The following is a 72,089-nucleotide window of genomic DNA, read 5'->3' on the forward strand; positions in this document are numbered from 1 at the left end:
AAACAAAAATTCACTGTTATATTTTACATATTCCTCATTAAAATTATCTTATAAACACTTCAGGGTCACTTAACTTTCACACTTCTCCTTTACTTTCAATTCACTCCCGATAAATAAACTTCAGCCTTCTGAAACCATTTGGTTTCTTGGAGTGTGATTTATTAATCTTTTTGATACTGTGTATTTTTCCAAGTTTTATTATTTATTTTCTTGATAATGGCATACTTTTGGGTCTATATATTATTTTTCATATCCTGCTAAGTCGGTGGATCTATTTTTGTTTTCGTTTTGCGAATATATTAAGAACATTTTACCTGTGTAACAAGTTTTTACTGCTTCATGTTTTGCGAACTTATTTCCAATTGCATGGTTTGTTGTTGTTATAGCTGAAATGATGTTGAATACCACACATTGTTTTAGATTATGACATTCCATAAACAAGCAAAGCCTCACAAACACTGAGTTAATTGTAACGGATTTACCCGTTGTATATTTAGTTTATTACCTACATATGTTTTCATGCATGTGACGTATATTGTTGGATGTGCATTACACAAGTCTTGCCTGTTCACTAAATTTGTAGAAGATTCTTGAGAGGAAGAATCAACAATATGTGGTTTACTAGCGTGTTTTCGAACTTCGTTGAAGGCTTGAAAATCTTATTAATCAGAAAACTACAGATATATATTGTTTGTTAGCTACAATCCATATAATATAAGCCTTGGTAGCTATATTTGTGATTAACGCTTATTAATCGGAAAACTACAGATGTTGACAAGAAACGTTTATAGATTTCTATTATTATAAACCGTTCAACTTCAGATAATCTCTGCAAAGTGAACTTCGTCCCTAAATCGTGAGTTAGAAATTTCAGACTAACTAATTAATATACTATTTATCAATTCATATATGTAATATATGTAATGGATTTATTGTTTTACGTTTATTTTTAATATCTACGTTTGTTTTAGTTTAATGTATGCATCTGTGTATCAATATATTATAGCTGGTAATTTGTTGATGAACATTTCTCTTCGTCAGGAAAGAACTTACATCCTTTGCAATAAACTAGTTTCGTCGATTTCACGGCTAATCAGTACAATAACGTTAGACCATTTATTGCTGTGTAGTGCAAATAATTTTGAGATTTCTATGTATAGAAATAATTATGAATAGTTAATTCTAACCGTATGATAATATAGTACTCAAACACCTAAAGTATTTTAGGTTATTATTGTGGATGAAAGGATTATAAATCAGCAATCAGTAATGTTTAATCCCTCTTTTGTAATTTTTCTCCCAGAACTTCCTTAGTTAAATAGTGGCATTCCATAGGTCTGCACTTTTACTCTCTATATTGTTGTTTTTATATGATTTATTACAACCCTTCCTGACATGGTAGTGTTCCATAAGTCATCTTATTCCATCTTGCTGTTCCAAGTAGGATTTTTCCTGGTCATCCTTCAGATAACTTAATTACATAGACCCGTTCTGTTACTACACTGTTGTTCCCTTTTGAACTTTTCCCAAAAGTTACTTAAGGATATAATAACATTTCATACGTGTATTACCTATAATTATTCTCTATTTTTCTTACACCACTTCCTTATATAATAACGTTCCTCCAGCCCGCGATATAATTACTTATACTTGTTCCTTGTAAGTCCAAGTTTTATCTGCCTGCGAAATGTTCCTCATATGATTTGTCAAAGCACTTACTTGGATAGTAGTGTTCCATGAACTCACTTTCACATACTACTATTATTCCGCTTGAGATTCCTCACACGGTTACAAGGCCCTGGATTGTAATATTCTACAGGTGCCCTTGTTTACTGTCTGCATGTTTTTGTTGTGATTTTTTTCGCCAAATATAACACAGTGCTGTTTTAAAGTTAATCATGGCAGTAATTGTTCTATTATTTTCTGAACAACATTTAATAAGAACTGATCTGCTGTATACTTTACTGATAATTCCAATTTAACGTTACAGAATATATGTTTTGGCATATTCAAGTATAACACGAAATTATTGCACGTGTCCTTTTATGTCGGAAACCTTACTCTTTTCACTTATCATGTTTTCACTGTTTTCACTTTCAATTATCATGATAGCTCTTCGCGGAGGCCAGTATTGAGTAATGAAAATTCCACTTCAATTATTGCACATGCTTGTACTTTCTGCAGGCGCTAAGCAACAATCTTTATCAACGCGGATTTCTAATTTACCCAATGATTTTCTGCTCGCCGTATATTCTTCCCTGTGCTTTTCCCAGGCCTACCAGCAGCGAATTTTACGGAACTTGTAATACATGCGCAACTCAGCTCCCACTGCACGTTCTCCCGGGCAACTTGCTTGTCTGTTGCTTGGTTGGTATAAAATGGTCTGCTGATTTCTGTTTAATAGAGAAATCTGCAGCAATCATAATAAACATCAGAACAACGGTTGAATGTGCCAACTAACAGAAGTTTGCCATTTTGACCTTTTAATCAGGTATGTAAGATTAATATTTCACTTTTTTGATGCTTCAAAAACGTTTTTTTACTAAACATTCTCTTGTAAAACACAGTATACTCAATGTCATTTGAAACTACTTTCATATTCAATCCAAATAAAATACGAGTAAAAGTCAATAATTGTATGTAACAATATCTAAAAAACACTATAACGGCTGAGTTTAAATCAGATGAAACTTTCCCTTGAGTACGAGTTATTTTTTTGGCCGACTAGAACGTAACAAATATTTAAAGGGTTGAAACGCTATTTATATTATCAAATTACATGAACAACAACTATGTGGTGTGAAGTATTTTTAAGTTACTAAAGTGTAATTTTTATGAATTTTATATGAATTATTTACAACTAAGAATTAGAATAAGGATTATTATCACAATTTTATTTATGTATTTTAACACTAATTATTTATTTATTGTATTAACGTAACTTTATGTAAAGTTATGACACATACACAATCATATATATATATAAAAGGAAAACCAAATCATAAATAGCAATGCAGCAGAACAAAAAGGAAAACCAAATCATAAATAGCAATGCAGCAGAACAATGTGCTGAATGTAACTGGAACTTGGATGTAAAGTTATGTAAGTTATTTTAAACACATTACTCTAGGCACAATTCGATTGATCAGCGGGTATAGTATGAAACACCTTCAAAGTATGTTGCTTTCTTCCCTCGTGCAACTTGCATAAAATGTTTAGTTTGTTTTCATCATTCTCATCTGCTCGTTGTTTCTAACTTATGTACCTTGCTTTCTTTTCACACGGCTATTTTATTTTATTTTTCCTAAGTTAGTACATATCTTTGCTAATAGCCTGCTTTACGTTCATGAAATGAATCCCCTATCTATATACGGTTACCTCTTACATTGCATGTTTAACTGTTTAAATGAATCACAAATTTTGCATTCTATGACCTGTTTTCCTGTTACTTCGTAGGCCCGGCATGGCGAGGTGGTTAAAGCACTCGACTCGTAATTCGCGGGTTTGAATCCCTGTCACACCAAACATGCTCGCCCTTTCAGCCGTGGGGGCATTATAATGTAATGGTCAATCTCACTATTCGTTGGTAAAAGAGTAGCCCAAGAGTTGGCGGTGGGTGGTGCTGACTAGCTGCCTTTCTTCTAGTCTTACACTGTTAAATTAGGGACGACTAGCGCAGATAGCCTTCGTGTAGCTTTGCGCGAAATTCAAAACAAACAAACAAACAAACAAACAAACCTGTTTCTTCGCTTCTTTGACACTACTTGACCCACATTTCTCTTGTGATAATAATTGCACTCTGTTTATAAATATTTTTATTTTCTTTTGTTTTATGAACTCACTATAGTTTTTTCCTTTTATTTGTAGTAAGTATTAAAGAAATGGTTTACTATTCACTATGCTAAATGAACCATTTGTAATATGCTTTTATATTTATGAACCAAACTTTAATTTAGAGAAATCATACCATCTTCTGCCACTGTAATTCAATGTGCAATTTTTCTTCTACTAATCTTGTACTTGCATTTCATTACTTACATGGTTTTTAAACTGATTATTTACAATATTCTTCTTCTTTCGATATACTTACAAAATCTAACCTATTTTATTATTCAAGTGTTATTCAAACGTATCACTTACTGTAACCCACTGCATCTGATACATGTATTCAATGTCCCTTGTTTTCTTATATATTTGCTACCTTAACTAATTATTAACTTCTTCATCTGAGACACGTACTAAATGTATCTATTATCTTTCTAATTCCATGTATCCTGTTTAGTTTGTGTTCTGTTTAACTCATTCTCTCCTACGTTCTAATTTTTGCGATACTTTAACATGTTCAGATTCTTCTTTTTACGTCAGTGTAGTCCTTTTTTCTACTTCACATCATGAATACTATTTATTTCTTCCTATGCCATGTTAATTTTCCACCGTAGCATAACTTAATGCAGCTTGCACCTACAGTTTAAGTTTAATGTACTTCAGTTTCTCAGATACCTTGTTCACACCGTCCAGTTTTGTTTAATTTACTGATACCTCATTATTACTATATTTTTTGAATTCAACATGTTTCTCAACTCCGAGTATTCCGTTTTTCTTTGATATATTAACAATATTTACTTAGTTTTCTTATTTGTTTACTATGTTACCTAAAGCATTGTTTCATTCCTTTCTAGTATTTCAAATGGCTTTCTTTATTTCTCTTTCCCAAGCTAAATTAACACAAGATATTCAGTTTTATTTCTGCTAGTTTAATGAATGCTACGTTGTTTTCTCTCTTCTACTGTAGTTACTCGGTAAGCTATTGTATTGTTTATTCTTTACGAACCTTTCAAAGCGTCGCTTTTTTGTACTTCTAATACTACAGTTGTGCATTTATTTCTCTACTGTTTCAGCTTAATATTCAGTGTATTATTTGTTTTAACTTGAATGAAAATAATTTATTACTTGTGTGAATGTGTAAGCCAATCTATAATTTTATCCTGTTTTAATTTTATTAGATATAGTTCATTTATATTGCGTAGTTACTAAGAGAAAAATACATTGGTTCATTTTTTGTGTAATATTTTTCTTGTTGCATTTTAAATTAAAATGCATTATTTTGGGTCTCAAAACCTAGGTCGTATTATTAATATTTTCCTTAAAAAACGTTTTTGTTACAAATATAAAATTATAAAGAAATTTATTTTAATAATATCTATTGGATTGAAAATATTATATGTTTAATATTTTTTACGAAGAGTGTAAAAATGTCTTGTACGTTAGAATTCCGTAAAAAAAAATTAGAAAGATTGCCCGTTTCAAAAATAATATCTATATGTAGGTGGGACTTAAAAATACAGACAAGATATATGAAAAAACTGTTCTTTGTTGTAATGTTTCATCAAAACACATGACGATATTTAATTACGCATAAAATTTTAGAATAATATCAGATGAAACAACTTTCACATCAAGAATGTTTTAAAGTAATAACGGAAATTACAAAGTAGGTTAGGAAACTGTCCTTCATATATGTAATCGTCAAGCCTCGACATCTGGTAAATAAAGTAATTAAGGTAATGGATTTATCAATTTAAAACAAGAACTCTCTTGTATTCCTGGAAACTATTTGTCACTTGTTGAAAGAAGGTTCAGAATATCAGACAGACTATTTTTAGCATTAAAACCTTTTTATGAAATGGATATTGAGACTGAATTAATTTTCTCTGAGACATTTTATATTTCATAATAATCAATCCTGTAAAATGTATATATGTAGAAAACAACAATATTCATCATGAACGATGCTTATATGGCGGGTTATTCGTTTGTGACTTATCTAACAGTTTCAGATTGATTTTCTCCAACCAATCAAATTTTGAGTTTTTGTTTAATCGAATCGTTGGAACGATATCAATCGCAGTCAGCATTAAGCATTTTGTAAGGTCGCAAAATATTTGAGCACGTGACAGTGGCGGGATCAAGGGGGGCTTGGGGGTTGAGCCCCCCAAAATGAGCCAAGTCCCCCTCAGCCCCCAATAATGTTACCTACATATATTCATAAAATATGGAAAACACAATCGTCGTTGTTGCTTAACAATTAACATCAAAGAGACAGATCTGTAGAACTCAACGTCTTCATTGAGACGAAAGTATGTGTCATGCGTCCCATAGCAACGTACTGAATGCACTGAAACTCGTGCGCTGTAATGCCATTCTATCTTGAGCTTTGACGAAGATTAGACAACCACGTTGATTTCAAGTTACAACAGATCATCAGGGATTTTACTTGATAAACAAAAGGTTTCACAGCTATTTACCCATTAATTTCATTTATCTTTTATTGAAAAGTAAAACACAGCATGCATCTATAAGTGTATTGTGTATAGGTCAAAACTATGAAGCATTTAGCTGGTGTTGTGTCCTCTGTGAGATCATTTTGCATTGTGTATCAGCCATCCAGAACTGTACTGATAATTGTGATAATTGTGGCATACACTTAAAATTGTGACTTACAATCCAATTAATGTTATACTTATGATTAGATAATAACCTTACATGTTAACTGAACAAATAATATTTCTAAACAATTCTAGAATGAATTTTGAAGTTTTCATTGGATCTCCACAAACTTGTATGCATCGCTGTGTCCCTACCTGTCACTTCAGCTGCCTGTGAGAGAAGTTTCACATGTCTGAAGCCTCTTAAGACATACTTGCGCAACAGCAGTGGTAACAACCGCACCAGCAACCTTGCTGTCATATCAGTAAACTCCAGGAGGGCAAAACAACTCGATATTGATACTGTTATAGACACATTTGCTGCCAATCACCAGAACAGGCGCATTGTTTTGAAGTAATATTGACTATAAACACAACATGATGAAAGATAGTTAGGCTAATTGTGACCTTACTTTTCCTCAGAGTGTATTAACTTCACATGGGATAATTCGTTTCTGCTATGTCAACTATGTCTTTATGTTATATTTCTTTTGATTTGTAGCTTTACTCTTAATGGTATATCAAATGTTCAATCTAAGCTAATCTTGATTTTCTTTATTATTATGTATTACCTTGGGTGGAATTTAGGTGAGCTTCCTCTTTTACATATACGCATATTTTCATAAACAGATTATTTCTAATTTGTAATAATGAATTATTAATCATAGTATGAGTTTCCAATAAAAACTGCATTGAAAACGCAGTTCAAAATAGCCCACCTTTCTGAAATGTACCTTGGTATTTACATTATTATAATTTACCATCTATACTTCATATTGATGGCATTTTGAGAAGGCCCCTCCACAGTTTACCTCAGCGTCCCCAACGAAAATATCCTGGCGCCGCCACTGGCAAATGAAAGATATGTCTGATACTTATTCATCACAAAAATATAATCGTATGAATGTTGATGTTCCACTGTCATGTGCTTCAACAAGTTTCGAGAAGAAGATTCTTTATCATTTCTGTTCTTAATTTAATAAAATGTTACGATTAAAATACAAATTTGTTTTTTAATTATGACCCAGTTTCTTTTCTGCTATTTCTGCTGAGCCATTTTCTTTGCGGACTTCAAGTTTGCCCCCCGCTAGTACAACTGTAAGTCTACGGATTTACAACGCTAAAATCAGGGGTTCGATTCCCCTCGGTGGGCTCAGCAGATATCCCGACGTGGCTTTGCTATAAGAAAAACACATACTTCAAGTTTATAGTGCGTTTTTACCAATCAAACATAATCTCACATATCTTAACCAATCGTTATAGCGGTCACGTTGTAGCTATTTTAACGGTACTTTTTACATATCATTCATTTCTTATGCACATTTGCTTAGCAAGTATAAATATATATTTTCCTAGTCCTTATTGCTTGCATACTTAATTTATGCGTCTTAAGAACAGCTTCTTTAACTTTCGCTTCTTATTATCAATTGAAATTCTGCTTTATAACAATTTTATGTTTACGTTCTGCTTATCAAACTGTAGGGAAAACGGCAATTTTTTTTTGTAGCTCTACAATTATCTTCTCGTTACATGTAAGTCTAACCTCTGTCTATTAATAACTGTATATTTAATTTCTGACTTTTAGCGGTTTTATGTTTAACTCATGCTTGTTACAAACTTTGTATTTAACTCCTACTTCTGAGAAGCTATACATTAATTTTCGCTCTTTAATAACACTGATATTAAGTCCTGTTTCTCAGTATTTATACAGTGGAATTTGCCTATTATGAACTATATTTTTAACTTTTGCTTCTGACGGGTCATTGGTAAGTTTACAAATTTATATTAAAATCTAGCGTTCGAAAACAACTATTAATTCAACTACTACTTCTTACCAGTTGGATGTAAAACTTCTACTTCTTTGTTGGTCAATAGTTAACGTATTTTTAAAAACTGTATATCTAATTTTCAGTTCTTAGCACTTATTTATTTAACTCCTGCCTCACAATAGTTATTTATTTAACTCCTGCTTCACAGTAGTTACTTATTTAACTCCTGCCTCACAATAGTTATTTATTTAACTCCTGCTTCACAGTAGTTACTTATTTAACTCCTGCCTCACAATAGTTATTTATTTAACTCCTGCTTCACAATAGTTACTTATTTAACTCCTGCCTCACAATAGTTATTTATTTAACTCCTGCTTCACAGTAGTTACTTATTTAACTCCTGCCTCACAATAGTTATTTATTTAACTCCTGCCTCACAATAGTTATTTATTTAACTCCTGCTTCACAATAGTTACTTATTTAACTCCTGCCTCACAATAGTTATTTATTTAACTCCTGCTTCACAGTAGTTACTTATTTAACTCCTGCCTCACAATAGTTATTTATTTAACTCCTGCTTCACAATAGTTACTTATTTAACTCCTGCCTCACAATAGTTATTTATTTAACTCCTGCTTCACAGTAGTTACTTATTTAACTCCTACCTCACAATAGTTATTTATTTAACTCCTGCTTCACAGTAGTTACTTATTTAACTCCTGCCTCACAATAGTTATTTATTTAACTCCTGCTTCACAATAGTTACTACTTTAACTCCTGCCTCACAAAAGTTATTTATTTAACTCCTGCTTCACAATAGTTACTTATTTAACTCCTGCCTCACAATAGTTATTTATTTAACTCCTGCTTCACAGTAGTTACTTATTTAACTCCTGCTTCACAATAGTTACTTATTTAATTTCTGCTTCTCAACAATTGCATATTTAACCTGCACTTTTTACATTTGTATATAGCACCTATATATTTAACTTTTGGTTTCTATATAATAGTTTCATATTTAATTTATGCTTTGTGGCAAATGCATATTTATTTTCTGTTTCTTAGTTTCTGCAATTTAAGTTCTATCTCTTATACAAATATATACAGCTGTTATATAATTAACCTTTATTTCCTTTATAGCAGTTATGTATATAACCTCTATTTATTATTGATGATATACCTGATCTGTTTCTTACAGTCTCTTTATTTCACTTCTACATTTTAAAAATTGTATATTTATTTATCTCTCCATTTCTTCGTAACTATTTATTTAACTTTTCTTTCTTAGCACCACTTGATCCTCAAATTATTTGCTCATTAAATATCGTGCAAACGAGGCTAGATTCTTAAACTAGAAAATATCAAGTTTATATTTTAGATTTTAACCAGCCAGAACAAGTGAGTTGGTATATATATATTTGTGAATCAAAAATTACTTGGTTTATACGGTGCATGTGAATCAACAGAGATTACGTTTCTACATAGCTCCAATAACCATGCAGAAGTGGTTGAGAAGATGAATCACTTGATCATGAATAGAAAAAGGGTTTTTCATACTCCTTGTTACGTTTTTTCCTTCAAATTTGTATAATTCTGTGAATGAGAGAATATTGTGTTATTTTCCATCTCAATCTGCTGCCCAGCATGGCCAGGTGTGTTAAGGCGTTCGACTCGTTATCTGAGGGTCGCGGGTTCGCACCCCCGTCCCACCAAACATGCTCTCCCTTGGTAAAATAGTGGCCCAAAAGTTGGCGTTGGGTGGTGGCGACTAGCTGCCTTCCCTCTAGTCTTACACTGCAAAATTAATGATGGCTAGCGCAGATAGCCCTCGAGTAGCTTTGCGCGAAATTCTAAAACAAAAGATACAAACCATCTCATTCTTAAATGGAAATGTAAAGAAAGCGTAGAATCATACCGCAAATGGTGTTAGAGAGTAACGTAACAAAACAATGCATATACTTACTTTTCATGTGCACTTATTGCATAGTTTTTGTCCATTTGCGCCTTTAGGGTGTGAATTCTCATTACAACACCGAATTAGGATGTGAAAGCTGAGATCGTGTACGTTATAATATTTTCTGCAAATAATACTAGATCAAGGTGTCATTTAAAACTCGAAATAGAATATGCGCGATTCTATCTTATCATTCTTGAATTCGGTATATTTTCAAACAATACAAATTGGATTATTGATATACTCTGTAGATCAGGAAAAATTTCCTTATACGTAACATGACATGACATACAAACAAAACATATGTTTGTTTGTTTTTGTGTTAAAAGATTATGTTTGTATCGTTTGTTAAAAGTAGCCTTGCGAGCTGTTCGGTTATGTACATAATTATTTATTAGTTATTGGTTTTAACGAAAGACTTCATAATAAAATACCATTCTTTCCTTGTGTTCTCATTGTTATCTTTCACACATTTCGACCAGTAATGTATTAAAGTGTATTTTACCTGTTAACTATGGGGCCATGTCACAGTTCACGTTCTTCATTCAGTGGAATGAAAATAACTTTATGGTAACAGGTAAACGTTGACTTGTGATATTTTAACATAAAGTTACATAGTTGCATATTTTAGTCAGTACTTTACAAAATCAGTGGACTAACTGTTGTTTATATTACCAAATATGTTAGTTTTTCTTTCCAGAAAGGACACACTGCTCTGTGCAGAAGCTGATATTTCTATAATAAGTAACACTACGTCTTCTTTCCTAATGTGAAAGATGCCGAATTCTCACATAACTACACTTCCTTCTGTAAGCAACATTGCTGAAAACAGCGAACAACGACCTAAAGAGTATTACCGTGTTGTTGTCATGGGTGCCACTAAAGTTGGCAAGACTTCCATCATTCAGCAGTTTCTCTATGAAGTCTTTCCTGTTGACTACAACGCCACAGTAGAAGAACTACACCGTGGTGAGTTCAACGTTGGTGGTTGCTCTCTAACTCTGGATCTCCTGGATACTAGTGGAAGCTGTGGATTTCCTGTCATGAAAAGACTGGCTATTCAGATTGGTAATGCTGTACTTCTGGTGTACTCCATCGACGACAGCGAGTCCTTTGAAGAAATATGTCGAATGCATGATTTTGTTTTGGAAATCCGCCCAGCAGGGGTTCCAATTGTTGTGGTTGGAAACAAAAATGATCTTCAACAGAAACGCCAGGTCAGACGAGAGGTTGCCGAAACCGTCACGTGTATAGACTGGGAAAATGGTTTTGTGGAGTGTTCAGTCAAAGATAATTTAAACGTTGTTCAAACTTTCAAGGAACTTCTTGTTCAAGCCAAGATACCATACGATTTGAGCCCAGCTTTAGAGAAACGACGCCGTTCACTCCCAGTATTCTCTTCTACTCCAAAGATCAAGGAAAAGTTTCTTATGAAAAGACACAGTTGCGCTCTCTCCTGAATACACACCAAAACGGCAGTAGGTAATACCTTCTCGTTCACTGTTTTGTATTTTTCCTTGCAAAAAATTCAAATATTTAAGTCCTTCCTGCATGAATCTACTGTCTCGGTTAAAATCTTTAATGCATATCAGGTAGAATTCGCATACATGTGACTCCAGACATTGTGATTTATTTATTTGAATCTGTTACAACATTCTTTTTGTGACAACAACATTTGGAGGAAAGCGTTTAATGTAATCACGATAACTTAATTGCTCGTTCTTATTTCAGACTCGGATGTGCTTATAAATTTCCAGTAGAATTTTATCATGACATGCAGAGGGAGAGGTTTATATATAATGGACTTTTAAGTTGTAATTGCATTAACGTTCGGTTTCTTCATGAATAAATGTATGCCTGGAAAGTCTGTTCAACGGTCATTCAACATACGATAAGTTGGTTCGTGATTATGTTCGAAAAACGTGATGTGATATTTTATTGGAGTTTCTAGTTGTGGCCAGCTGACTGTCTATTCTTCGTGACGTACAGATGCTATCAATTTATAAGTAAGCGTAACAGGAAAACATTCAATCCAGTTTTGAAACAATGAAGGTTTAGTATGATAATTATAGTAACTTATATGATAGACTATTCTGGAAATAATCCAATAAAAGCTTAGAAAACTTGTTTTATTTAGATTGCTGAATACAGCATCTCTGTATCTAAGCTTAGTTTTAATTTTTTTGATATAAGCTTTCAGACTGCCTAATATAAGTTCATTTTTAACTTCCTTGTTATAAACTCACTTTTAGGTTGCTTCCTACAAGGTTACTTTTGGGTCTCAATATATATGATTATTTTGAAATCGCTCGACGTAAATTTACTTTTTGGTTCCTTGATAAAATCTTGCCTTTTGGTTTTGGTTTCTTCATGAAAGCTTATTCTTAGGTTGCTTAATATATGCTTTCGAAAAGCTTAAATTTTTGGTTCCTAGAAATGAAATTGCTTTTAGACTGTTTGATAAAAGTTTTCTATATAAGCTTACTTTTAAATTGTTTCATAAAAAGTTGTTTGGATTACTTGATATCAGCTTACGTTTAGACTCCTTGATGTAAGCTTAATCTTTCGTTCTTGATAAAAGCTTATTTCTTTCGATTGGTTGATATATTTATTTTTAGATAATTGACAAAAACTTGGTTTTTGGTTGCTTGGTGTAAATTCATCTTTAGATTGCTTGGTAAAGTGATTCTCTTTTCGAGTAAATTTTCATATTTTGCCCATAATTCTTATGTTTGTATAAAACTTAGTTCATCTAAAGTTGGCCTGGCATGGCCTAGCGCGTTAAGGCGTGCGCTTCGTAATCTGAGGGTGGCGGGTTCGCGCCTGAGTCGCGCCAAACATGCTCGCCCTCCCAGCCGTGGGGGCGTTATAATGTGATCGGTCAATCCCACTATTCGTTGGTAAAAGAGTAGCCCAAGAGTTGGCGGTGGGTGGTGATGACTAGCTGCCTCCCCTCTAGTCTTACACTGCTAAATTAGGGACGGCTAGCACAGATAGCCCTCGAGTAGCTTTGTGCGAAATTCAGAAAACAAACAAACAATCATTTAAAGTACTAACTCGGCGTCCATAGGCTTGTTTTTAGATTGTTTTGTCAAAAGTCTCTCGATAACCAAAGTTCACATGATTTATAAATGTAATACTTCAAATGTTGCGAAATAAATTTGTTTTTGTAACACTAGAATAAAGTTCCAACCTTAAGCTGCATAAGTAGACACAGTGTTAGTTTGACCGGAAGATGTAACATTTAAAAATGTACAGTCGTTCTTCAATACATCTGCTTTAACAAAAATTTATAAATGAAAACTGCACATATCTGAAAAATCGTGTATCACTTCGTTTTTAGGCATTCTTAACGTATATATTTGTTTCCATTAAATTATATATCTTTTCTTTTGATATTTGAACATTTAATTTTTTCTGTATTTTTCTTCCTTGTGTTACAAATAAAACATTAGTATTTTAAGTTTCAGACACAGTGATATTCAGCAAAAATTCTAAAAGATTTAAATACTAACACTAGAAAATAAACATTTGAAGAAAATAATGTGGTGGGACAGCCTTCCCTGCGAAGAAAATAATGTGGTGGGACAGCCTTCCCTGCGATATTTTATGTGTAAGTGAAAATGGTAAAGTTTGTTTTTGTTGTTGACTGTACTGTACATGTACTTTGTGTATTAAATAAAGCTTAAATTATGTTCGTAACTTACTATGTAGTTACTAGCGTGTTTTGTCTTAAGAATGAATATCTTTTCTTTGTAAAACTTTCCTAAAAAATAAGTTACGTCTTCATCAAGACAACCAACATCTTTTATGAGACCAAACCTGCATACAGGTCAACTCATACCATTTTTGATATTAAAATGAACATATTAATTCAAATTCATGAACCTTTTCAATAATCAATCCAAATATTTCGTTTCGTTTAAAATGTTTTTATTTTCTCGTCAACATATGACCAATTTGTGAGTTTACGTTAGAACATAAAAAATAAAAGTTACCAGTATAGAAATGTCAAAATTAAGGTGGTTATGGCCCCCTAGAGATCAATAAAACAAAGTGTGTGATTACCCTAATATATCTTACAAAGCAAAGTGGGTACTAATCTCTCACCTTTAGTTATTCAGGTTAATAAAGGACAAATATTCCCCAGAGCTTTTTCTATGTATTTTTTTTCAGCTGTACAGTTATATTTTAACTTCATCATTTTTTGATACATGACACTTTATTGCACCTCATATATACCGGTAGAGTAATAAATGATGCACAAAAATTTAAAGAGTGTTCTAATAAATAGATTTATTTATTAACTCTGGAACATTATCATCTTAAATATGTTTTTTAATATTTATTCACTTGAACTTACTTGTATAGACGAATTGTCAACTGAATAAATATTTCTATAGGTATACAATTTGTAATAAATTACACACCAGGAAAGCCTTGTCATGTGACTGTGCGATTTTGCATGCAATTCAGTAACAGAGGAATATGAAGTACTACTAGATGCCCATTGAAACAATTTAACGGTTAATTTCCTAAAATTGTGCTGAATAAACAAAAAACTGTGCGGTCAGCCCGTTGCCTTGGATTATAGCTTGTATGTAATATGTTTATATAGTGGGCCGTTTACAACCGTATTTTGTCTTTCCATGTATTATTTCCGTAAGTTTATTTTTGTATCTGTGTTTTCTTATATCAAAGACACATCGAGCTATCTGCCAAGCCTACCGAGGGGACTGGAACCCCTCATTTAAGCGTTGTAAATCCGTAGATTTACCGCTTTACTAGCGGGAGGCATTTCAATAAGAGCACAACAGAGCGCTCAGGTTTGCTGAGTAGATGCGAGGAGTTTTTCCGCTGTATGCTACCTTCATTTGTTATTTCACTGATCACCAGAAAATACTGCTACCGAAGTTAACGTTTTTTTAACAGTTATAATTTATATAAGAAGTGTAAAAGGGAAAATATTCAATTCCGCTTAAACCATGTTAATAAAATAGTACATTATATCAATAAACAATATTAAACATGTACCCAAACACGTTCCTTTCTATATGTGTTTTACCGTTCATGTTCCTTTTTGGGTGTATTTTTTTTCAGTTAGTCGAAGGAGAAAGTCCTTTTTTGTGAAACTTACTTGCAGAAAACTTTATTTTTTTGTTTTTTAATATGGTTTTATCAGATTAGCCGTTCAACACATACAAAGACTGACGGACCGATATTGATATCGATATAAAATTTTAAGAATTGCAAGAAAATGAATAATTCTTGAAAAAGAATCATTTTGGTATACATTTACATATATATAACGCTAACCGTTCTGGAAATAGAGAACGTGACAGTAAGACATTTGACTATTATATGTGTATATATAGATTACTGGCCATTAGCAACGGTAACACAATACTATAACTTAAAGCAGGTTTAATCCACAATTGGGTGTTCTTAGTTCTGAACTGCTAACTCCAACTCTGGCTGAGACATAACCAATGTGAGGAAACTAATTACGTATGAACTATAGGGCATTTCATTAGCTTTTATTCTAATCCAATCTCATGCAATTTTTTTTTGTGATAAATTTAACTTTTCCCCAATTGTGTTGAATATTTCTCTAAATGAACCGCACGATGATTATGTATCGTAGAACGGCTGGTATGGGTATTAGCACTTTTATTGATAAGCATAGAACATCTTCAGGTTAAGGAAGAGAGAGTTTCAAGTGACCGTTGCTGGATACATGTCTTAGGGACGAAAATATAAAAGGGTACGAGATTATAGGGAGCGGTTCAGGTGGATGTCAGGTTATTAATTAGTACAGGTGTAAAGGTGTTCCTTTATAGTGGTTTAATTTTGGTTTTAGTTGCTGTATAAGTGTGACTTCTTTGATTTTGCGTTTGTTTATATTTGTTTCCCTACTTAGTATCTGAGTGTTTTCTATGGTTATGTTGTGTTTATTTGATTTGCAGTGTTCAAAAACGTGTAAAGGTGTTTTTGTATTCTTTGAACCTAGTTTCCATTTTCTCCTTGTTTCTCCGATATAGAAGTCGTGGCAGTTGTTGCATTGTATTTTATAAATTATGTTGGTGTTGTGTTTGTCATTGTAATTTTTACATAGTATGGACTTTAGTTTTGTACCTGGTTTTTGAATAAATTTGAATTTTACTGGAATGTTGTGTTTTTTATAAGTTTATTCCAAATGTTGGTTATTTTTTCGCTGATGTCGGGAACATATGGTATGCATCAGTGTAAGGTTTTGTAGTTTGTTGTATCTTAGGATTTATTGTTGTTGGTGTAGGTGTGTGCGTATAATTTTTTCCACGGTTTTTTGAGGAAATTTATTAACGTTGATGAAATGTTGTTTTATTTTGTTGATTTCATCGTTAATTTTATCGGGTGAACATAGTTTTGTGGCTGTGTTTATTTGGTTTCTTAATATATTGAGTTTTTGTTTTGTTTCATGTGCGAGTCCCAAAGAATGTATAATCCAGTATTGGTGATTTTTGTGTGAATTTCTGTTTTGAATTGTATATCAATTCTTGTGACCTTGAGGTTGAGAAATGCTATTTGGTTAGTGTTTTTCCCTATTCACAGATTAACTTAATGTTGGCGTGTGTGGAGTTAACGTGGTGGAAAAAACTAAGTGTCCGTTCTGTATATGTGAATCCAGCAATTGTATCATCAACATACCTGTACCCTTATAGTGGTGGGTGTAAGGCTGAATTGATCGGTTGAGATTCAATCTGTGTCATAAAAATATTGGTTAGAACTGGTCACACGGGATTCCCCATAATTAGGCCATTTATTTGTAGATAGTTTTGGTTATTGAACATAAAGTTAGTTTTGGTGGTAGTGAATTCTATAGTGGCTGCTAATTAATTGTTGGGGATGTGTATCAGTGGGCTGGGGTCTTTGATACAAAGTTCTAAACCTATCTTGCAGGCTTCAGTGGTTGGGACTTCAGTGAAGAGAGATTACATCAAAACTGGCCATTAAGGCTTTATGATTTAGTTGATTAAAATATATTTAAAGTTAAAAGTGTCTTTGTTTGTTTGTTTTGAATTTTGCACAAAGCTACTCGAGGGCTATCTGTGCTAGCTGTCCCTAATTTAGCATTGTAAGACTAGAGGGAAGGCAGCTAGTCATCACCATCCATCGCCCAAGAGTGGGATTGACCGTAACTTTATAACGCCCCCACGGCTGAAAGGGCGAACATGTTTGGCGCGACGGGGGTGCGAACCCGCGACCCTCAGATAACGAGTCGCACGCCTTAACGCGCTTAAGTGTCTTTGAAAATGTAGAATATATATAAAATAATAAATGAAAAAATACAGACATAGTGTGATAAAGATAATAAAAAGATGGAAACAGCCAGCTATACGTATGAATATATATCTATCTATAAGAAAAGAAAGAAAATAATAATAGTTATGGCGAATTTCAGAAAAGTACAGAAAACAGTGACACAACAAGATTCGTAACTAACTAAAAGAAGGAGTAACGTAGATTTTGGGGGGGGGCAACCTTTTTAGCATCTTTTTTTTTCAAGTCTTACTTAAGCCTACAATTACACGTTAAACAACAATGCTGGTATTACTATTAGGCCTATTGTATTTTTTATATACAGCATTTTGTATCTAGTTCTGTATAGATTTTCAAGAATTAATAGAACATATAATGGTATTTCAACCAATGGTATTTGCTGCATCCAGTTTCGCCAGTTTTAAAGAAGGCACTCACACCATCATAACAATTGTCCTTCTAACAATGCTGACACGAAAGACAACTATTTGCAATAATTAATTTTTATATGAATTATTATTAGTAATACTAGTTAAAGGAATTAAAAAAAATAAAAATCTGAATGAAAATTAGTAAATCAAAACATACCTAATACGTTTGTTATTTAACATCATATGCAGAAAATAGTATATTAGAACAAATTGACAGTGATATTAGGTTGTACAGATTTTTACAAAAGTAAACAGTGAGCGAAGAAGTGCGAAACTTGTAAAAGTAAAAACCAAATCTTTAAATACGTCTAAGGTAACTTACAATATAAATTATAATATAGATAATGAAAATAAATGCAAAGATGAATTTATTAAAATAAGGAAAAGATGAGTATATTTGTAAGAAATTAAAACTTACGTTCATACCATTAGAGTTAAGGAGCCACCTTGAAAATTCTCTCTCCTTAAATAATGCCCTTTCGACTGCGTTCTCAAGGAAACTGTTTAAAGTGTTCTGATCATTTCCTTTAAAGCAACAAATTGTGAAACTGTTGCCTGAAATGATTAGTAAATATCCAGGAACTATTCGACAAGTTTCTCCAACAAAAACTGAAACTCATACAGTATGTAAAATAACTTGAGGTGTAGATACAATTTATTTTGATAACGTAGGACCATTAGTAGGTCTTTATAGATCTGTATGACAGCACGAATTACGTCTACTTCTGTGGCAACTGTGATGTTCAACGAACGACGCATGGACAATTCTCTGTTTTTTGGTAAGCTGTCTATTGGAGATTACGCCAACACTATTTATATAGGAATGACACGGACACCCTTATTAAAGCAATAGAAGTTCATCTGGATTTTCCTCTCTGCAGGTAATCAGAAAATACTTATAAAGAGTTATTCGGAATAGTTGCTCTATCTCTGGTGTATATGATATTTTTCAGTTATCCAAAGCTTCCAAAAGTCGAAAATTGGCGAATAGCCAAAACTAATATTTCTTTTTTATTATTCATCATCTTTTATTCTTCAACAAGAATATTGGGCCAGTTCAAATGTTTAGAATTTTAGAAATTTCATTTTTATTTCTTCCATTGAATTGAAATTGCACACCACCCGTGTGAAGTCTAATTTTTGAGCAATTTCATGTTTGACCAAAACTGTTGCGAGTTCACTCACTCTTGCTTGTGTCATGGTTGATCAGCAACTTCCATTTATTTCGTAACCTGCCTTCTTTCCATTAATGCCATTGCAAAATCTTTATTATTCTTGATTAATACAGAAAATATATTTGTAGATGGAGACTATAAAGAACAGTCTTTAGGTACAAAATACGATAAACTACCATTATAATGTGATGATCGCTACATTCAATTTCAATTACAAATAAAATATAGAAATGTGAATTAGTTTAAGCATTGAATGGTATTCTTCTAAGAATTAAAACAAAACTAAAAGATAGCGAGATATTAATATTTTTGGAATATATGAATGCGTTAGGATAAAGTAGTAATAAACATAAATATTCAGTAATATATTGGTTTGTTTTATTAAAAAGAAGCTGCATATTAAGATATCCATGCTCAGCCCACGGAAGGGCTGTAACCCCAAAATTTAGCATTATAATCCCTCAAGCTTATCACTTAGTCATCGGTTGAGAAAAGTAAGTTTTAAGAGTCCATTATACTTTATCCTCTGCACTTTAAGTTAGTGAGTAGAGTGAGAAATATCAGTTGATGTTTATTAATTATGTCAAAATAAAATAATATGATGGTATTAATAATAAATGAGCTAATGAGAACTAATATGAAACAATAAATCTCTAATATTGAAATATATTGCGTCTCTTATTATTTCTTTGATTTTATTGTTATTTTACGTTGGTATTTAATTTCAGTAGTATCAGCTTCTCAAAATGATTATCCATCAATCCAGCTCTTTTTAGTTCAAAATGTCTTCCACTGTTGAGAAAATGTCTTCTAAAGCGTATAGAAGTAAATGTAGAGAGATTTAAAAACTGGTGAAAGGAAGAATATTAATTCTATGTCTGTTCAAGAAGATGGATCTTTGCTCAAGAACAGAATTGTTTGATCGTTGCTAATTCGGGATGACTTACGTCAATATTTTGTTTGTAGTTTAAAGCACGTGACGCTTTCTTCGACATCTCTCTCGGTGCTCGAAAAAAAACAACTTAAATCAGCAACTGTTAAACTTTCATCACCGTCATTTTCCATCTTCTCTCCAAGTTTTTAATATTCATTTGTTTTTGTTTCTTTCCTATCGTTCGAGCTAATTTGTATCGGTTTAAACCATGGGTAAAAATCAGGTGTAAGAACGTGATCCTCATTTACAAAGGCAGTTCAAAACACTTGTCAGTTTCTGAAATCAAAGAATTAACAAGTGACCTACAAGTCCGGCGTGCTTTATTACAAATAACTTTCAGTTTTGTCACCCATGCAGTAAGTTTTGGCAGAAGTAGTTTTATATAGGTCTTAGTTTAACATAAGGTCAGCTGCTACGTTGCTGCGGCTCTTTATTCCAGATCGTTGGGACACGTTCTTGAACGTGCCATCGCTAAATTGTGCTACACGTGGGTGATGCTCGGGGAGAAAACAAACCTCACTAATCTTTGTCTCACTACTAACGATATTATAAATATTAGTGAAGTTAGTTTCATTTTCTTTATCTTCATCACCTTGTGTGTGTGTATGTGTTGTTGTTTTTTGGAATAAACTGCATCAGTAATTACAGGTTCAGCCCTTGATTAAGTGGACAATATCCTACAACACATATAGTGAAATATAACAATAGATGTGTATCTGATGTGTAGCATGGCCTAGTGGTTCCATCTTGAAGCTAATAATTATACGACGCTCCTCTAGCCGTTGCCAGCCATTCAAAGTACCTTCTTCTGACCAGTCTCTACATTAGTCAAAAGCAAGGTGAAGGTTTGACAGACATTGCAGTTTGATAGTGAGAGAGTTCAAAAGCTTACGAGCATCATAGACAGAAAAATCACGATCACCAAAACATAAGAGAGAGATAGAAGCATTCTCTATAGTTTTTCTTGCTCTTTCTAGAACTTTCTTCAATCTATCATTTTTACGCACAACACTTACGCTATGCTTTCTTACAGACAATATGTGCTGGACCGATAAATTCTAGTTTATTGGAGAAGAATTTACAGACAAATAAACTCACGTAGACGTTCAGTGATGACGAGAAAACCCACTTGTAGAGAACATTATATATGTTAAAAGGGTGGTTTGGGTTGAGAAAATTTTTATGTAGAGGAACGAACAACGTTTCGACCTTCTTCGGTCGTCGTCAGATTCATAAAGAAAGAAAGTGGTAACTGACCGATATCTGACCACATGTTTGAAGGGGGTTGTGTAACTGAGTGTAGGAATGTAGAGGGCGGGCTTAGATGTTTTATTACATATATTAATATAGGTATAAAGTGTTCCTTTGTATTGGTTTATTTTGGGCTTGAGTTGTTGTATAAGTAAGGCTTCTTTAAATTTTGCGTTTGTTTATGTTTTTTTATTTATTTAATATCTGGGTGTTTTTTATGGTTATGTTGTGTTTATTGGATCTGCAGTGTTTGAAAACGTGTGAAGGTAACTTTTTATGTTCTTTGAATCTGGTGTCCATTTTTCTACTTGTTTCTCCAATATAGAAGTCGTGGCAGTTATCACATTGTATTTTATAAATAATGTTAGTGTGGTGTTTGTCAGTGTAGTTTTTACATAGTATAGGCCTTAGTTTTATACCTGTTTTTTGAATAAATTTGGTATTAACTGGAATGTCATATTATGTTACTAGTTATTGCCAAATGTTGGTTATTTTTCTGCTGATATCGGGAATATGTGGAATGCAGCAGTAAATGGTTTTGTGATTTTTTAATTCGTGGGATATATTTACTTTTGTTAGTTGATTTTGCTTTTTGTCTAGGTGTGTGCATATAATGTTTTCTACGGTTTGTGGAGGAAACTTATTGATGTTGATGAAGTATTGTTTTATTTTGCCTAATTCATCGTTAATTGTATCTGGTGAGCATAGTTTTATGGCTGTATTTATTCGGTTTCTTAGTATGTTAAGTTTTTGTTTTGTTTTGTTTTATGTGCTAAGTCCCAAGGAATGTATAGTCCAGTATGGGTTATTTTTCGGTGGATTTCTGTTTTAAATTGTGTATCGGTTCTTGTAATTTTGAGGTTAAGAAATGATATTTGATTGCTTTCTTCCTGTTCACATGTGAAGTTAATGTTGGGATGTATAAAGTAAATTTGGTTTAAAAAAAAAGTTAAAGTTCCGACCTGAGAAATCTTCGAATTTTATGAGGTTTTAAAATATTATTGGGAAATCCATCTGTGGTATACCATGATTCAAGACATAATGTTCACCTACTGCTTTGTTTATGTCCCGAATGTGTTCAAGTAAATGGTCTGACATTTTATGTATTCTAGTTAAGGTACAACATTATTTATTAAATGTTTTCCTCCTATGTTTCAGAAAATAACAAATTAGTGTGTGTGTGTGTGTGTGTTAGGCATGTGTGTATTTTAAAGCCAGGCTTGGTTTTTATACGTTGGTATTTGGAGACCAGACATTTTTTAAAATTTCCTGTAATTGTTTGTTTGGTTCATTACTCATATACGAGAATTCCTGTTGCCTGTTTGTTCTGTTTCTCTTGTTATGTAACATGTTTCCCACAGCATCTTTTTTATTTATTTTTTCAATCGTTGAATATGTGTGTTTTGTACAGAACGTTTACAAGATAGCCGTTTTGTAGAGTACTTCTTAGATCAATAGTTTTTTCTGTATTCGAATGGTAATAGACGAGCACATTTTATGGATCTATGTAGTTGTCCCATAATCTCTTCTTTCCTTACAAAGGGATAATGGTGCGACCCAAGGTAGGCCTGGCAATGCCGCGTGGTTAGGGCACTCGTCTCGTAATCTGAGAGTCGCGGATTCGAATCCCTGTCACACCAAACATGCTCACCCTTTCAGCCGTAGGGGCATTATAATGTGACGGTCAACCCCACTATTCGTTGGTAAAAGAGTAGCTCAAAATCAAAAATTGGCGGTGATGACTAGCTGCCTTCCCTCTAATCTTATACTGCTAAATTAGGGACGGCTAGCGTGGATAGCCTTCGAGTAGCTATGCGTGAAATTTCAAACAAGCAAACCACTCAATGTGTGCAGTTATTGATCTCTGGTTAGTTTTACTGTGTAGATCTATTTTAAATATTAACAGAATGCTAATAAGACAAATTTGGACGTATATTTTAAGATTGCAAGACTGAAGTTAATTTTTAGGTGTAACCTACTTAGATGATTATGAAAATGAATTAAGTGTTTCGCCTCATAATTCCAACTAACAAATATATCATCTCTGTAGCAACACCACACTTTAGAACCAAATGTTATGTTTTCGTTCACAGTCAAGTAAGAATGTGTTTGTATCGAGTTATCTGCTGAGCCCACCGAAGGGAATCGAACCCCTGATTTTAGCGTTGTAAATCCGTAGACTTACCGCTGTATTATCGCGGAGCGTCAAGGAAGAAAGTATATAGTAAAGTTAACATTATTATCCATGGCAGTAACCTTATATTTGCAGGTTAATACTAGTTCCAAAACGGAAATAACTAATACGTGGAATAACACGAAAGCCCATCCTCATTAAATCAATCGATATTCCCATAATGTCAATGACATCCGGATATTCCTTTGAGAATTCGATGGTAGATTTTATCTTTCTTCAATAGGCCTTGACGAATATAATGGAATAAATGAAAACTAAAGAGAACGCTATCCGCCCTTTGGGTTACCTGATCATTCGCGAGCTTTTGTAAGAAGTCTTGAGTTCTTTGTAAGCGGCTAAGTACCAGGGTCAAAACTCCGTGTTAAAGTTTCTCCACTAGCCAAGACAAACCTTCTGTGAGTGATCCAAAGAATAAAAAACAACAACTTTCGTTTGAACTAAACATATCCCACTCAATTTTACATTATTTAAAATACTTGAGATATCTAGTAAGCGTTCAGTACGCGCAGGAAAACAAACCATACAATAATTCACGTAGAAGTCTAGCTAGATGGACAATTTTTCACTGCGATTTTGAAACATCGAGCTTTAAAAGGTTACCAGTAGTAACAAAATAAGGCTTTTAGCTAGGAGCATTTCTCTTATGGAATCGGTTAGTGAGCCTACATCTCAGGGGAAATAATATCACCTTTAGAATACTTCAGTCTAAGCTAGAAGAAAGAAAACAACAACTTATATTTAATGGAAAGCCGGTGTGTGTATGTTAGACGAAGACTCTATGGTATATGCGGTAATGTACGGGTTTCTTCTGTTGTTATTATTCTTTAGAATTTTCTTCATCCAAATGTTTTGTTGTGGTTTGAAATGATAAAATTGGTTTGTCTTGTATATTGCCTCGTTTTTCTATTATAAATAAACTTCACCTATTTTGTCAATGGAGGTTGAATAAATAAAGCAACGTCTACGCGAAAAATATATATGTAAAAACGGCTGGTTTGGGTTGAGAAAATTTTTATGTAGAGGAACAACGTTTCGACCTTCTTCGGTGATCGTCAGGTTCACAAAGAAAGAAAGTGGTAACTGACCGATATCTGACCAACGAATAGAGGAATTGGTTATCATATTGACGGCTGAAAGGGCAAGCATGGCTGGTGTGACGGGGATTCGAACCCACGACCCTCACATTGCGACAAGAGCGCAATAACCATCTGGCATGCCAGAAAAATATAAACCACTTATTAGTAAATATAATTGAAATGACCCTTCTATTTAATTTAACTAAATTTAATCTAAATGATAACTATAATAACACGTACTAAATTTGCTTACTTTTATTAAATATTCTACGCATAGGTTTTCCTTTTATCATATAAGTGTAGGTCACGGGATCTAATTTCCTCACGGAGCATGCTCACCCTTTGCGCTGTAGGGGCATTATAATGTGATGGTCAATCTCGCATTTCTTTGGTAAAAGAGTAGCCCAAACGTTGACGATGTGAGATGTTGACTAGTCGCCTTCCTTCTATATTAGGGGCAGATAACATTGGTAGTCCTCGAACAGTTTTGCGTGAAATTCAAAAAGTAAACAAAAGTTAATATATGAGGTATTTAATTATACTTATCATAAGTATTAGGAGTACTATATTTTTAAAACTATATTCTTTATTCAGGTCCCTTAAGTTTTATTCAAGAAATTTGTTTGATGTTAATCACAAAGATACACAATAAGATATCTGTTTTACCCACCTTTGGTATCGGAAACTCATTTTTAGTACTGTAAGCCTTTAGTTTTACTGCTGTGTTATCGCAGGGTCTTTTTAAGAAAAAGAAGAGTATGTAATAGCATTTCAAGCATACTATGTTTGCCGTATCTATTGCCGATGACACGTTGCTCTCAATTCAGAGCTCATTATACCGATTAGGACACAATATATACAAAATGGAATAAAGAATGTAGTGTTAAAAATATAATAGGCCAAGTACTAATGTATTATGAGACATCTAATTATTGTAGTCATTCTTTGACAACTTACAAAAATTCATTGTTGCTTTTTTACACTAATACCAATAAATGTTTAAATGGTAATACTAGTGTTTCATTAACCTCGATTCCCTCAGTAGCATAGTAGTCTGCGGACTTAAAACAATAGAAACTGGGTTTTGATACTCGTGATAGGCAGAGCACCGATAACCCTTTGTGTAGCTTTGTGCTTAATAACGAACAAACAAACACTAATCTGAAGATAGTTTTTCTTATAAATAACTTTACTGGTGTTAACTTATTTTATCTGTACTGATTTGATTTTATTATTTTTAAACACATCATTAATTCTTTACTACTCTTTTGTTATTTTTATGTGCATAGATTTTACGTTTCCCTGTATTGACTGCACAATCCTGCTACGGTCTCTATAGCAAAACTGTAACACGTGTGTTGCCGTCCGTCTTAAAGTTAAATCAAAGTTAGTGACATACACATCACTATCTGAATAATGGACTTTCATTGGTCACCACTCGTTGCTACATCACTACCTGAGTAACAGGCTTTTATTCCTCACCCTCTGTTGTTACATCGCTACTAGAGTAACGGGCTTTTACTCATCACTATCTATTGTTACATCACTACCTGAGTCACGGGCTTTTATTCATCACCATCTGTTGTTACATCGCTACTAGAGTAACGGGCTTTTATTCATCACTATCTATTGTTACATCACTACTTGAGTCACGGGCTTTTATTCATCACCATCTATTGTTACATCACTACCTGAGTCACGGGCTTTTATTAGTCACCATCCGTTGTTACGGAAGATTGCATAAAGCTATGTATATTCTTGTGTGACGCTTTTCTAGTGACAGAGAGCTAATACTTAAAGCAAACTTTTTAATTTTGTATATTTTGGAAGCAATGACATATTTCATTCTGGCTTTAAAGTTATGTTATTAACAGTGTTGGTTAAAATGTTTAATACACACATGCATATATTTATTATTTTGGTTTTCGATGGGAAAGAAGTAATTTTAAGAACTTAAGGCATTAAAATCTGGGATTCGATTCCCTGCGTTGGAAACAGCAGATAGACGAACATGACTTTGTTCTTAAAATGGTTTAATCGTTAATATTCTATTATCTTATTTTACTCTCACGAGGATAATTTTGCATTGTAATCTTAATATGTGAATGCGGGACTAATCTTAATATCTTAATTTGTCGTAATCTCGTGTATTATTATTGATATTACGAAGAAAATATCGCTAACAGCGATCGGTATTCATCTGACGAAAGAATGTATTGTATTACATTCAGGTTCAATCTCTGCTTCTAGTAACAATCTCTCCTTGATTTATTACCTTCAAGTTCAATCTCTGTTTCTAGTAACAATCTCACAATCTCTAATTGATTTATTACCTTCAGGTTTAATCTCTTTTTCTGGTAACAATCTCTTCTTCATTTATTATCTATGGGTTCAACCTGTGTTTTTAGTAACAATATCTCCTTTATTTATTACATTCGGGTTCAATCTCTGTTTCTACTAACAATCTCTAATTGATTTATTACCTTTAAGTTCAATCTCTGTTTCTAGTAACAATATCACAATCTCTAATTGATTTATTACCTTCAGGTTTAATCTCTGCTTCTGGTAACAATCTCTTCTTCATTTATTACCTTCAGGTTCAACCTGTATTTTTAGTAACAATCTCTCCTTGATTTATTACCTCATTTATTATTGTTGTTTTTAATCTTGGTGTCTAACATCCGACCCTTTACTGGTTCATATATTAAACATTTACGAGTTTTTTTCTAGCGTCACTTAGTATTATTTATTTATTATCCTTTAATTTGAATTGCACTTCATGTGTCCTTACCCATTTAATTTTTTTCTCATCATCAATGAACTTTGCCATCAAATGAACGCATGGCCATCTTCTGTCAAAACTGTAATTGTTTGGGTGGTAGCGGTGGTCAAGAAACAGTTTTGTTAAGTTAAACTTCGTTTTATATATAAAGTCAAAATTATGATCAGAGGAAGATAACATTCTTATTGTTTAATTTTCAACACTCGTGCGTAAAACTTCAGTTTGTGATGAAAAGGAAAAGTAAATGAAAAAAAAGCTTACAGTAGTTTTAAGCTACTAAACAAGTTTATACTAACCAATTAGAAAATACCAGTTTGTTTTTAATGTTTCAGGGTATTTAATGTATCACCTGCTCTTACTAACAAAGAGGGTTGTGAAGAAATACTCAGTTGTGTCGAGCGCCTTTTATTATGTGTCATAAGGTCGTGCAAACTGTCAAATGTTTTCCTTCTTATCATACGATTTTGTGGGAATTTGCATAAATTAACCTCTTTTTACCAGCAAATTCGTGACTGTTTAAACTTATGCAAAACTTTTATTAAACATTCAGATAACTATAAAAATTCAACCGTTACACAAATCCTAAACTACTATTTTCTTCTGTTATTGACAACAAATTTCGAGAACTAACTTTATTAAAAGTATATATTAAAACGTTGAGTTAAACTCATGAAATATAAGCGTAATACATGTCAAAATTAATTGTTTGGGGCATATAAATTCCATTCGTCAGAAGCGAAAAAGCAATAGTATTACTGTATTCCGCTATTTCGTGACTTATGAGTATTTCTAATGCAATGTTTTTATTTATTTTGCAAAAGATTAGAATGAAATTGAAAATAAATGTCTCCGGTAGAGTGTATGTCTTCGATGTTTTGACTGATTGCCAGTTTTGTAAGTCCACGTTATTGACGAATGAGGGAAGTCATGTTGGTGGATTATAATAAATAGACTTCAGCATGAAAGTAAAGAAATCTGCTAGCAACTTAACAGTTATTAACTTCGTATACAATAAGAGGCCACATAATTTTCTAGTTACAAAAAAAAAGAATATAATATATGGGCAGCAAAAGAAATAGCTCTAAATTTACGTGACATTTCTGGACGAAATACCACCAGAAGATTATATTTTGAATTTATTTTATGGTGAATGAAAATATCGCAAAAATTAATCGCTAAACCAAACACAATGTGAGACAACTAGGACAAACAGTCCTGGCTAATTTTCGAAAGAAATGCTTCACAAAATGATGGAAAGAAGATAAAATTTCACATGCATATGAATCTACTATACTAAACTTCATTTTACCTTGAAATCCTCTATTTTTGATACTTTAGATGAAATAATAATAACAAGGGATAATAAAGGTTTATATTACACCATAGCGTAGGACACATAATAATTTAATTAAAAACACAAAATCGTGTGTTTTTCTTACGTTTATAAGTTATTGTTATGGATTCAGTGGTAATTGTGCTTTAAATTAATAAATACTACACTTGCATCTAATAAATATATATCGCTTCATAACGATGTAAAAAAGTCACGTCTAAGTTACAACTACCACCTATTCAAAATTATGTAAAAGGACTGGTTTGTTTTTAATTTCGCGCAAAGCTACACGAGGGCTATCTGCGCTAGCCGTCCCTAATTTAGCAGTGTAAGACTAGAGGAAAGGCAGCTAGTCATCACCTTCCACCGCCAACTCTTGGGCTACTCTTTTACCAACGAATAGTGGGATTGACCGTCACATTATAACGCCCCCACGGCTGGGAGGGCGAGCATGTTTGGCGCGATGCGGATACGAACCCGCGACCCTCAGATTACGAGTCGCACGCCTTAACGCGCTTGGCCATGCCGGGCTTCATAATAAGATAATTAATTTCTAGTTAATATAGATACAATTCACTTAACAGGTAGCTAGCTAACACTGTATTATTATTTCTTCGTTGGCCATATGATGAAGTTGTATAATGTCTTCATAAAAATACTATGTCCGATATGAATCCACAGAAGTTACGCGGTTTGTAATGTTTGAAATCCATGAATGTTCCTGGTCAAGTATCTGAAGTTCCCAATTAATAACTATTAATCTCAATTATAGCTTCCGAGGTTTATAGTAGTAAACCAATAATATATACTGATGCACCAGTTGAACAATACCTTAGTGCTTTCGTTAAACATTTATTGTTGATTACTACACTCGGAAATCTTTTATATATTTTGGAAACAGACAGGAATTTCGCATTATATATTTATCTTTTTAAGTTGCATGCATTTCTAAATATAAATTTTACTTATACAAACGTCGACATTAAAATAAATTTGTAAATCCGTTACACAACTCACTCCTAAAGATGACATTGCAAGGTCGAAATATGTAGAGTCAACTTTTTAGTGGTTACAGATTTGCCTTAATTTAAAAATTTTAATTGTTTTTCTGTTTTAATGTTGTGTATAGTTCGTTATTTAGAACCACTCGTTTTAATGGGTGCAAAAAGACTAGTCTTTACTCTGAAACAGAATAATGGCGTGTTTCATATTGACAGGATTGTGATGGACTACATGAAGGTCATGACTTTACCACTCAGAAGTTCAAATATAAAACAGTAGAACACCTCTGGATCTTAGCTGGGTGGCATGCATATCAATTTATCAAGTAATGACATGCCGTGATGACGAGAAAACCCACTTGCAGAGAAAAATATATATGTAAAAACGGCTGATGTGATATGAGAATTTTTTTTATGTAGAGGAGCGAACAACGTTTCGACCTTCTTCGGTCATCGTCAGGTTTATAAAGAAAGAAGGGGTTGTGTAATTGAGTGTAGGAATGTAGAGGGCGTGCCTAGATGTTTGATTACATTTATTAATATAGGTATAAAGGTATTCCTTTGTATTGGTTTATTTTGGGCTTGAGTTGTTGTATAAGTAAGGCTTCTTTAAATTTTGCGTTTGTTTATGTTTTTTTATTTATTTAATATCTGGGTGTTTTTTATGGTTATGTTGTGTTTATTGGATCTGCAGTGTTTGAAAACGTGTGAAGGTAACTTTTTATGTTCTTTGAATCTGGTGTCCATTTTTCTACTTGTTTCTCCAATATAGAAGTCGTGGCAGTTATCACATTGTATTTTATAAATAATGTTAGTGTGGTGTTTGTCAATGTAGTTTTTACATAGTATAGTCCTTAGTTTTGTGCCTGGTTTTTGAATAAATTTGGTATTAACTGGAATGTTATCACTATACTGGTACAGATTGTAGACGACACGATTGCGAGATTCACATCTACAGAACACACATTTAATTTTTTCAGTCACATTAATTCTATACATCCCAACATTAACTTCATATGTGAACAGGAAGAAAGCAATCAATATCATTTTTTATCCTCAAAATTACAAGAACCGATACACAATTTTAAACAGAAATCCACCAAAAAAGTCACCCATACTGGACTATACATTCCTTGGGACTTAGCACATAAAACAAGACAAAAACTCAAGATACTAAGAAACCAAATGAACTCAGCCATAAAACTATGCTCACCAGATAAAATTAACGACAAAATAAAACAATACTTCATCAATATCAATAAGTTTCCTCCACAAACCGTAGAAAACATTATACGCACACACCTAGACAAAAAGCAAAATCAACTAACAAAAGTAAATATATTCCACGATTTAAAAAATCACGAAACCATATACTGATGCACACCATACATTTCCGACATCAGTAAAAAATAACCAACATTTGGCAAAAACTAGTAACAAAATATGACATTCCAGTCAATACCAAATTTATTCAAAAACCATTCACAAAACTGAGGTCTATACTGTGTAAAAACTACACTGATAAACACCACACCAACATTACTTATAAAATTAAATGTGATAACTGCCCAACTATGGGAGAAACAAGTAGAAAAATGGAAACCAGATTCAAAGAACACAAAAAGTCACCTTCACACGTTTTCGAACACTGCAAGTCAAATAAACACAACATGACCATAGAAAACACCCAAATATTAAATAAAGAAACAAACATAAACAAACGCAGAATTAAAGAAGCCTTACTTATACAACAACTCAAGCCCAAAATAAACCAATACAAAGGAACACCTTTATACTTATATTGATAAATATAATCAAACATCTAAGCACGGCTTCTACATTCCTAGATTCCTAATAGCTTAATTTTAAGCTATTATCATTTGAATTTGTTGTATTAGTTTATTATCATGGTTCAAACTATACAGAACGAAGAAATAAAATGACTTTTCGTGATAGATATGAGCCTACTGTGAATTGTGATACCCTATAGGACAGACACAACCATCTGCTGTCAAGAAATATTATAGCACCAGTCCCAGTTAAAGTTGTTTTAAAACATCCTACAAATAAGACTTCTATAAGCATTTGCTAATAATGAAATCCACATAACATAATATTGACTTTGTAAACATGTTAACAGAAATAGTATTTCTGATATGCAAATTTCTTTTATTGGTACATAACAAGCACGAGAGTGATAAAAAAATGAAAGTTGAACGGCCTTATTTAAAAACAAACAAAAAACACGAAGTCAGTGCAACTGTTTTCAATTTTAATTAAAGTGAGTACTGAGAAATTATAACTAAAAATGGTGGCTCTGTGTGAATATAATTTTAAATCAACAGGCATTACGCTGTTATTTGAATCCGGCGTGTCAGAAGGTTTAATAAGTAAATAAAGGTAGTTTTTGAAGAGCTAAGTACACCAATTACATAGTATTTAAAAATAGATGTAATTACAGTTTTTTGATACAGAAAATTTTGTTTCGTAATAGTTGTTGATAGACACTACATGAATAAATTTGAGTAGAGAAACATTCATAGAAGAGGTGATTGACAGGTGTCCCTGTAACTAAAGTTCACACATTGGGCACACACTTAAGATGATAACACCTAGATGTATATTCAGTATTGAATATACTGCACTTAAGAATGTGCAGGAAACAATGAGGGAAAAAAATGCAAAACACCGCAGCGAATTGAAAAATGAAGACTTCAACTACAGACAGGGACAACAATCGTCAATAATGGTAATGTCTGACAAAAGGAAAATCTTTTCAGAATCCTGTAAGTTACAATTACAGTATTCCACTTTCAACAACTAAAAAAAATAAAAGGCAAAATTTGTCTCACATTTTAAATGAAAAAAGTTAAAACGTAGGCCACGTTCAATGAGAATAACATAGGCAACTGATTATTTATTGTTCAAATTCTGAATAACCAGTTGATGAATAAAGGTTATCTCTCTGTGGCCATAACGTTGAATCATGCTGCTAATAAAATATCATATCTTCATTGAAAGGTAAAACTGAACAGATTCAGTTAGTGTATTAGGTAACACTTGCTGCTAGTTTACTGGTACTTCGATTAGATTTATCACAAGGTATAAAGGATTACTTGTGGAACTAGTTTTGGTGGAGAATGATAACAATTACATTTTTAGTTGTTTTTCACGATTTTCTTGTTATTATTGCTGTCCGTGTGATGTCTAATGGTTTTAGACGCACTTTTTTAAATATATTCATTGTTAAATGTTACATTTATTTGTATTGGATTTCACCAGGGCTATTTGCGCTAGCCATCTTTAAGTTAACAGTGTAAGACTAGAGAGAAGACAGCTAGTCATCACAACCCACCGCCAATTCTTGGGCTACTCCTTTATCAACGAATAGGGCATTGACGTTAAAGTTATAACGCCCCCACAGCTGAAAGGACGAGCATGTTGGGTGTAACGGGGATTGAGTGCCCTAATCACCTAGCCATGCTGGACCTTGGTCGCTGATGTTTTTGTTTTATATTTTCATATTTTTTATTTATTTACTTTCATTTAAACTTTCTAATATTTGGTCTATTTTTTGTATATTTGAGAAAACGATATTAAATTTAATTGATCGCAATCTTCTAATATTGACCTCATATTTTACTGTTGTTTTTTATGCGGATAAAATGGATCATGATCTTATGCAGAGTCGGATATAATCTTCTATTATAACGAACAGTTCAGAATATTATATAACAATAACATTTTATTTTATTCTTTAATGTAAGTATTATTTTCTTATTAATTACAATACATCATTTAGAAATAGTTGGTTTGTTTAATTTCGCACAAAGGTACACGAGGGCTATCTGCGCTAGCCGTCCCTAATTTAGCAGTGTAAGACTAGAGGAAAGGCAGCTAGTCATCACCTTCCACCGCCAACTCTTGGACTACTCTTTTACCAACGAATAGTGGGATTGACCGTCACATTATAACGCCCCCACGGCTGAAAGGGCGAGCATGTTTGGTGCGACCGGGATTACGAGTCGCATGCCTTAACACGCTTGGCCATTCTAGGCCTGTTATAATGTTTTTGAATTAGTGATTAAGCGTGTGTGTGTGTGTGTGTGTTTTCTTATAGCAAAGCCACATCAGATTATGTGCTGAGCCCACCAAGGGGAATCGAACCCCTGATTTTGCGTTGTAAATCCGAAGACATACCGCTGTACCAGCGGGGAGCATAGAAATAGGTGGATTGAAATTGAGTTACAAAGTTCGAACACAGCATATGAAACACTAGTCAACAAATGGTTTCAGACAAGTCCATGAACTAGTTTTACACAACTTTTTATTTCTATTTCCAGAATAATTTTTTCTTTAAAAAAACATACACTCTTCAGCAACAGGTATGGTTCCCAAATCGCGACTTATCAAGTACGGTGTTAGTACCGTTCGTGTCGAGCAGGGAAAGCAAGATTTTATGCAGCCAAAAATAAAACAAAAAGAAAATGGTTAGTCAAAATAAATGTATTTATTTAATTTTTCCTTACTCATCAAGTAGTAATTTTTTTCTAGATGTTTGAAGCATTCTAGTAACATATAAGTTGGTCATAAGAGGAATTACATGGCAACATACCAAAGACCCACTAAATATTAAGTCGGATATAAGAGTTAGTGTTCAATATAACCCAGTCATGCTGCCATTATCTGCCTGTTTGAGTCTAGCATTTTCCTATACTCTCTAGTGCATTACAACGGGAATTTATATAAGATACTGTAAATGTATATTGCACGTACTTAAGTGTAAATAGTATTTTAAAAACACTGTAAAATGAATAATATAATTCCATGTAATTCTGGGAGGTATGGACAGAAAACATAAAGCAAAAATTTTAAAGTGATGGACAGAACTAATAGACCTCTTATTAGAATTTATAGAAAGTCTATTCGAGGAGACAACGACAAAGAAAAATAGAGACGTAAAACAAAGAGACAATTCTTGATAACTTCTAGGCTACCAAGAACAATAAGTGTGAAAACACGAGATCACAAGTATATAACTTTGAAAGCACTAGTATTTGGAAACAATTAAGTTAAAGAAACAGTAATAATAGTCATACGTCTGATCCAATCACAGTAAAAAGACTACAACAACATGGAGTTCGTTGGATCTTGCTGAATGACCTAGAAAGGTGCCTACATTAACTCAAGATCTGATTCTGATAAAAGAAAAAACAGCTAATTGCATTACAGAAATGAACACTTCTGTAAAACTACTTTGGACCCCACTTTTCAAAAATAATTTAAGAAAATACTTAAGAACACTCAATTCAGACTTGAGCGACAAAATTTGTTGATTATTACTAAAATTATAATGGAATAACATAATTTATTTGCTTAGTTGTTAAGAAAAGGGGTAAATGGACCTATAAAACAATATATATATCACACAACAGTCGAGTAAAGTGTGAAAATATAGAACAATTTTAGATCTAAAGTGCTTTGTGAACTGTTAAAGGTCGGGTGGTGTTTAAATATGAGTTGACCTTAATGTAGAGGTCAAGGTCTGAGGATCTTGTGGTGATGATAAAAAATCGTTAAATGTTATATTGTAGCTTGTGGTTTCAGAATGTAAAAGAATGGATGAGTATTTGGGTTTACGTAGTGGATGGATGGTTCTGTTACATGCTCATAAATGTTCATAGACTCTAGCTCTTAGGTGGAGTTTCCAATGTACACGTTCTCTTGCTACATGTAAGTTGGTCAGAAAGAAACTTTATCCATTTACTTTTTTACAATAGTATTTGTACAATTGTTTTTCCAGTGTTCAATCAGACCAAATCTAACTAACAAAGCCAGGTTAATTTGACATTTCTAAAACTTAATAGTTATATTTATACTTTTAAGAAAACTAAGCAGGCTACAAGAAACAACATATTCAAAACATTAAAGCACGGAACAGAGACATCACTCGATAATTTTCTACATTTTCTATGTTATAATTTTTGTAAATGGGCACATTCTTAATCTTTAATTGCTTGAGCAAACATCTATTTATAATATCGGATAAATGTAAAATAAATAATAAGAATTATGTGTATGTGTTCGTGGATAAATTTGTTGGAAAATTCATCAAGATAACAGCTGCTTTTTCACTTTTAAGAATCATTACAATAATTTTCACTTCTGAAATATCTTTTATTATTTAATACCAGAAGAAATTCTGAAGTGGACTTACTAAGTGCAGGAATGGAATAGGATGAGTTTGTCATTGTTATTTAGTACATATTTATTAGATATTCTTTCTTTTGCACGTAATGGCATTATTAGTTTTTTCTGGTAGTATTACAGCTGAAAAAAAATTGTTTTTTTGTTTTTTTTTGGAATTTCGCGCAAAGCTACACGAAGGTTATCTGTCCCTAATTTAGCAGTGTAAGACTAGAGGAAAGGCAGCTAGTCATCACCACCCACCGCCAACTCTTGGGCCTCTTTTTTCCAACGAATAGTGGAATTGACCATTACGTTATAACGCCCCCACGGCTGAAAGGGCGATTATGTTTGGTGCGACGGGGATTCGAACCCGCGACCCTCAGATTACGAGTCGAAAGCCTTAACCCACCTGGCCATGCCAAGCCTGAAGAAAAATAAATATTCTGATATTTCTTGTCTTTCAAAACATTTACAAATTTCTTTATTCTATAAGTGCTACATTATTATATGTTTTTGCATGTATAACACTGCTTTTCAATAATTTTTGCTTGCTTTAAATTATTTTGTTAAATCGGGTTACCTAAGTGTTAACTATATACTAGTCTTCTGGTGGGACAGTATTAAGTCTACGGATTTAAAATACTAAAATCAGTATTTCAATTCGCCTTAGTAGACATAGCAGATAACCTGATGTATCTCTGTTAAAAGAAAAACACGTACACATATTTTAATATATAACTATTTTTTCTAACTAATGGAAAAACAATCATTATAAATACTCAAATCTTTTGTCAAAATCATTAATTAACTAATTTACTTCTGTTAGTAAGTTGCCGATGTGCTAATTAGCTCTTAAAATGTAAATTTTGATATCACTAAAGTTTCTTCTGAAGTAAAGCTTATTGACCGTATTGAAGTCAATTAAGAGTTTATCAGTAATTTTATTTGTTTGTTGTTAAGCGCAAAGCTACACAATAGTCTATCTGTTCTGTGCCCTCAACGGGTATCGAAGACCAGTTTTTATCGTTATAAGTCTTCATATTTAACGATAATCTACTGGAAGGGCATTATCAGTAATAAAAAATTATTGGTGAATAATATGAGACAGTTCTAAATAAACTTATAGAAACAATTTTCTTACAACAAATCTGATCAAGTAAGGTTGTATTACTTTCAATAATTTTTGTTGTCGTATAATTAATGACATCACTTCAGAAGAACAGCTGAGAATAAGGAATGATGAGGTATTTGTACAGTATCGTCTGTCATACATTCAAAATCACACGTATAAAAAGATAATTTTGACGCGTTTTCATTAAATTATTTTAAAATTTTTCATAAATCTCGAGAAATAGCAATACCTTTCTTCTTGGAGAATGATAGATAACTTTTGATGAGTGTGATTTTTTCATAATGAATTATTTCGATGAATGACGATTCTGCGACCATATCATCTATCGAGAGCATTAGGCCAGATTTTATTCTAAACTAATTTTGTAAGTATGTTTAATATACCTCTGTAAGTATTTACATCTACTATTTTCCTTATAATTTTTCCAGAAACAGTTATAGAAGTATGATCATCAAATGTATTCTGAAGTTATTCATTCTATTTAACCTTATTTTCAGCTATTAAAATTGCAAAGAAATCAGATTCTATTTTTTTAATATTTTAATATTAACATCACAGAATTAAAACGTACTTTAATAACTTGAATATTAATATGCAAAATAGAAAACTTTATATCTTTCTACTACTATTTTTCATTATCTGGCTTAATTCATCAGGCTTATAATAGTTATAGTTAGCAGTATGACTAAAATAAAAAAAAAACTGTAAGTGTTCAAAATTAACATATTACAGGTGATTAAGTTTTATAAGTAGTGTTAGCTAATAATTACATAAATCATTACTCAGGCTAAATTGTTAGCTTACATTGTCTGGAGGAAACTGAAGAAAACTAGAAGGAAGTTTTCCATTTTTATAAAAAGTTACATATTTAGTGCAATGAATTAAAAATTACAATTGTTTATGCACTCAAAGTACATGAAAATAAGAAAATGAACTGATAGATGTAGGAAGACAAAACACTTTCATCAATTAACAACCGTAACATATTTTACAAAAATCTTTAATAAGATTTATTTTTATAAAAATATTTGAATATCATTGATATCATTATTTAAATAAACAGTTTTAAGACATACAAGGAATTATATTTTTGCTTTTCTTTTGATTGGCCTTACTTTCCAGGACTTATATAGCAGCAAAAATTATTTATCAGAAGTTCCACTGTAACTATAGAATGATACAACCGTTTAACCATGACTAAATCCAGTCCTTCTGTAAAGTTGATTTGATTTTATACTTATAGCAAACATTCCTTAATCCATGTTCAATGTGCCGTTTGTAGAAATATAACTGCTGCAGCAGATGAAAATAACACTTCTATACCTACACTAATTAATAACGTAATACATACTGCAACGACCCCTACAATCCCGTACACATTTACACTCTCGTCCCTAAGACATATGACCAAAGAAGGTCGAAACGCTGTTCTCTAACTTATTTTAATTACAGTTTTAATACCCATATATGTATTAAGAATACATTTTTACACTCAAAGAGGTTTCTCATCATCACGAATGTCTTTATGAAATTCTTTAATTATTTACTTTCAAATATTTAACAAAAATAGTTTACATCAAACGCTTTTGTCCAATCTTCTCAAACTCACCTAGATCTTCTCCTTAAATACTTAACTAGAATGTTATTTTATAATTTTAGTAGTTTACGAATTAATTTTTATTATTTGCTTGTGTTTGTGCAGCTTTGTGCTTTACTATAAACAAACAATAATGGGCTATTTTGTGCACTGCCCCTCGTGGGTATGGAAACCCGGTTTCTGTGTGTGTATTTTTATTTTCCAAAATTCACTTTCTTTGACTTATGTAATTTTCTACATTTCATTTTAAATCTAATATTACTTCCTGAAAAATCTATTTTTCACAAAATTCTAACTGTAAATTCTAACCCTTCAACGATTTTTTCGTAGCTTATTACAAAATTTTACAACGGGTTTTACTACCAGACGATGAGCGTCTGCTAAAAACGTTTACAAATGAAACTAAATACATTTCCATATTTCACTCGATTTAATTTTAACGGTGAAACAATCGTTAACTAAAATCAGAAGCGGCACGTATAAGAGGCTCAGGAAGACTTTACCTCTCAAATGGGTAAATAGGGATAGTTTATATGTTACTACCTGAAGGTCAATCCCTTTATCATGCAATGGTCAAACATCTAAATAGTCTATTCAAATAAAATGGCCCTTACAGGGCATTATTCTCACCAAATCAGAAAGAGAGCGAAAGAGTGTGCATGTGTGCAAGTTTCAATGAAAAGAGTTTGTTTATTTAGGAGCACGAACTGATTATTTCTACTGTGCAACCTCCTAACGTGACAGAATAGTCTATCAAATCAAGACTTTCTACAAACAAAATTTAGGCTATGAATACAATAAAAATTAGATTGTTTAACGAAAACAGTGTGATTGGGAAGTAGTTTCGTAACATGTAGAAGGCGTTTGAAGAATCAAATGACAACAAAGCAAAGAGTATGTCTTATTATATCTAAGGTATTAAATGTAAAGGACTGACTTTAAATAAAATTATAATGACGTATCCATTAGGTGTATTTTTGATTTTTTTTTTTGGTCAAGATTAGTGGGATATCTGAGATTGTCCCAAACAAACTGAAGACCAACATTTCGGCCTCGGTAGTCAGAATACGAATTATCTTCAACCCAATGTCTTACGTAGAATATTACGTTAAATTACTCCAAATACTAGTCATAAAGAAATTAGTCAATAGCAATCTGCGAACGAGCAGACAATTTTTTTTTTTTTTGATGTTAGTCATTTTGCACCAAAGAAAATAATTGTGAAGACTATCGAAAATGTTCTTGTTATTGGGGGTAAGCACGAAGAAAGGTCTGATGAACATGATCTTGTCTCCTGACGATACATGACACCGAAAGTTATATATATGGCCGGGTTCGAACCTAGTCCTACTAAATATGTTCTCTCTTTTAGCAGTGGGGGATTTATAAAGTTATTATCAGTCTCACTATTCGTTGGTAAAAGAGCAGTCCAAGAGTAAACGGTGGATGGTGATGATTAACTTCCTTCCTTCTAGTTTTCGATTATCTTCGTTACACAGAAACTTTACATGCCTTTTGTTGCTAGCTAGAATGCTGTAATAATTAATATCTTTAGTTTTTTGTTTTAGCTATGAAACCATTCTACATCTATTTTGCATTATTTCCATTTTGTTATGTTTAATAAACGTTTTGTTTTAAATTACTTAAATCCTGTGTAACATCAAAATTTTCTATTGGGTTAAGTTTATTTTCATTTATTTGTACTTCATTTAGCAATCAAGTCGGGCTAGAATGTAGAAGATTTATGCTTTTTTAAAAATATTTCTCACGATCACATTTTTCTAATTGATAAATAAGTCAAGAGCCTAATTCTAGGGTAATTTTGAATTATCACAAACTTTATTATCAAAATGTGTCTGGGACTTGGTTTTAAATTTTAAATACTTCATTAACTTTCAGTATTAAAAACCGATACTGTTTTCCATTATCAAGAACTAGGATAGTTGTCCATAATAGGGATCGCAGAGGAATTTGCTCAAAGCTCTAATACAGGGGTTCCCAACCTTTTGGCACTCGCGACCCCTTACCTAAAAGTTTGAAACCCATGTGACCCCCTACTTAGGGCTTACTATCAGCAGCTTAATTTTTATTTTATTTTCTGTGAAGGAGAAGGAAAGAAACATCTAAAAAAATATTTAAAAATTCTGTAATTATTTATTAGCAAATTAAATCACATTGGTCCAACCTGAATTCACAAAAAGAACATATAATTCTTAAAATAATATTAACATAGGTTTGAACAGCTACCAACCCAGCTAGTGAGATGCCTGATGTTGCATGTCAGCAGCAAGCTTTGAAATTCGTGGCCGAGCGTTTGTTAGAGCCAGTCTCATGTCATCTCCAACATCCAATCTGTTCCTATTCTTTGTTTTTATATTGACAAGAGTGGAAAATCCTGTCTCACACAAGTAGGTAGAAGCAAATGGAACAAGGACACGTAAAGCTATTATGCTGACTTTGGAGTATGACTGATACACAGCGCACCAGAACTGAGTCACGGATTTTACCTTGAAGAGATCACGAGCTGAAGAGTCGTTCCTTAGATCCAGAAATTCATCTTGGATATCATCTGGGATGCTGGATAGATCAAGTTCAGTACAAAATGGGTTCCTTACCAGGGCCTCCTGTTCCTGTGATAGCTCAGGGAAGTAACGCTCGACTTCCTTTTCTAGAGACTGAAGACGTTCGGTAATCTCATCCTTGAGAAACTGATCCACTTGGATCTGAGACTCATCCGTCACTCCACAAATTTTTTAAACATAGCGATGTTTCCAAGATTGGTTTTCCGACGCCAGTTCTGCAGTTTGGAAACAAAGGCCCGAAGACTATCTTGAAAAAGGAGAACATGTGTTTCCCTTCCTTGAAGCTTCAAATTGAGCTTGTTCAGCTGGTAAAAAATGTCGGCTAGGTACGCAACCCTTTTATTCCATGCTTCATCTTCGAAGTGAACTACAAGATCTTTCCTTTCTTGAGTCTCCAGGAATAGCTTTATTTCATCTTTCATTTCAAAGACACGATTAATAACGTTTCCTTTCGACAACAACGTACTGCTGTGTAGAAGAGAAGGACTTCGTGGTCAGCATTCATGTCTTTGCATAGTTCTTTGAATAGGCGAGTGTTGAGTGCTTGAGTCTTCACATAATTTACAATTTTGATTACAGATTCAAGCACTTCCTGCAGAGAGGCAGGGAGAGTCTTACTGGCGAGAGCATATCGGTGAATCATGCAGTGGATGCCCTTTGCTTGAGGTGCTAGCTTCTTCACTCTCGACTGGAATCCTGATTTCGATCCCAGCATAGCCGGTGCCCCATCCGTACGAACCCCACACACGTTTTCCCATTGAAGATCTTCGTCTTGAAAAAAAGTTGAAACTTTTTCCATGACATCATCAGCTTTTGTTGTGGTTTCAAGTGCACTGCAGAATAAGAATTCGTCTTTGATGTCACCTGAATTAATGTATCTTACGAAGACAAGCAACTGAGAACATGAACTTACATGTTGCCTCGTCGAGCTGAAAGGAGAACAAAGGGGAACCCTTGATTTCTGTCAAAACCTGTTCCTTCACATCCATAGACATTTTAAAAATGCGCCTCTGTATAGTATTATTTGACAGGGATACTTGCTGCATCTTCTTTGCACTGGCTTCTCCAAGAATAAGATTTACTGCTTTCATCATGCAGGGTTTAAGAAGTGTTTCTCCAATCGTGTGAGGCTTTTTTGTTTAGCAATTTCGAATGCAATATCATATGAAGCTTCCACTACGGCTGCACTCTGCTGCTGAAACGACCCACTTCTATCGATTCTTCAGCTTTTAAGACACCGTTCATGCCGTTTGAAGAAATCCAAACCCTTCTTTGCGTGTTCTGGATGTTCCGTCTCGAGATGACGTTTGAGTTTTGATGGTTTCATTGACTCTGCACTCAGGACAGCATGGCACAAAACACACTGTGGTTTCTCGATGCCGTCGTTGGCGAGCACAGTGGAGAAGCCAATGTTGAGGTAGCATTCTGAGTATCTGCGCCGTTTAGCCATGGACACAATTCACCTCTACTGCTTACTTATCTCCTTTTTAAAATAAAATAAAAATGTTGAATAATGAACGCTTTGGCAACTGTAGATCTTACACTGACTACTTGTGGGGGGTGCAGGTAGAGTAATGATGGGGTAAGTATTGGGAGGGAAGGGAGCGTGGCCAGTCGCGCGATTCGTCATCCACCAATCAGCAACGGACATGTGACTCACGTGTCGACAGCGAGCACACACACACTTAATCACAGCTAAACAGACACACAAGCATACGTACATGCGCGTGCACTCACATACTCGCTACTCACTAGTACACACATACATACAGTTGCAGACACATACACATTCACTCACAGGCACGCATACATACACCCATAATATCACCTAATGACATTGAACTAACGTAGCACACGTTTTGCTTTGCACCGAAACAAAAAAAAAAAAATGTAAGAGCATGAAAATGTAATTGATGAAATAAAATTAATGTTATCCCAAGCTACTTCTAACAAGGCTACGCGACTCCCATGCCAAGGCTTCGCTACCCCTTGGGGGGTCGCGACCCACCGGTTGGGAACCCCTGCTCTAATAGAACGTTCGGACAAAAGCCATCTTTAAAAGTAGAGTTATTCTTCAATTAAATCTTAAGTCTTTATTTTCAATAGCTAAGGCCACCCAACTACTGATAATAAACTACATAAGTTACTCCACCATTCTCAGACAAAATGGCCTGGCATGGCCTAGCGCGTTAAGGTTCGCGCCCGAGTCGCGCCAAACATGCTCGCCCTCCCAGCCGTGGGGGCGTTATAATGTGACGGTCAATCCCACTATTCGTTGGTAAAAGAGTAGCCCAAGAGTTGGCGGTGGGTGGTGATGACTAGCTGCCTTCCCTCTAGTCTTACACTGCTAAATTAGGGACGGCTAGCACAGATAGCCCTCGAGCAGCTTTGTGCGAAATTCCAAAAAACAAACAAAACAAACAAACTCAGACAAAATAAAAATTTGCTCCTTCGTTCGTATTATTATTATTGTTTCAAAAGCCTACAACAAAATCGGTTGGGTATTTTGGACCAAAACCTAAATAGGTATACTACATGAAATTCTGCGAATGCACACGACAGATCTAAAAGTTGATTCCTTTTTATTGAAAGTTGATTTAAATGGTTATAAATATATAACAGATATGACGTTGTTCTGAGTGGCTAGTGTTTACACTAAACCTCAGGGGCAAAGCCGCCTAGCTTAGTAAATAACTAACCTTTATTTAAAACGACGTTGCAGACGTATGTTTTATTTGAAAAAGTTGCGTTTCTACAGCTATTTGCCCATTGCTATGTACTAAGAAAACAAACAAACAAGATAATTAAACACTCAGAATTTAAAATTAACAAAAAGTAGATTGCAAAAAGTAAGCAACTAAGGTTGACTGCTGACAGTTTGCTCAATCTATAAATTCTCATTATGACTCCACTATAAAATTTTTGAAGTGATAATGAACAAATCATTGACTTCCGATCAGTAGTTTGTTCTGTGCACGAATAATAAAGTATTGACATTTATATAGTATAAATTTCCAAACTTCCCCTAATTTTTGTAATAATTATTATCTATTTATGATACTTTTTGGATTATTTTTAATTTCTTTCTTAGTCGGACTTCATACCTCTTGTATATTTTAATTCATTAATACTTAGTGTAATTTCTGTCGACCATTTTTCGCTTTATTAAACAGCACATTCTTGTTTCAGGTAGTACTGCACTGGAAATGAGAAACACTTGCAATAATAAAAACAGAAAACTACTCAAAACCTCTCCAAATGCTTGACATCATTTAAACTCCACTTTATCACTCATTTTGTTTTTACGTGGTCACTTATAAAATCGTGATTCTGCAAATCATTTATTTGAGACAGTAAGATGTATACAACGCCAGCAATGCCTCTGATGTTAGAAAACCTACCCCGGATACTTTACCCATCTTTTCAATAATCATTGATGGTTTACTTTTCATTGTGCTGAATCATCGACTTCATCCGCCGCTTTAAACATATCAAATGAATGGTTATATCCAACTGTGTAGGGATAAAAATGTACTGGAGAATCTTGGGGGCTGTTGTCATTAGACACAGTGCAATGGGTGACCACAAAACCTTATTCTTAAAAGCATACCATGCCAATTCTTCACTGAAGGGATAGACAGCTATTCCCCCTGGCTTTACCCATGGGTGGTACCTTTTTATGGCATTCTTTATATTAACAATTTTATTATTATTCTTTAAAGGAAGTTTGTTTTTCTGAATGTACTTGAATTATTAATTTCTGTAATGAAGATTTGTGCATATAAAGCCAAAGTTGAACCTTCTTCATCAATATGAATAATGATAAATTATTCTTGCAATTTTGTATTTTTCAAAACATGAAAGAAATATCTGTTTTGTACTAATAGGTTTAAGTTTCTTACACGATTTTTTTATGGAAGTGATGACATATATATGATTTTTCTTTTTTCTTTACTAAAGGATTGTATAAAACATACACCAGAAAGCTTAACCTATAGACTACATCCTCCAGTCACATACTCTTTTTAAAATATCCATAATTCTCTCCAATATCTTTTAAAGCATTATTTATAACAAACAGAACGAAGTTATTTTATTTTATTGAATTACATAACAGGCTACCTCATATTCAATACAGGTGTTGAATTATTCAGGCTATGGATTCAAACTTGATATTGCCGAGTACACCTCGACCAAGAGATGTATTTTAATACTTTTATAACTTAGTTAGAAAGTCATTTAAATATTAATTATAGGATATATCATTTTTGCATGTTATTATTTTGTGCTTCTAATTTAATTCAGTAAAGTATTAACAACAGTGTTAACTTTTATCCAGACTAACTACAATAAAGTACAAGATTCGCAAGTAAGTACTAAATGTCTTCTCTTCCTACATGTGTTTCTTATTTATTGTTATCAAAGTGAGTAGAATTTAAAACTCAGAATATTATTAGAATAGACATCAAAACATGATGAAACAATTTCTCACAAAAGTATGTATGTAAAATGCACATGCATAAAATAATTCAGCATTTTGTTTTCTTCTAGCTTTATTTATTTCTTTACCAGGTGTTTATAGCTTTGTTACACATATTTACAAAGTTCAAAGCTATTAAACCAACAAATCTGAAAAAAAAAAACAGAGGTAAACTGTTACAAGTCTGCGACTGTTTTGTAAAAGTAACTTATTTTCTGCTACAACCTACAGTTATTCTTGAAGGAAAAATAGTAGTTCAGATTTTTTTTTGGTTGTTACTGTAAGCTGAAAAAAGTAGTTTTAACCTTAACACGAAATCACCTTGTAATTAGACTAGTCAGAGTCTGAATCACTTTATTATTTCAGAAATTCAAAGGTAAATCTTTAGTAAAATTATTATTATTTAATAAAATATTTTTTATGTACAGAAGAGTTATAACTGTTACTAAAGAAAAGCATTGCATATTTTTATGAAGATATACTTCCTACTTTTAAAAGGCCCGGCATGGCCAGATGGGTTAAGGCGTTCGACTCGTAATCTGAAGGTAGCGGGTTCGAATTCCCGTCGCACTAAACATGCTCGCCCTTTCAGCCCTAAGGGCGTTCTAATGTGATGGTCAATCCCACTATTCGTTGGTAAAAGAGTAGCCCAAGAGTTGGCGGTGACTAGCTGCCTTTCCTTTAGTCTTACACTGCTAAATTAGGGACGGCTACTGCTAGTACCCCTCGTGTAGCTTTGCGCGAAATTCAAAAAACAAACATTTAAACCGATCTCATTTTTAATTTAATAACGATATATGACAAAATTCATGTGATTACATGGGTTACCACCAGGTTATACATATGGCGATTCATCATGTCTGTCTGAGCGTTTAGCTATCTCCCCTTGACAGCAGCCACTTCCCACACTACATTAGGCAAGATGCGCACACAGACAAAGCTCAACGTCCACTTTTGAAATGATAGGAGAACAGGGATGAATGATGTTCATGACAAATTTGATTTCACAAATAATATATTCTACACTAAATTGTTTAGGAACTAATTACACTATCATTCACATTACAAAATGTGATCTAACTTTAATAAAAATGTAGTTTGCCCTTTGTTATTGTTCAGCAGCTCTTAACATAAACATGTGTGATGTTTACCGGAATGTTGTGTTTTATTACAATTTTCTTCCGTATATTGGTTATATTTTCGCTGAAGTCAGGAACATATGGTATGCATTAGTGTAATGTTTTATAGTTCGATGTACCTTGGAATTTATTGTTGTTTGTTGTTGATCTAGGTATGTACATATAATTTTCTTCAACTGTTTTTGGAGGAAATTTGTTGATGTTGATGAAGTTTTGTTTTATTTTGTTGATTTCATCGTTAATTTTATCAGGTGAGCATAGTTTTGTGGCTCTGTTTATTTGATTTCTTAATATGTTGAGTTTTTGTGCTGAGTCCCAGGAATGTATAATTCAGTATGGGTGAATTTGTGTGATTTTCTGTTTTGAATTGTGTATCAATTCTTATGACCCTGAGGTTGAGAAATGCTATTTAGTTAGTTGTTTTTTTCACAGTTCACAGGTAAAGTTAATGTTGGGATGTATAGAGCTAACATGGTTGAAAAAACTAAGTGTGTTTTCTGTAGATGTGAGTCCAGCAATTGTATCATCAACATACCTGTACCAGTACTTGGTGGGTGTAAGGCTGAATTGATCGGTTGAGATTCAATCTGTGTCAACAAATGTTGGCTAGAACTGGTGACACGGGATTCCCCATACTTAGGCCATTTATTTGTAGATAGTTTTGGTTATTGAACATAAAGTTAGTTTTGGTGGTAGTGAATTCTATAAGGGTTGCTAATTTGTTGCTGGGGAAGTGTATCAATGGGTTAGGGCCTTGGATATGGAGTTCTAAAGCTATCTTGCAGGCTTCAGTGGTTGGAACTTCTGTGAGAAGAGAGAGTACATCAAAACTGGCCATTAAGGCTTTATGATTTAGTTGGTTAAGAATAGATTTAAAGTTAAAAGAGTCGGCTCTTTTTTCAAAGACTTTAACAACACAACACCAACATAATTTATAAAATACCATGCAACAACTGCCACGACTTCTATTTTGTAAAGCAAACAGAAAGATGGAAACTAAATTCTAAGAACAAAACACACTTTCACACGTTTTTGAACACTGCAATCAAATAAAAACAACATAACCATAGAAAACACCCAGATGCTAAGTGGGAAAACAAATATAAACAAACACAAAATCAAAAAAGCCCTACTTATGCAACAACTCAAACCAAAATTAAACCAATATATAGGAACACCTTAATATCTATACTAATTAATAACCTAATATCTCACTGCAACGCTTCCTACAATCCTGTACCCGTCTGGCAATGGTTAGTTGCAAACTCTTTCTTTCTTGACCTGAAGATGGTCTAGGAAGATCAAAACATGGTTCTCTGCTTTATTAATAAAAGTGTTAATACCCATTCCATCTGTTCTGAGATACAATTTTTTAATCATAATATGAAATCACATTGTTATATTTTATCTGTCATTTTCTATACCTTGACTTTATGTGCGGTTGTACAATTTGATTGACCTTGTAACTACCAAATAAAAAATAAAAATAAACCTAAATTACATTTTTCTTTCTAGAATAACTTCAAATTGTAACATGAAATTACATTTCTGTATTCTAAATAAATGGGTAACAGTATACCTCTGTTTATACTTATAGTTTTATTGCCCTTTGAATCATGTTTAACTAATATTCCCACTATAAAATTTGCAATTTACTTATTGAATATTGATATCAAATTATCCTACTGAATAACGTAAATCTACTTGTGTGTTGCATTATTATTCGTTATTTTACCTAATCTAACAAAAAAAAAGTTTCTCATTTTTACACTTTAGATAATTTTACAGTAATATGTAAAGAATACGTACAAAAACCAAAACTAACCTACTAATCTGGGTCTTTTTCTTTTCAGGTCCAGTATGGCCAGGTGGGTTAAGGCGTTCCACTCGTAATCTGAGGGTCGGGAGTTCGAATCCCCGTCGCACCAAACATGCTCGCCCTATCAGCCGTGGGGGCGTTATAATGTGATGGTCAATCCCACTATTCGTTGATGAAAGAGTAGCCCAAGATTTGGCGGTGGGTGGTGATGACTAGCTGCCTTCCCTCTAGTCTTACACTGCTAAATTAGGTACGGCTAGTACACATAGCCCTCGTGTTGCTTTGTGCGAAATTAAAAAACAAACTTTTTCTTTTTTGCTGTTAACTGTCAATGAAATTTAACCATCCTTTTTGTCACTAATGGCAGTACTGTACTAAACTAACTAATGCACTAAAGAACATATAAAACACAGACGATGTCCTATAACCATCCATTTTATTTGCCTTACTGATAAACAATAAGGTCTTTGATATGTTCCCTTGGAAAAAAAGTTTGAACAGAAAGTGAAAATAGACATTTCTCTTTATAGAAAACAATGTATAGCAAAATCCATTTTGCGACATGTCAATCTCAGGACAATGGTTTCCTATTGATTATAAAAATATAGCATTAAGCACAGAGAAAACTATTAGCAATTTCTAAAAAAACAGAATTTGATAGCTCAGTATAAAGGTAAGGTATAATTTTCTATTTTGTAGCACTGCAAATAAATAAAATTGAAATATATAAAAAAACATTCTTTCCCTAAACAATGATAACCTTATGACAAGTAATTTATTTCAAGTTTAATACTTCTTGCAGAAAAAATGTCACACTTCTTATACTAGGGGAAGTTCATGATCTCGTTTAATATTGCCTTATAAAGTTATAAAGTCAAACCTTATGTGCTGTTAAAATTTGGATTATTAATCATGTTTCTGTGACAAAGGTATTCACATACCATAATAAGAAATTAGTTGAATTAAATTCACAATGTAACTCACTAAAACCTCATGACATGCAGAGAAAAACGTTAAACAAGGGTGGAACTATGTACATAACAGAAAAGATTTAAAGGTCTCTCAAGTGGCAATTAGTCAAACATAGCTACCTTCTCGAAATAAAGATTTCAAATGATGAAAATTATAAAGAAATTGTTTACTGGATACCAATATTCAAAGTAAAAATAAAAACTTTGGAGAAATTTTTCCAACAATCTCTACAACTCTTTTCAAGAATTTCTGAACCTTGTATTCTAAGGTATGATTGGACAATGGGCAAGTTATGTATGGCTGCAATAACTATAGATTCAAGGTTACTTACTACAGAATTACTAACTTGACAACAGAAAAACAATATCTTATTCATGCAAAAAGGTTTTACAATAGACACATAATTACTGTAAAACATCTTATGCTGTGTTTTAAAATTTATTTCTCTGTAACTGACTATTTTTCTATTTAGCTCTGAAATACACTGAACAATTTTACTTGACTTTTGCATAAATCTTTAATAATATAAAATATTTCTTTCTTTTTGAAGCTCACACAAGTCCTAATGACAGCATTTGCAGAATCTAAAATGCTGAAGGAAAAGAAACCATAGGTATACAAAATTCCTTTAATGGTCACTCAACTACAGAATTAGAAAACAATTTCACCAAGTTCGGTCAGTTCTAAAGCTGTGTAAAAAAATCCCCAAGAGAATTTGTGGGCGGTCTTGTGAACAGTACATGTATCCTATATTAATTGATAATATGTGTTTGTGAATCTGCTCATTTGTCCACAATCTTCTCCCACAATTTTGGAGATAGCAAGACAAAATGTTTGAGTCAGATTCAGCATGACTCAAGTGGGGTGCTTACCTATACAATAGAATCCCCCTTCATCATTTAGAGGAGGTAAAATGCACCCTAAGGTAACCCAGGCATAATGGGAGCCTAGAAACAGGTTTTTCAAGGGTTTTAAACCTAAATCTGGCTTTGGATGACTCAAATATGTTCCTTATTTATATAGTACAGCCACTCTCATACTATTAGGAGGAGGTAAAATGCACCAAAATGTAACCCAAATATAACAGAGGTATAGGAAGACAATTTTCAGGGGTTTTAAACTTAAATCTGGCATTGGATTTTACATTCCTAGTCCTCTCATTGATTTATGTGACCATCACAAGTTAGAAGGGGCTAAATGTGGGACTTGTGCTCAAGAATCATGGGTGTGTATCCTAACAATATTTCTTCATGGGTATAATATCTTCTTAAAGCAAGGAGAGAAATATATCTGGAGATAATTGAAGAATTTGTAGTACACTGGGGTCTCTGTAAATCATGAGGGGGGCATTAGAGCTCAACAGTACAGAGCAGATATCTTGTGCTTGTAATAAAAACTAAGCTAGCTATATGGATTTGTTGAATTTTCATGAATTATTCCCGTGTGTCATCCATTAATAAGTAATTCTTCACATAGTTTCTTCATTTTCACAACAGATGCACAAAAACAAATTCTATTTGCTTAAATTCTGAATGGAATCTAATCACTGGTTGAATGAATTTAACATATTTTTATTCCTAAAACTTCAGTAGCTCAAACTTCAGCAGATATATATATATTGCAATTAAATATTTTATATAGGTCAAACTTATAAGTACATTGAAATGGTGCAAATAATTTTGAGGTTAATCTTACATTTGTAGAATTCAACAGGAACTATTCAGTTGAAAAATTGAAATTTATTTGAATGGCTATGTCTTTGCATAATTACAGCAATCTCAGTCACTTCCAGTTTCTAGCTATGAATTGAATGTACACACAAATGTTTCTGTACAATGAGTTGCAGTAAAAGCCAACAAGGACAGCTGCTTCTTGAATACTAAGAGAACCTTTTTCTAATTCACTCTGACATTTATCTACTGTAATTCACTTGCTGAAAGAGAAACTATGATTATTAAAAAATGAAAATCTATGCTTCAAGAAAAATGAGACAAACCTGGTATATATTTAATTTAATTTAAATAATACATTAACAACTAATCAGTTGTAAAAGGTATCCTGTAAAACGTTATAAATTGTGAACTTTGACACCTACACATATAGTAGTGAAAACAATATCTAAAAATACTATAATAAAGTTCTAACTCTCTGGTTTGTTTCTAAGTTTTAAATTTTCCACTAAATTCTGTTGTTCACCTCTACAGAAGTCACATTTAATCATATTTTCACAAAACCACAAATCATTTAATAGTCGATAATCTGCTTTTTTCCAGAGATATCTAAACTTTGCCTGTAGTCATTTCCAAAGCTGTTCTTTATCAGTAGTTGTTCCTACCCTTTTACAATATTACAACATGTAATGAGAATTTAAATTTGTAATAATGAGTCTTCAGAAAAGAAAATTCACAAAAAAAAAAAGACTTGGTTAATTATATTCTTATTAGATGAAAGTTTCTTTGCAAATAAGAATCTATACTTTGGGATGAGCAGAAAATTCTTAAATATTGATAAGTGTGGAATTCAATTACAAAGTTGCTTTAATTTGTGGAGTGGTTACATTTCCCAGAAATCTATTCATTGAAGAATAAAAAACCTATCACTGTAACAACAGTAAAACAAATAAACAGAATTATAAATTCTGAATGTTAAACTTATTCTAATCACATATATCAAAAATGGAAATTTATTTAAAATATATCGTATACATTTTTAAAAATTAAATGTCAACAGAAAGTTACTGTGTAAAACACATTAAATCTGTATTTCATCTACCAATTTTTAGATAACCACAGCAAGAAAAGGAGATAAAAGAAGACCATCGCTCATTCAACATAAGACTACCTTGCTTATTTATACTTCTGTAGCAGTTTTACAGTTGTGATTGAATTTTTTTAACAAGTTTAAACAAATTAGAAGTATGTTAAGTGAGAATTTTCAGTAAAATTGCTCACTATTTAAAATTGTGACATAACAAAGTAATGTCAGCACAGATATAATCCTTAAAGGTCTTGTCTAGTCAAGATAATTTTTTCTGTCATATTTCATGTAAATGTGATGTTCCTGATACAGCTCTAGCAGTCGTAATGTTTTAACAAGATTATAGACCATCAATTGAGTTTGGTTGCATCTGTTGCTAAATGTCCAAAATAAAAATTTTATTCTTATTTGTTCACTTATTTTTAAACAATTCTATGATGTCTGTGTTAATATTTTTCTTTCAAAGGGATCTTTGTTATTTGTAATAATTTATGATACACTTTTGAATGCCAGTGAACTTATCTCCTAGTCAATTTACAAGTTACTAGTTTGGCATTGAAGGCAACAATTTGTTATTTAAGAATTTATTTTGTAAATGTTTCTACTTTCATTTTAACTTTAAGCTTGTAAATTGTGATCCTTCCCAAAGAACACACAATACTTATAGTGGATATAGTGGATGTAGCTGTGGAAGAGAATGCAGTACAGATCAGGACAACCATTACATTGGACCATGTGTACTAACAAGTCAATGTGATACCAATGTCTGTATTTTTTATCTATTCTCAAGATCACAAGTTCTAGGGGGGGGGGATGCATCCCCCAACTGGCCATATAAAATTGTGTAGGTTAATGGGAAATCAGAAATATAAAGTACTGATCATCTCAATTAGAATATTTTTGCTGTATGTTTACTTGTAACATGTTATTTAGGAATATATGAAAGTTCATTGTCACATGCACTATGTTGTGTGATTCAGTATATTGCTGTACAATTACTTATAACCTGATATTTTAGAATAAAATCAATAAATGAAAGTTCATAGTCATATATGTTTCTTTTCTTTGTTTCTAAATTAATTCCATGAAATTTGCATTGCAGTAACAAAGAAAAGTTTACTTGGGGTTTGGTTTAAGTCACTGTTACTTAGTCGATCATCCCCCCCCCCCCAATCAAAAAATCACTGCCAGCTGGAGATCTTTAAAATAAGACTCAGGAAATCTATCATTATAAAAAAAGGCATAATGACCAAGCAAACCCCAGGATACAAGTTAACTGTGTATTTGGAGTATTGAGGCAAAATATACTGATGATGAAAAAAATGCTGCAGTAAATAAAGAAGATATTCAAGAAACTGAAACACAAGAGAAGAAGGATTCCAACTTTGCACAAACCTGCTATAAGATTTTTTAAATAAACATTTGTCTTAAAATACTTTAAGCTTTTCTTTTATTGTAGTTGCTTTGATGGCTTATAAAATAAATCTTACAGGGTAGCCTTTATTTCAAACTCACTTTTTACAAAACCATTAATATGTAATACTCTAAATTGAGAAATACCCTTAGTTGAGGAACACGCCATGTAGTGCAATTGTAAACTGACAAGCCATGCAGAATGCACCATATGGTAGAACTGTAAACTAACAAGCAATTGTGGAACACACCATATGGTGTGCTTTAATTTCTTTCAAGCAACAGCCTGCAGAATGCACCCAACTGATTACTGAGCTGTCGTTTCCAACATAAAAACCCTACAGCTAAGGGGTTAAGAACTGATCTTTTCTAAGAGAAATGATTTACCTCTTAAGTAAATACACTTGAAAGATTATCTTAAAAATGTTTTATTAAAAATCTGTAAATGTAAAGGCTCAAAGATGTGTGTAAAAAAATGAGCTGGTAAGCAACTGATCTTAAGATCCTATCAGTATCATGTCAAAATATTTTATATGAATTATTAGAGCATATAATGAGATAACACAAACAGGGTACTAATTTTGTACGAAATTGTTCACAACACCAATACAAGATCAACCTCATTTACTTCATTTAACATCATTCCAAGAGAAAATAAGTAAAAATGTTAAATTTACTTCAGTAAAGACAAAGTTAACACTTTCTTTTGGAGATTTTATATGATATATTAAGGCATATCCAATATAAACAGGAAACTAATTTTCTATCATATGATCTTCAACACCAATACATGATCAACTGACAGCTAGAATCAGAAATTGAGCAAGTTAAAAAAAAAAGGAAAATGATTTCATATTATAAAAATATTTTGTGAAAATGATTTTCGTATACCTTATTTATGCACATACATTTTTGTTCTTTAAGCTGAGAAAGATATTTTAAGGCAGACTTTACAGTAAGGTTTAGCACTTAATTTTTGTTAATATCATGGTATTATAAGTGGATTTGTTAGACATTTTAATGAAAGTGTCTTTCATAGTAATTTTGTAATACAAATACCTGATTAAGAAATTTCAGCAAAATCAACAGTTAATAAAACTACTGTAATTACAGCTAATATACCATATTCAATTTACCATGCATATACATATAACAAAAGAAAAAAATCTTAACCTTTGTGTGTAACAAACTTCTAAGACATTAAATAAATATGAGCAAGTTTATCATTTAATTTACCACCCATCATTGAATTATACCAGTTTTATGGAATTTTACCCTGAACAATGACAAATACTAAAGAAAAAACACTAGACTTTATTATCATTAACTATATATCACATGTATGATGTTTTTAGTTGTCTCTTACTCACCACAGCAAACATATATTTACATAAAACTTGAGAAGAATAAGTTTCAACAGAATGCTTAGATTTAGATTTTAAATTTTACATCAGGGTTTTAATTTAATCATAAGGCCTACATTTGCAAAACAATACGAGTTTTCTAGCATAAAAACACAGTCGTCAGTACTTATAAAACCAAAGCTAGCTCACTGTAAACTACTGTAAAAAACATGGGCCTCCTGAGTATTAAACATTTTGAAGCCTTTCTTTCTTATAGTACAATGTAACTGCAATAGTTTTGAATGCACAAACAAATCATTACGCAATGTTTAATGATAGCTTAAATGTTATTGTTTCTTTATATTAAGCTACAGACATAAGCATTACAAATACTGCAGCATATTTTTTTCTAAATAAAACAACAAATAATGTCACAACTAAATATAAAGTTATGTTACATATAGTTATGTTTTACAAATAAACTGATTTGAACTCTGTTATATACAAGTATAGTATATGAATTTCTGTAAAATAATACAATGTCACATGGAAAATTTATTTTAATATTATAACTGTTTAAGTGTATGTGTGTGTGTTTTCTTATAGCAAAGCCACATCAGGCTGTCTGCTGAGTCCACTGAGGGAAATTGAACCCCTTATTTTAGTTTTGTATATCCATTTAACTGTTTGAATGAGTAGTAATATCAGAATAAATAAATGAAGCCTTGAAACATTCATGAATAACATTGATGCAACATCTCAATTAGATAACTACCATATACATATTCATTGACTTAATTTATTAACTAAACTCTGGTATTTTGACAAATATTTATAAAAACATGCATTTAATGTAAAATCATAGATCTATTGTAGTTCAAAAGAGATACATACGTGATGGAACTAATAGTGGATAGAAAAGACACAATTAACTAGTTTATGATAAGTACAGCATGATGCATGAGCCATAATAATATATATATACATATGACACACAAAACTTATAATATATTTCTCATTACATTATGTAAAACAAATATTCTTTGATCAACATACACAACTATTTTAACAAAAGAACATTTACAAGAAATAATAAGCCATTACTAACATTTAATGCAGTTTATCCATCCCCCCCTCCAAAAACAAAAAGTGTTAAATTTACAACACTAAAGATAAAACTAACAATTACTTTCGCACCTTTTCTCCACACTGACATTTTGCAAAGGCAAAGACATGTTTGTTTCAACCCTCTCTCCTGGATATCTGACATAAGTTTCATTCAACTTACACATATTTTTGTGAAATTTTACTTGGCCATTTTCTTTGTTTTTTGTTTGTTTGTTTGTTTTGGAATTTCGCACAAAGCTACTCGAGGGCTATCTGTGCTAGCCGTCCCTAATTTAGCAGTGTAAGACTAGAGGGAAGGCAGCTAGTCATCACTACCCACCGCCAACTCTTGGGCTACTCTTTTACCAACGAATAGTGGGATTGACCGTCACATTATACACCCCCACGGCTGGGAGGGCGAGCATGTTTAGCGCGATGCGGGCGCGAACCTGCGACCCTCGGATTACGAGTCGCACGCCTTACGCGCTTGGCCATGCCAGGCCTGGCCATTTTCTATAGCACCAAGAAACCCAAAATATTTCCACAATGTTAAGCTACAGAGCATCAAATGGCTTTGAATTTCAGGTACTTGAATCTCAACTTAACATAAGCATTTTCTAATTTATTCAAATACGCTGAAATTGTATTGTTGACAAATACACAACTATTCATGCATAACTTTCTGATTCAGTGCTGCCCTCTATACGCAAATGTTTTCACTCTCCACCAGTTTCAAGTCTTTCATCTAAGCTCATATTTCTACATGACATTTCTGCATTGTTTCATACTAATAAGTATGTGAAAATTCTCCACTAATAGTATCCTAGCACAGCTGACTCCCTTTGTATTCAACCATCATTTTGAGATTAGGCAAGAAAAAATGCACTTAAGGATGGGTTGGAAGTGTGAGAGGAGGTACCTACTAGAAATACATTTTCAGTCTAGGAAAATGTTAAATTCAATTCACATGCAGCTAGAATCCAGCACTAAAATAGTGAAGAGGGGACAAAAGCAAAATTTACCTATGTAATCCCCATTAACTCTTAGATGGCAGCCTTCATCAATTGATGCTGCTACCTATAACATTTCCGCTGTTTAAGGGTTAAGGAAACACTCAAAATGAATTAATTGGATAGGGCACCATATACAGTGGGACAGTATACAAACATACCAGTGGAAGGCCATACAAGGATACACTCTCTGTTTATAAAAAGTTACTAGAAAGAGTGGAAACAAGCACAGCCCAGAATCTGAACCAGCTTCACAGAAGTGCTATATGAATAGTGTGCAGAGGCGTAGATCCTGGGTGGGATACATCCCCCCCGTCATTTTAGGTAGGGGTATGGTGCATACAATCATCCCCCACCTACAGTTTGGTCTGTTGAATTGTTTTATTGTATCACCGGCCTACAAATTGTTTGTTTGTTCTTGTGATTCTCGTGTTCTTACCAATCGAATTACATACTTAGGCCTAGATGTAGGCTTTTTCAGTAGCCGAAATGTACATCTTTAATATAGGCGTGCTTCTAAGCTTTTCGATCTAAGCGATAGTATCAGTCAGTAGGCCTAAGTATACATGCAAGACTTGCAAGCATTATCACAGAATCTACCTACGTCTTGTACGTGGTGTAAGATTAAGTAAAATTTTCATCACAACAGAGCATGAAATTCGAAAATATTACTTCCAAGCGTAAACTCCTGTGATCTAAATCTGGCAGGCCATTTTTAGCTTGTAGTTGCATCAATCTTATGTGTATATTGTGCGGTTTTCCTACGCCATTTGTTCTCATGCATGTCTAGCCAGTTTTATTGTCGAACTCCTTATTCTCCTTAGCTGCTGAATCCGCTGACCATAGTGTACGTTTAGTGTACAATTAACGACAGGTTCGGGCCGCTCGGATCCAGACGCGCCATACATCACCTCCCTCCGCTCCCTTTACTCTGAGCCTCGATTTTACAACAGGGCTCATTAAACCTGTGTTTGTGGCCCTCATTAATCCATAAAATTTCTAATAAAGTGCTGGTGCTTTATTGTAAAAGAACAATATATTCTCTTATCATAGATAGTAAAAATATTGTATTTTCTTGTATAATTAGAACACAAAAGGAGCGATTTCAACAGCCTGAAACCTCCACTCGAATTATATTGCTAGTTTTTGTTTAGGTGCTTTTATTTAACAGACGTACTTATAGACATTATATCACAACGTGTTTGCCTTTTGATGAGCTTTAACAGGAATATAATATATTTGTGATTGTTTAAGTATTTTTCGAGAAACTTGCAATTACTTGTATTGTAACTAGCACACATTATTGTCCCAGCGATGCCCAGGATGTCAGTTGGCTCGGTAGTCACTGTGAGGTTCGTGCGTTCGACTTAAATACATTGTACAGTTCAGTCCTACTTCCATTTCATTCTATCTTCGTTCGTTGTACGTTAGAGTTTTTCAATAAAGACTGTATTTTAGCCTGTTGAGTCATCTGGGAAACAGATTCCAATTATGACAAGAAAGCGTCTGAAACTTTCCGATATTATACAGTTCTGCAAGCCAGTTACTAGTACTACAAGTGACAATGCAGATGCAGATAATCCAACAACCTCTAACAAAGAAATAGAAACTTGCCATACAGAGGAAATACCATGTTCATCAGAGGACGAGTATGAAAATGTTTGTGCAACTATTACACATCATGAACCACCAGATAGTTGTGAAACAAGTTTGTGCAGAAATGAAAAAGCTGACATTCCACAGATACAGTGTAGAAAGCCATATCATCCAGACACACAACTAATACCACGACAGAAAGCAAAATCTCAAAATATCAACTTCCAGGGCAAGTGGTTTGATGAGTTCCCATGGCTGCACTTCGACAATCAGACTTAAAAAGTCATATGTTTTCATTGTGCCAAGGCGGAAAATAGAGGCCTTTTTACAGGGAAATTGGAGAGGCCAGTGTAGTATACCTTCATATCCACCAGTTTTTGCAACTGGAAAAAGGCAAAACAGAAATTCAACGAACACCAATCCTCCTCTCAGCAGAGATTTGCTATATCTCCAGAAGGTTCACTTGATGTAACTCCAGTGACTGTCCAGCTACATGATGGGAAAAAAAGAAGCAGCAGGAAGAATGCAAAAGAAGTCTAGCCAAAATATTCAGAAGTTTACGTTTCTTACTGCGTCAAGGTTTAGCATTACGTGGACATACTGATACAGAGGGGAACTTCCTGCAGTTAATGAAGCTCTTGGAAGAGGAAGTTCCTGAGTTGATGGCCTACTTGTCAAAGAAAACCATATTTACATCACCCCGGGCTCAAAATAAAATAATGGAGAACAGGAAGCAATATGTGTACGATACGTAAATGTTTTAAGATGAAAATAAAAGTTTGATATCAGTTTAAGAGATTCAGGAAATTATACAAATGACGTCCATGAGACATTTCTTGGTTTGTACAGTGTTTCCAATAAAACTGGTGAAACAATATCTTCGATCATAATTGATGTACTGACTAGACTCAATTTACTACAGAAGCCAATATTTTGAATTTGTGTACAAAGTCATAGAACATCTGAACACTAGATTCAATGCAGACAACAATGATTTGAGGCAATATCTGGCATTTGAGAACATGATCACATCTAGCAAGATTTTCAACTCGGTTATAAACTTCTATCCAGAAATCTCTGCACAACGGCTCAAGTTTCTATTGCCCATGTTCAAAGGAACAACAAAAGCAGTATCTCTGAAAGGTGCGAACGATGCTTACTGTAAAATGCATGAAACAAGCCAGCAGATGTTCAGTGAAGTGTTTCTTCTCCTGAAAATTTTGCTTGTATGTCCAGTATCCAACTGCGAATGTGAACGCAACTTTTCTGCATTAAGACGGTTGAAGACGTGGTTAAGGTCAACTATGTCTCAGTGCCGCCTGAACCATGTGGCAGTTTGTCACACTCACAAAGATAAGGTCAACAAAATAAATATAGAAGAGCTTATGAAAGAATTCATAAACAGATCATCACAAAGGAGGTCTACGTTTGGGAACATGTAGACTAGAGGACTAAATGAATCTTACTTCAATGAAAAGTATGAATAATTATGTGCTACATTGTATTGATGTGCAATTTTCAAGAGTTCGCAAAGACATTTTAATTATTTTTGTCAAACAACATAAAAAGTTTTTCAGTAGATATAAACTTATCAAGGGTAATTACTAATTTTATTAATATTTGAAAACATAATTCACGCAATGAAAGTTATTAGTAACCTTGTCAAGTATAATGGCCATCTTTTATACTGTGCAGTGTGCAGGAATAAATTCATGTGGCAGTTAATTTGTGACACATTTGTCTTTATTCTATTAACATTTTGAAAACTGTTCACAACACCTCACTTATACAAACCTACATGGAAACCTTGAAGCATCGTGGCAACAAGATTACTCTGTGATTGCATGTTTACAGCTTTCAGGTTCACGTAATCAGAGATTACCAATTTGCAAATTGAACAGTCCACATAAGAGGTTGCAAAAATCACCCCTCCCCATCGGGTGTAAAAAATCTACGCCCCTGATAGTGTAGCTTGGGATGTCACACTGTACATGGTTGATAAACTCCAGTCTAATAGAAGGTAGCACTGGGAGGTCTCTATCATCATCACTTAAAGCCCAGTAAGGCAGCACGAGAATCGATCAATCAAATTGCAACTGAATGTTACAATGTATGTTACACATACCCATTGTCTATCTGTGAAATTTACCTACAACCATCAGATTTTGGAAATAAACCTTTTCTTTTATGACTTGTAGATGAATAGCTGTGACAGATTAAAATTTAAAACATAGTTTAAGATATTCATTGCTGTATCTTGTATTATATCACTTTATCAAACGTTACAATATATCATATTTCTATACATTAATATATCCTTAATACAGGAGTGTACTAACTCTCTCAGTAAATAACACTTAACTATATCTGCTTCATGTCCTGAGAAAGACCAAAAATTTTTTAAGCTACTCAAGCAAACCACATAAGAATATTTACAGTCTCAATATTCTTTTGAAGGAGTAAAAAAGGTTTGGATGTGCTCATTTATGGATCCTCATTTTAGACAGGAACATCTCTAAAATAATGACATCACTCTTGCAGAAAACCATGGATGTGGCCACAGTGTCTTTAAATGACTCTGGTCACTAAGCCCAGTAAAAGGAAAAGATGGTTGTCTCGTTAGTTTATGGAAAAAGGCAGCTTTAATGAGAGCATCATCCACATTTTGTTTCTTTTAATTCAGAAGAAAACCATGAAGAAGAATTAAGCTCATTTTTGAAAGAGGAGACAGGAGGAGAAAAACTGAAGTATGTGTAAGAATCCTGTCTGTGCCTGAAACAGTTTTGAGAAAATCTTAGTTATTTCAGATCAGTTGAAAGTGATACTAAAGTTCGTGGAAGATGCATGCCCAGCAATTTTCACATCTTTCCAGATTAACCTACAAGTATCTGTGTTTGTCATGGGTGTCATTTTGAAAGACTGTTCAGTAGATATAGATTGGTAGTCTCAACAGCTGATACTTTTGTATTTCAGTTTCAACATGTAGAAAATAGAAATGGCTTTTGCAAACACTTTTGTTGTTTTTTAAATATAGTGTATATTGTTACATTTGAAAAGCACCTAATCAAACTTACAATGGGATTTATTTTACCTTTTTTTTTAAACAAACTAGTAACAACAAGACATGTTACAAGATGATGGAAATATTTTATTTTAGCAATTTGATCTAACTTAGATGATAATCCTCTCCTTACAGACAGGTCAAAGTGAGCATGTAACAATGTTTTAGTTATTTTCAAAATCTAATCAAGAAACATTATTATAACTTTATATTAATAAACATGGCATCACAATGTAGTTTATAATTCAAATTTTAATATATGTTAAAATTTCTTAATTTGAAAGAAAATATTTACAAAATGCTAAAGATGTTTGTTGTGTGTCATATGACATGTATTCTTGCTCAGTTTATATTTTATTACACCTACCATATAACATCTATAGCGATTAGAGAATTAGAAACTAAAATTTCAGACATTTATGAGCTAGAATATAAAATAAGAATCCTTTATGTTTTTTGCTGAGATATAACTATATCTTGGAAACCTATCAAGATGGCTACACCTACTATTCCATTCTTTTGGAACCTCTTGTCTCCTCACATCAACTTTTTTTAAGTTTATAAGCAATAGAAAGAACAAATTCCAAACTATGTAAATCTGATAGTTGTTTGTTTGTTTGTAATTAGTCTAAAGGAGAAATATGCAATTTTTCTAGAAATTTTGAAGTTTACTGACTAAGTAGTTGCTATGAACAGAAATGGGATTTTTTAACCTACATATGTTTTTTGTTTTCTAATATTGTCTTCCCCTTCCACTTGAATAAAAAGTATCAGCAACTATGACTTAGAAATATAAATCAATTTTCTAATGTCATAAATACCATAAATCATTTTCTATATATGTTTTTATTTATCGTTTCAAGAGAAATAACTAAACATACAAGAATTTATGAGCAAATAGTAACAGTATATACTCAGAGACATATACATGATATATACATACTTTGTACACATAGTCCTTAATTCTGACCACCCTAAACAACAACATTCAAACACAAATTTATTACATCAAGTCAGACTTCACATAACGCTATATAATAAATATTTTCTCACAATTTTATTACGGTAACCAATTCTCATTTAAACCATTGCACTATGAACAAGTTGATAAATCCTATACTAGAAGCAAAGATTATGATAATCTCTGAAGTAATGCTCTGGTAATTGCTCCAAAAGTAGTTATATGCTACTAAAAGTGTCGTATTACAATACCATGAAAATAATCTAATATCAGAAGTGATGATTAATTGCTTCATGTATGGCAGGTTTCTACTTCTGCTGCGAATGTAATGTAAACATAGGAGAAAGATTTGAAAAGATCAAAAATAGAAACTCTTAGAGGAAGTACTTTGGAACTTTGTGTTAAATACTCAAAAGGATATAGCAATATTATTCACTATATTTTCAATCTTTCAACCTTTAAAGTTTATGATGATTATGAAGTTTGCCAAATTGACTGATAGAGAGTTAGGACTGAGAAAATAACAAACATGTGTTTTCTGAAAATAAAAGTTTTGAAATACGGTTTGTGGAGGAAACTTATTGATGTTGATGAAGTATTGTTTTATTTTGTCTAATTCATCGTTAATTTTATCTGGTGAGCATAGTTTTATGGCTGTGTTTATTTGGTTTCTTAGTATGTTGACTTTTTGTTTTGTTTCATGTGGCTGAGTCCCAACGAGTGTATAGGGGAAGACTTAAACTAAGACTAAACAGTAATGAGGATCAGCAAAAATTAAATTGAAAGAGAATTAGAGGAAGAGAAATGTTTAGTATAGGAAATAAGCATAGAATCAGTTATAAGTTTAGTTTTTATTATTCTGATGCTAGAAATATCAGAAGAAATAGATAGATAACTTTATAGCATTGGTCGGATTTTAATATAATGGGAATAAAAGAAGCATGGTTAAATGCAGATGTTTCGATATAGAAGTTTTTTTAAATAGAGGGGTTCTAACTAATTACTATGGAGAGAGTATTAAAGGGAGAAGAGTGAATTTATATCTATTTAGAGAAATTAGTGTGAGAATTAAATCCATTTGAGTCTTTATTAGTGCATATAAAGGAAAAAGTCTTTTAGTGGGAATTTGTAAGAGACCGCAATGGTACTGATGAAACTTGTGAGAATCTTTACAATCTGATTTAGATTTTAGTTGTTAATGAAGTCATTATGAGGTGTATACACTTAGAAATGTTAGAGTCAAGCCATGAGACAGAAACGTTTTTTGAAACAGTTCGGGTGGACTTTCTTCAATAATCAGTTAAGGAATCTATTAAAAACAATGTTATTTTAGATTTATTCTTAACTTCAAATATAAAAATGATCAAGAGTGTGAAATTGGAGAACATCTAGATGCCTATGATAAGTGCTCTGTTAGTGCAATGTTTTGCTGCAAATAATGATATATTTGTTATAAATTTTAAAAAGGATACTTTGTTTACTTGTTTTTGAATTTCGCGCAAAGCCGTCCCTAATTTAGCAGTGTAAGTCTACAGGGAAGGCAACTAGTCATCACCACCCACCGCCAAGTCTTGGGCTACTCTTTTACCAATGAATAATGTAATTGACCGTCATATTATAACACCTTTACAGCTGAAAAGGCGAGCATGTTTGGTGTGATGGGGATTCGAACCCGCAACCCTCAGATTACGAGTCGAATGCCTTAACCCACCTGGCCATACCGGGCCCTGAAAGGATGCAAGAGTAATCATATTTTCTGGGCAGCTGATTTATTTTGGAGACACCGATTAGATGTGGAGAACTTTTAAAGGTAATTTTTTTCAACATTCAAATCAAGTAAAAATAAAACAAATAGCAGTGTGGCTCACACATAGTTTAAGAGATAAGATTTTAAAAAGCACCATAAATTAAAAAAGTAAATTAACTGGTATGGCAGGAGATTCAGAAAGTTATAGCAGATCAAAAAGTTGGGGAAACAATAAATTAGGACGTCTAAAAGGATATATGAGAAAATATTGGCTGAAAAATTAACAGTAAAGATTTCTTTAAGTAGGTTAAAAGTAAACAATTTTTATTTTGTCATACAAGGAGAGGCCGAAATCTCTCAAATTGTTTTTTCTTGATGAAAGAAGAGTTGGGGTGGGTGTCTGATTAAGGTGTTTATGATTCTAGATGGAGTTGATATTGTGCGTCATCTTTGTTTTCATATTTACCAACAACAGTAGTAGAACTAGGGGACACAGATATAACTTACGGCAAGGTAAGAGTCTAGTAAATTACTGACTTAAACTAACTGAATTAATTATATCCATGTTGATCAAATTTGTGCTGTCCCGACATTGTAGCAGTCTAGAAACACACTCTCTGGTGACAATTTGTGTAACTATGATGTCATGATTTTTGATGAGATCGCTTTTCCACCTTACTAGAACGCACATATCGTTATCTAACGGCGTTATGCGCAAAAGCCGGGCTACCTAGATACGGCTTTTTTCTTCTTTTTTTTCTAATAACTGTTACACAAAGGTAGTAGTTGCATAGCTTGTTTTTGTTTGTTGGTTTGTTTTAGGAATTTCGCACAAAGCTACTCGAGGGCTATCTGTGCTAGCCGTCCCTAATTTAGCAGTGTAAAACTAGAGGGAAGGCAGCTAGTCATCACCACTTACCGCCAACTCTTGGGTTACTTTTTTACCAGCGAATAGTGGGATTGACCGTCACATTATAACGCCCCCACGGCTGAAAGGACGAGCATGTTTGGCGCGACCGGGATGCGAACCCACGACCCTCAGATTACGAGTCGCACGCCTTAACACGCTTGGCCATGCCGGGCCTAGTTGCATAGCAAAAAGTTTAAAACAGAGTTAAAGTTAGGTCGTACAAAAAGATTTTGATGAACAACAGTAACGTAGAATTTATAGTTAATTTGGGCAATAAGTTGAGTATAAAGCTTCTGTACACACTGTTGTTCTATAGAACCTACTTTGTAAAGGATAATTACAAAATTTAACATGAGCAAAATCTTTTTATTATAATCTGTTCAGTCTTTGTTATGTTTTATTTGTTTCCAACAGTGGTTTGTATTTAAAGTACTTCCAACCATTAAGGTGTGTTGAAAAATATTATCTAGCCTAAATCCTATCTTCTCTGGCAATAACGTGTATGCGTTTGCTGTCAATGGAACTTAAATATTCAGGTTTCCAAAAGAAGAACATAGGCCTACAACGATTCCAATGACGCAAGAAATCTTTGCTTCGCTTCCTTCAGGATTAAGTAGTTTGTTTTCGTCTTGTGTTTAACATCAAGAAGAACAAAAATTAGAATTAAAGACGAGAAGGATATACTACAGGAACATAATGTCGCTAGACAGGAAAGGATATAATGGCACAACAATATGATTGTATTCTAGTGACACCTCACCATGTTATCTAAAGTACATTGTTTAATCAAACTTGCCGTAGAGACTGAAATACTGTTAGTTTAAATTAATTTTTATGCAGAAATTATATTTCTTTCTGGATTGATTCTTCTATAGCTATTCTGTCTAGAATTCTGCGAATGCTATTCCATCTTTTCACCAATAAAATTCAACACAAAATTTTGTACAATACATTTAATACAATAAAGAATACAGTTTAAGTTTTCTTTCATTTTTTTTACAATACGAATCTTAAAACGTCGCATATATAAATACAATTAATGAAAAAAATGCCATTTGAAGATGGCGAGTCAACTATGATCAACCAACTTCATATCAATATTTTTAATTGTCTTTCCGATTGGAGCGAGATAGGATGGCCAAGCATATTTTCTTTTTTTTATTATTATTGTCTCTGATGTCTTTCTCTTTTACATTAATTCCATCTACCTCTATAATTTTGTCACGTGCATCAAGCAACCCAGTGTGTGAAATCAACGATTCATAATCTCGCATCCGGGTTAATAGCGTTCCTGAAACTATCAAAATAATATATATATATACATGAATCGTGAGATCTTTGTAGTGGTTTATTTTTGTTAGTGCGTCTAGCTACCCAACTAAAATTCATCCAATAATATCTAACTTTCTTTGTCCGACGATGTTAATGATGTTAAGCACGAATAAGAAATAGATTTAGAAAAATATTATGCATATAAGGAAACAAAATTCTTGAAGGTTTAGATCGTGTTGACTAATTAAAATCATTCTTCCGTCAAATTATCTTATTCTCATTAGTGATTTAACAGTGCGGTTTGTAAAACTACCGTTTTTTCCTAATACTCTTTATCATCTTCTGTATGTAAGAATTTCCCAAACTGGCAGTTCGATGTTTCTAACAAATGAATCATATTGAATGTTGTTCAGCTGTTTTGGGCACAGACGATAATAACAACGTATTATGTGTTTTTTTTCTCTTTATTCACTTCATGAACAATACTTGTTCATATGAAATATGAAATCAAGGAAAAAACATGTAAAACAGCTAGTTACAACTATGTCGACGTAATTATTTCATTTCTTTTTGTGAGGCTTTGCTGTATAACTGTTAGTAATATAACCTGTCCTGAGGCAAATGGGTCCTTAATGACCATGTTCATTTTAGCGTTTTTATTACTTGACTTATCCCTCAAATTACAGGCTTATGTTTTAGGCTGTTAACAAACTAGGGAGATAACTTACTAGATCATATCGAATAATTTATGTTTTTCCCTATTGAAAGTGTTAAGTGATCAGAGTGTGGCTCTAGAGTTAACAGGAAAGGACAGTGGACCTATTTGTATGTAAGTCCCACTGCCATAAGTTTATGCTTTACTATTTGAGCTGTGGGTGACAGTTAAATTTCATTTATTCGGCCAGATAAGAACGTTTAAAAAGTTGGTGGTGAGTGTTATTGAGTAACTAACTTCCGTCTAGTTTATTATTTCAAAATTTGGAACGGCTTTGCGTAGGTATGAGTCTTTGAGTGAAAAATGTGCTAAAGCATAAATTAATCAACCTGTTACGACAATTCGGTGTAAATCTGTGTATGTGCGTGTTTAATCTTAATAAGGGGCTATCTGCGCTATGCCTACATTAAGTATTATACAAATTTTATTTTTGAAACCTTTTTTAGCCCAAAGTGTAAAACTAATAAAGTGAAATTTAAAAATGTTAAGATAAAATCGTTTCAGTTACGATACAAAACATTTAATCTGTCTATAACTTCAAAACCACTTGATTATTTGGCAGTTTTTTACTTTCCTCTAAAATAAAATGAAAAATGCTGATTTCTACAATATTAAATAGCATCTAAACTAGCTGTGCCTTGATATCTGGTAAGGAATCTGCTAGACTAAATAAGTAAATTCATAATACAATGAGAGGAACTTCTACACATGGAAAATTCTAACTTTTAATAATTATAATGTTTCGATCTTCAATATGACATCTTCATCAGTTAAAATCTGTTGTTATTGTAATTTAAAATCAACCGTTACCTTATTATCTGTGGAATTACGCCACCATAACTGTTACGATAATTTTGTTTTACCTATAACGAATTAACTTGAAAATAATAAATTGAACACATAATCCTTTCATCTTTTGTCAGGCCCGGTATGACCAGGTGGCTTAAAGGCGTTTGACTCGTAATCCGAGGGTCGCGGGTTCGAATCCCCGTCGCACCAAACATGCTTGCCCTTTCAGCCGTTATAATGTTACGGTCAGTCCTACTAGTCGTTGGTAAAAGATTAGCCCAAAAGTTGGCGGTGAGTGGTGATGACTAGCTGCCTTCCCTCTCGTTTTACACTGCTAAATTAGGAACGGCTAGCGCAGATAGCCCTTGAGTAGCTTTGCGCGAAATTCAAAAACAAACTATCATCTTTGGTTAGATTTGCACTCACGAAATGTATTAATAAAGTGGAAGTTTGGTGAAGAGTCCTCTAACATGTTTTTGTTTCAAGATCAGATAAAAAAAAGAAGAGTAACAAATATTTTTATTTCTTGTTTTTCAACTTCATATGTCATGCTGTGTTGTATCCTATAGAGTGAACAATTATTCTCGTAATTCATGGCATGTACACGTTTTACAAATTGCAATGTTAAGCATACCTTATGTGACATCATTTTATTGCCTACTAACGTTGTGACAGACAAATAACACACTACTGTATTGTGGTGCAAATAGTTAAATCAGGCGGTCTTGGTCCTCTTTTAAGGAAATGATAATAAAAGAAATGCTCTTCTGATACAAACAAGAGGCTGCTTACCTTTACTGTTTCTCATCCTCCCCTGAGATATAAAATATCCATATGGTTTTTTAAGAGACTTTGAATCTGAATCAGTCGACCACACGAGTAATCGAGAATGGATAGGTCATTTATGTCTGTATCCTCAGCATTATTGTGTCTGGAGTGTGGTTCGATACGCCAAAAGGAAAAAAAAAAAAGTAGTTAAAGCACATACTGTTGTTTCTCTTTTACATTAACACGTATTAAGAAGTTAAAACATCCATTACGTCATACTACGCAATATAGTAACAAACATAAAAGTCACGTCATGGTTGTTGAGAGAAATCCCACGAACATGTACGACATACAAACTCCATACAATTTAAACTTTACTATAAAATGTATATTAAATTAGAAATCGTGGATTATCCAAAATTCATGTTAAAAACTGTTACATTTTCACATCTAAAAACACGCTTCTTTGAAACAGATCCTTACCGAAATTCATCTTTAACATTAATTTATACTTACTATATTCTACTTGGACAGACCAACAGTGACTTAATATTCAATGTACGTAGTTGCGCTTTTTAATCATGCAGCCATACCTTGTTCATGTACTAAATGATGAACATTTGCCAGACCTAGATAGCAGTCTTTGCTTTATGTCTAATATCTGCACGTTATGATGCTTTTGTTTTGTGTGATGCCTTGTAAACTGGTATATTAAGAAAAGCCGTCATAAATTCAAAGTAGACACAAACATCTGTCAAGGCTCAACACTTCCAGCTCTTAAGAAAGTTATTTTTCTTATTTACATTCGAAGAAGTTTGTTGTCTGGATCTAAAGTGGGCTAAAATTAAAAGATGAGTACATCGATGTATGACTAACTCTGTGCTTGAAGTGAAATGGTAGTATTGTCCATTACCATCTGTCACACTTTAATGTCACACATTAAAAAAAAAAGGGGTTGGTTGAAAGTTCTAATTGGAAACAAGCGACATCGTAAATATACCATCTAATTTTATACATAAGTATTGTTGCTTAGTGTTTTAAGTTTGTAAACATTATGACATCTATATATATATGTATAAAAATGGTTTCTCACCATGCACATGGCTTTTGAATAAGCACGTTTTGTTTCAAAAATATGTTATGACTGTATGAAGCCCCTTGTTAGAATTTGTGAGATTGATTGTTGAATCACGAGAAATCTATAGATATCAATCGTATTGTTTTTATTCCCCATTTGACAGTCCTTCATTTTAATAAATACAAGGACAGCTATAATCTACTCTTTTTATATTACTAAGAATAGGAAAATTTTCAGGATAAAGAACAAGAAAGAAACAAAACACAAGAACTAAGAAAATGAATGTTTAATGAGTTTGTATTGTGGCTGCTCATGAACTGTTTATTTGGTGCCAAAAACCTAATTTAAAAAAATCACTTACAAGACCTTTGAAAGATTTGGAGTTAATTTGTATTTTGTAATAATGATATGCATATATAAACCTTAATCTGAATCTGTTATGATTTTTGCATTTGATGTTCAAAATAACATCTCATTCTCTCATAACTCACAATAAAAGCTTATAAGTATAGCATTAAAATGCAATTAGTAAGCAATATTTTATAAGTGCATAAGTTTTAAATTCTTAATTTTATAAATCATTATTTTAAAAAAATCTTTAATTTCCGCGTAGTGTAAGAATTGACTTTTTTTTTCTCCAGGCATTATCTCTTCTCTAATTTATTTATTAACCCTCCAAGAAGAATAAACTTTAATGTAAATTTATCATAATGTTATCATTGCTCAGGCAAAACATAATTTTTGCATTCTTCAATCTTACATGGTTACATTGCAATAAACTAGAAATCGCCAGCAGTTCTTTCAAACATTCAATACCACGATATTTATAACAGATATAAAGCCAACGTTATCATCTATCAAATGGCATATCATATTGTTTTCTGTGCAGATAATTGTTAACATTTTTTTTCAATACAAGTTTAATTCCCTGGGTAAGCACATAGATTATCTTAGCCTATTTAACAAATTTGTATAGAGTAAAATTTAAGTTGTGAATTTGGGGAATACAGATAATATAATTCTCTTTAAAAAAATAGGCAGGTGTTTCATCAAAGCTTCAGTATAATTCAAAAAGTATTTGTAGTAGAAAGTATTAGCAACAGTTCATGTGAATTACATATTTTACTTGTACTGAATTTACATGTAGTTACAAACCTTCATTTAGTATTGCAAGTTAAGTCTTGATGTTGAAGTGCATATGCATAACAGTTTCAATATAATAAATAGTGTATATTCCCTATTATCTGACAGGTTGTATCAAGTCTTTGAATGAAGTTCCACACATAATAGCATTTATTGTACCATTTTATGATACATTTAGCAGTAGACTACAACCCTCCACCAGTACTTCCCTTGAAAACAGTGAGCATAACAAAGGCTCATTCTCTCCTCACAACTAGAGTAGGAATTTAGGTGTTTTATTTGTTTTTCATCATAAATCATGTCTCTTTCGGTGCTTATTAATTGAACTTGTAGTTAATTTGTACTACGAATTATTATATTTTCGTACATTAATTTGATATTTTTTGTTGATGAAACTGATTTTAAAACACACAGATTCCTAAAACTGTGATGTGGTTTCTTTAAAATGTGTTTTTTCCCCACCAGTGTTAACTCAATGTTTTGGTTTTGGATTTAATATAAAAGTACTAAGACTGAAGTATCTTGGACATGTCATACTTACTAATAAAAACCACCATGAACCCACTTTCATGAACCTTTATACATACAATTCCTCATATCTACATTTATGAAACTCCTGAATTCCAGACCCTCCTTTGTAGAAGTTGTTTTATTTTCTTTCATTGGTGATTAGAATGATTTATATAGTGAACATTATTACTATCATTGTACATCATGTAGTTGTTTTATCGTAGATCTAGAACAGGGGTGTGCAACATTTTTCGTCGGTGGGCCATATAACCAACTTCATCAATCAAGCGGGGCCACTTAAAAAACAAGCTTATT

General features: G+C 33.0%; 1 protein-coding gene across 5 annotated transcripts; it reads left to right on the forward strand.

Moving 5' to 3' along the window:
- Nucleotides 1-2,165: 2,165 nt before the first annotated feature.
- On the forward strand, nt 2,166-53,421 carry LOC143235017 (GTP-binding protein Rhes-like). 5 transcript variants are annotated; one of them, XM_076472729.1, is made up of 3 exons: nt 2,166-2,491; nt 10,896-11,690; nt 29,901-30,234. In XM_076472729.1, exon 2 carries the CDS (start codon nt 10,985-10,987, stop codon nt 11,666-11,668), a length of 684 nt encoding a protein of 227 aa, XP_076328844.1. In that variant the 5' UTR covers nt 2,166-2,491; nt 10,896-10,984; the 3' UTR covers nt 11,669-11,690; nt 29,901-30,234. The 5 variants fall into 5 exon arrangements, 3 of the variants coding, with proteins under 3 accessions (XP_076328844.1, XP_076328842.1, XP_076328843.1); XR_013018893.1 differs by lacking the exons at nt 10,896-11,690; nt 29,901-30,234 and adding exons at nt 48,657-48,872; nt 52,377-53,421 and having other exon boundaries at nt 2,219-2,491; XR_013018892.1 differs by lacking the exons at nt 2,166-2,491; nt 10,896-11,690; nt 29,901-30,234 and adding exons at nt 44,519-45,553; nt 48,657-48,872; nt 52,377-53,420.
- The last annotated feature ends 18,668 nt before the right edge of the window (nt 53,422-72,089 follow it).

The sequence above is a fragment of the Tachypleus tridentatus genome, chromosome 12, assembly GCF_004210375.1.
Source record: "Tachypleus tridentatus isolate NWPU-2018 chromosome 12, ASM421037v1, whole genome shotgun sequence".
Classification (NCBI taxonomy): domain Eukaryota; kingdom Metazoa; phylum Arthropoda; class Merostomata; order Xiphosura; family Limulidae; genus Tachypleus; species Tachypleus tridentatus.

Bases quoted from the DNA above. Each gene is read 5' to 3' on its own strand.
- LOC143235017 (XM_076472729.1), top strand. From the start codon at position 10,985: ATGCCGAATTCTCACATAACTACACTTCCTTCTGTAAGCAACATTGCT.